General features: G+C 40.4%; 1 long non-coding RNA gene across 4 annotated transcripts; it reads right to left on the reverse strand.

Annotated features, from left to right (window-relative positions):
• Positions 1 to 326: 326 nt before the first annotated feature.
• LOC106098327 (uncharacterized) lies at positions 327 to 37,551 on the reverse strand. 4 transcript variants are annotated; one of them, XR_002062002.2, is made up of 10 exons: positions 37,362 to 37,551; positions 37,173 to 37,208; positions 36,772 to 37,083; positions 36,257 to 36,565; positions 35,742 to 36,050; positions 33,408 to 33,698; positions 32,979 to 33,272; positions 3,881 to 4,198; positions 1,600 to 1,737; positions 327 to 1,513 (listed from the first exon to the last, which is right to left on the reverse strand). It is a non-coding gene; the product is annotated as an uncharacterized LOC106098327 (long non-coding RNA). The 4 variants fall into 4 exon arrangements; XR_002062003.2 differs by lacking the exons at positions 327 to 1,513; positions 1,600 to 1,737; positions 3,881 to 4,198 and adding exons at positions 22,844 to 23,388; positions 23,468 to 23,599; positions 31,879 to 32,196 and having other exon boundaries at positions 37,362 to 37,533; XR_002062004.2 differs by lacking the exons at positions 327 to 1,513; positions 1,600 to 1,737; positions 3,881 to 4,198 and adding exons at positions 22,844 to 23,388; positions 31,879 to 32,196 and having other exon boundaries at positions 37,362 to 37,540.
• Positions 37,552 to 72,089: the final 34,538 nt, after the last annotated feature.

Genomic DNA, 72,089 nt, shown 5'->3' on the forward strand with positions numbered 1-72,089 from the left:
GTTTACTTACTTTTGTGAGATACTGGATATTAAAAAAAAAATGCATGCATCCACCCATGCTTGGCATCACCCATTGGTTATTGAAATCCCACCATGAAGCCTCAAGATGAGCAATTTTGCCATCATCCTCTTGGTGTTTTCAAACTGGTGTTTTCTTGAGTAAGGGGAAGATCTGACTAAGATCAGAACTTAGGGGACACAGCTCAATCAGTAGCAAGCAAGTTGCCTAAAGTGCATCATCATTTACAAAGTTAACATCATGTTGTGTTCAATATGACTGGGACGACACAACAGTTTTTACCCTTTTTCCATGCACTTCCAAAGAAGTGCATGGAAAAGGAGTGGGTGAAGCTAGAGCAGGTCATCTACTAATCGGAAGGTTGGTTCGATCCTTGGCTCCCACAGTCTGCATGTTAAATACATATACTGACCTCAAGTTGCTTTCTGATGCATCCACTGGAGTATGAATGTGTGTCAGTGTTAGATAGAAAACACTTAAGCATCAAAAGTGCTTGTATAAATGGTGAATGAGGCAAGTTGCCTAAAGCGCTTTGAGTGCTCAGAGCATAAAAGAGCTTTAGAAGAACAAGTCCATTTACCATTTCATACAAAAGGACGAGAGCTCATTACGAATGATAATGAACTGGTTGTGGTAAAGATACATTCTCATAGTTGTTTTCTTCATCACTAGTTTCCTCTTCTTCCTTATTGTCCACACTTGCTGAAGGCGGGGATACATTCTCATAGTTGTTTTCTTCATCACTAGTTTCCTCTTCTTCCTTATTGCCCACACTTGCTGAAGGCGGGGATACATTCTCATAGTTGTTTTCTTCATCACTAGTTTCCTCTTCTTCCTTATTGTCCACACTTGCTGAAGGCGGGGATACATTCTCATAGTTGTTTTCTTCATCACTAGTTTCCTCTTCTTCCTTATTGTCCACACTTGCTGAAGGCGGGGATACATTCTCATAGTTGTTTTCTTCATCACTAGTTTCCTCTTCTTCCTTATTATCCACACTTGTTGAAGGCGGGGATACATTCTCATAATTGTTTTCTTCATCACTAGTTTCCTCTTCTTCCTTCTTGCCCACACTTGCTGAAGGTGGGGATACATTCTCATAGTTGTTTTCTTCATCACTAGTTTCCTCTTCTTCCTTATTATCCACACTTGTTGAAGGCGGGGATACATTCTCATAGTTGTTTTCTTCATCACTAGTTTCGTCTTCATCACTAGTTTCCTCTTCATCACTAGTTTCTTCCTCATCTTGTCTGTGACAGTCTACACTCACACAGGCCTCCTTGGACTTTTTGTCATTAGGGCCTGCTTCCTCATAATCGTGATCATCATCACTCATTAGGTCCTCATAATCTTCATCGTCTTCATCCAGTCCAGGAGCTCCTCCTTTGATTTTTTCATTAGTGTCCACTAGATCAACATTCACAGAGTCCTCCTCATCATCCTCATCATCATCTTCACCTCCATACTTGTAAGCATTCCCGACTCGGACAGCCACTGAAACACAAATAAGGGAAAACAATGTGAATATGTAGTCTGATGAATATCAGATTAGTTATTGTTTAAAATTTGCGAGCACACACTTTGACTGTGGATGAGAGCTACAGGCTTCTTGGCTCGTCGTTGTCTTCTCCTGCGCGTCAGCCCTACTAATAATAGCAGCAGCAGGAGCAGCAGCAGGAGTCCAACAGATACTGAGGACAGCAGCGGCATCAAATTGACTAAGGAGAGAGAATTTGATCAGTTTGTCCATCAAAACACTTCTTCACATAATGAACTACTTTTCATTAATGTTTTAATTTAGAACATGTAACTTATTTTAAGTCTGTTTCAAGAATATGGCTACAGATCACTGAAAGGGCACTCTGCTCATCCTGTCAGCACTTCTCATCTCAACTGTCTCTAAAAGTTAGACATGGCCACCCGTTGGTTTGTTAAGTCCTGTTGTCAAGCCTTCTTAATCTCACCATTTTTGCCATTATGCTGTTTTGAAACCAAGGTCGTGTCCAAATTCATGGGCTGCATCCTCCTGAGGCCGCATTTGTAGACCGATTACGTCACAGCGACGCGCCGAAGGCTGTCCAAATTCGTAGACTCCTCCGAATGCAGCCGACAAATGCGTCCTCCTTTTCCCCGAATTTGAAGGATGGGTCGGGTGTGTCCTTCGTGGCCCACCATATCCCAGGATTCATAGCGCGGCCCAGCCAAACTCCAGTTTCCGGCAATGGCGGCCGCTACTAAGTTTTAAAATTACTTTTATTAATCTTTCTGGGTCACAAAATAAACTTTTAACATATTTTCAGGCGAGAATGTAGCTGTGTAAACTTCAAATATCTGCTCGGTTTATCAAGGTATTGCATATTTGCAAAAGTGCTTCGACGTTTTCGGAGACGTCTGTTACCCACCAGCTTGATAGCTAGCCGAGAGCTCGAGGGTCACTGAAGCCGCCGAGAACGGCACAACTCCCGGCACATCATTTTCAGATCACCGCGGACTTTCGCTACTCAGGTTAAACGTAATATATAAGTCACTTAGACAACCTAAAAAGGATATTGTTTGGCTTTTTTCAGTGTTTTATTTGTTCGTGAGTAAATCGGTTTGGCTGAGATTAAAGTTATTAGATTAGATTAGATAAAATAAAACTTTATTAATCTCCCGGGTGGTTTTCACACAGCTGAATAAACGTCAAACAGAAAACTGATTAAACAGAAGTGTGAGATGGTCGAGAATTTATGCCAGTGTCCTGTTATATTTTACATAGCAAGGAGCAGACGGCCGAGTTTATTAAACTCCACCGAGACAGCGGTGACGTTAATCAGAAGGCTAGACCGTCCAATTTCACAGCCGTTTACTTCCGGCCTACCCGACCTTCTGAGGACCCGGCCCACGTAGACCGCGAAGGCCGGGTCCTCATGAGGATGCAGCCCATGAATTTGGACACGACCCAAGTGTCAAACAATGGGTGGATCTGAGAAAATGAGGGACACTGCTTGCTCATGAAACGTTTCACCTACAGGGTAGGTCTGCCCTACAGCATAGCCAGCTTTAACCTCCAGTTTGACAATACTGCAGAACATAATGTCAATATTACAGACTAAGAGTAACATTCATCAAAATGATCATTGCTTTAATGTCTTATATTAAGTCTGACATCCTTTTTATTTGATCTTCATGATTTGTGACTAACTTTCACATAGAATGCAGGATAATGGTGTAACACACAGTGGACACAGTACCTCATCAAAAAGACCGGGTCTGTTCTGACTGAGTGACTGTAAGAGGTTTGGGTATACTTAACAGATTGTCTGAGAACATCACTGTAATAAGAACTGCTCTGCTAAGATCTTTTTTTTTTTTTATCCTCAAAAACAAACTGGGTTTTTCGAGGATGGCTGTAGCTCAGGGGGTAGAGCAGGTCATCTGCTGACTGGAAGGGTAGTAGTACAATCCCTTGCTTCCCCAGTCTGTTAATATTTTGCCCAAATATCCTTGGGCAAGATATTAACCCCCTGATGTATCCATCATAGTATGAATATTAGTTAGAAAGCATTGACAAGTATAGAAAACAGTGGTTGGGTAAATGTGGCGTGTTGTACAAAGAGCTTTGAGAAGAATAGAAAACTGTTATATAAGAATCAGTCTATTTACCATTTTATTTTTATACTCTACCATTTTCCTCCTTTATGACTTCTCTTTGTGGTCTTAAATGTATACATTTATAACAAGACTGGGAAACATAAGCTAATGCAATGGTCACAGTTTGCATGGTACATACAGCTACAGCTACCACAGTCAGATAGTCTGATTTTTTATGTTATTTTTTTGCTTTTATACGAAAATCCATGAATTCAACACTGTACTTACATTTAATGATGACACTAATCGGTGCAATTACAGCAGATGTGAATGTCCGTGTGGACACTGTGACCTCATACACACAGCTGTAGTTGCCCTGATGTTCATACTCAGCTACAGGGAAACTAAAGGAGGCTGAGTTGTTGACTGCTGGCTCTGTGAGGTTGGAGCCAGAGAAGCTGAGAATAAAATGTCCACTGGAAAATGTGGAGTTAATGGAACAGGTGAGGACAAAGCTGTAACCCCTGGTGATCTGTGCACCTTCAGGACCCCAGAAAAGTCCTGCATTAGGAGACGTCAGAGAAATGCTGGGCCTCTGCAGTCTCACTGTGTGAAAGAAAGACTAGGATTAAGAAGGGCAGCAGAAACAAGTCCAATGGTAGCATTTCATGCAAGTTAGCTTATTATTTATGAATCATCATTAACCAATCAACATTAGGATTTCGCCATGATTTTGTGATCTACCGAATGTTAACAGCTGTTTAATGTTCTACAGTGGCGATGTCAAACATAAGTCCCAGGGGCCAGAATCGGTCTGCCAAAGACTCCAATTCATCCCACTGGATATGTGTAGGAGGGCATAGATTTTTACGAATTCTAAAAGTGCATATTGTTTTCAAGTTTTACTGCTTTTCCTACTGGTAAAGATCCCTCTCGTGGTCATTCACATTACACTAAAGTAATTAAGTAATAAATAAATGTTGAAATGACAGAAAAGTTCTAGCAATTTTTTTATATAGTGGGTCAACAGTAATAAAACCAAAAAAAAACAAAACACAGTTTATTAACTGCAGCTGCGTTTCTGCGAGATTATGCAGAAAAACCAAGATGTACTTTTGAAATTGCGCTTTTTGTCTTATATGAAAAGTTTATATCTATATTTTTATTACATAGATAAACATAAATTAAAGCTGTTGATATCTTATGACAAGTAATTTCTACAGTTTATACAACAGTATTTGTAATAGCAAAAAGTGTAAAGATCTGTAAATTTGTATTATTTTTATTTAGTTGATCAGTTTTGATCTTTTTATTTTACTCTTTTATTTATTGCTCTTACCTGTGACACTGAGTATGACACTGTCACTTAACGGGGAGTTAAAGTCCCGACTTGGGCCCTTTTTCTGATACTGACACTGGAACGATCCCTCATCATCAAAGTCCACAGAAGAAATACTGAAGGTTGCAGAGTTTGTAGCTGAATTTTGGGTCCTGTTGAATGAATCTGATGTTGTCATCAGAATGAACGTTCCACCTAAAACCTGAGTTGAGATTGAACAAGTGATTGCAATGTTCTGACTCCAGGTCACCTCACCAGCAGGATTGATGGAGATATCGGGTTTTGGGAAGCTTACTGAAATAGCAACACAGAATTAAAGTTTTCATTTTATCACCAGTTTACTGATTAGATTATACAAAACAGAATGAACCATATAACTCAGGAAACTGGATTTATCCTTACCAGTAACAAAGAGTCCTACAGAGTTACTAAAGGGGGAGGAGAACTTTGAACCCTGAATGCTTTCCTCGTACTGGCAGTGGTACTGTCCTTCATGACTGAAGTTCACTTTGTTGATACTGAACGTAGCAGAGTTGGAATTTGAGATTTTAGTCTCCATGAATGAGCCAGACGTCTTCTTGAGGATGAAATTTCCATCTGATGCCTGAGTTGGGACTAAACAAGAGATGCTGACACTCTGACCCCAGGTGACCTCACCGTTACTTATGGAGATCCTTGGCTTGGGGGGGATCCCTGAAATAATAATTTGGCGTAGTGTTATTTAAGGCAGGCGCCGAATCAACTTCAGATGCTGTCCTGACAAATCAGCTGATCTCAGTGTCTGATGGTTCAACCAGTAACATTTTACACATCCAAATGGGAAATCTCATTTAGGAGCATGCTGTTTTTTGTCTTCATCAGTGTCATCTCTGCTGGAAGTGACACCTGTTCTGTTTTCCTATGAGACCTTGTTGCTCATGTCCTGATGTATGCACAGGGTTGCTCAGGGGAAATATGATGTCTTTGGAACTGAGCCATAGTTTTACAGTTACTCCTTGACTGTACTGGCACTAAGTTAAAAGAAGTTCAATATTTGTATTTGTATTGAGAGGCTGCACTAAGTGTCAAAATGACTCTGTCACTTGTTCTTCATGTTCTTTAAGGCTCACTGAGCATGTGGTAAATGTACACTGTATACTCCTTTTAACCTAAGCATCTCTGGTGTAATGCCAGCACTGAAACAGTAAAATGTGTAAAACACAGGCAATGGTTTTCTGGTCAGTATTTCAAGATTAAAGAGACATTTTTGGTTTGTTGGGGTGGTGGTCTACTAATCTATTTATCAAAAGGTCGGTGGTTCAATCCTGGACTACTCCGATATGTATGCCAAATATCCTTAGGGAAGATACTAACCCCAAGTTGCCCTCCAGTGCACCCATCAGAGTGTATATGTGTGAATGTTAGATAGAAAGCATAGAAAAAAAGTGCTTGTATGAATGACAGTGGTGTAAAGCGCTTTGATAATTTTTGTATTATCCATCCATGTTCTAAAGGATGGCACCCGCATTTGGTTTGCATTGCTTTGTTGGTCATTTGAAAAAGTTGCTGCTCTAAGCTTTGATAGCAACTTTATGAATGAGGAAATGAAACCAAGTTTCAGGCAGCTGGTTAATGTGCAGCAGGATGGCAGGATACTCTGTTGAAGAAAACCTGCCAAAGAGCTGGTTAAGGTTACAGTCTGTTTCTCAAATAAGTGACTCAGAGTGAACCAGACTCAAAAGTAACTTTACAAAACACATAGGCAGCACACAGATGATGAAACAGAGGAAAATCCTACAGAAGCCATGAAACCATGAAAGTATGGCCCCTGACTAGCATGCAATACTTGAATATGCACACATGTCCTGGATTAATTTTATTTATTTATTTATTTATTTATTTATTTATTTATTTATTTTTTTTTTTTTTTTTACACGCAGTTGGCCTGTCAGTGTTATCATTACATTAACCTAAATTTATTGAATAAATAACAAATACAAACAGAGCCAAAAGTACATTCTGAAGAACAGGAGAAAAAAAAAGGCAACTCCCTCCGCTCTCAACCCACAGACGTGTCTCTGAATTACTTCCCCATGTGTCACTGTCAAGTAGTAATACCACATTACTGCTGTTCATTGTGCCGCGCTGCTAAATTAGTCCTTTTCCTGTCAGCATCACCGTGCAAAGCAACTAATGCTTCGATTATGAGATCAAAGGTATCTGCAGGCAAGCTCAAGATCAAAGATAACGAACAGAAAGTACAGCAGCTGAAGAATAGTCACACAGTAGCAGGCAGGACGATTTCATCATTTGTTGAGGTGCTCGATGATACCACAGTAATGTTTCCCACAATATATCGACCTGCTGAACATTTTAAATTTTTAATTCAATCATCAAAAAGCTAACTTACAATTTCACACTGTATTTTCCTGTTGCCTACTTCATATTATTTATTGGATATAGAACTGTAAACTGTGTGTCATTTTTAACTTCACTGAGTATGTTTTAGTCGTACGCTTGATTAATCATGCTGATCTGTCTGTTGTGTGTGAAAATATGGCAGCCATGGTGGTGATGTTGATTTTGGTCATACAGACTGTAACATTACAGCTGAGAATGGACAGTCTTGTGAAAAAGAAAGTTTTCACAGAACTCTATGAACAATTAGAATAATTAGAAAGCAACTGAAAAAGTCTCGTTCAGGGTTTCGAATTTTGTTTTTATATTTGATCTTTACTCTTAAAACCTTAAACAGCACCAAGTCTGCAGCTGTGAGAGTAACATCTAAAACTGTTGGGAACAGGTTATGTTTTAGTTTAAAATCAGTTGGAAGTGTTACATTTTCACTGATTCTTTTATTTACAGCAGGCTCAATATAGATTCTCTGCTGGAGGTGAAATACTTTGAGAGAAATAAGACAAAGATAAATGAAGTTATAAATAGATAAACATTCTTGAATAATCTGTCCTAAAGTGACTGGAACAAAAGGAAATTAAACAAACTGATGCAGAAAAGCATTCAGGTTGCAGATGGAATCAGAAACTTTTGTTGATGTAATTATTACTGAAGAGATTTGTGTCTCAGAGAAAAAGAAAATCTTATTTTAAAAAACTACCAGGAAAGATATGCATTTACATTTTTGTTGGGAAATATAATTTACTAGTAAATGTTTTGTCCAATAAAGAAAGTGTAGTAAAAACAATATAATCTACTAATTACATTATTTATTAACGAAAAATAATAATCACTTCACCACTTTTAACAACTTTTATTATGAACTGATATCACGATAGAATTTAACTGAAAGTTTGCTCACCTGAACATGTGACACCAGCATCTTCACCATGTCCACAGTTATGTGTCCCAAATCCACTGTGTCGACACTCAGTAAGAGAACTTTCACTTCCTGAACAGGCCACATCATCAAGCCAGATTTTTCCTGTACCTTCACCAAAGTGAGCTGATTCATGGACACTCACTGCTGCCCAGCAGTGCAGCTGTCTGCAGACCACTTCAGCATCTTTTAAGTCCCAGTAATCATCACAGACTGTTCCCCAGGAGCCACTGTGATAGATTTCAACTCTTCCAGAGCACCGAGTGGACTCAGACCCAGCTAGTCTGATCTGACCTATCAAGAACAAAACAACATTTTAATATTTCCCTTAAAGGTTTTCCTTAAAAAAAAAAAAAAAAAAAAAGACATAGGAACAGACTGACCTCCAGCAGGTGAAGGTGAGGCCAGGAGACAAGAAACTATTGGAGAGGAAACCATGTCATTGCTTATTACATAGAAATGTTCTTGTTGATATGCAATGATGAATATTTGCATTGAAAACCAAACCCCAAAATCCTATTGATACTGTGCCTGTACAAAATTATAAAAACCATTATACATTATGGAAAATCTGTCTTACCGAGGGTCAAAAACTGCTGTCTGCCCCACATGGCGTGTCATTTATGAGATCCAGAGAACACTACAGAGAACCAAAATTGTTCACAGTGCTTGTCCTCCCGAAACACTTCCCCTTTCGTTTTGTCGCGTTTTGTTTTTTCCAATCAACCGACACGGAGCATTAAAACTATGCAGAATTAAAGTCTGAAGTTAAACACTTTGTCCAGCAAAAAAAAAATCGCATCTATACTTCTGACTGAATTTTATCATTCTGCTGTGTCTGCTGCCGTGAGTACAGATATGATCAATGAAATCAATTTAGTTTCACTTTAAGTTTATCGCCATTCGTTGTGAAAAGTGCCAAAGTGCGTATCTCCCGTCTCAGGCCCTTCTATCGGGAGATATTAGTCTCAAAAGATTGGAAAATGGGTACGATATTATCCACATATGTAAACTAAGATTTACATATGTGCGCACGCAATGATTTGTGTGTAATTTCGTGTACTCAGAAATGCGTGCAACAGTCCACACATGCAGTTCCACAAATCAAATAGTTCAATCAGTCATCATTCTCACTTTCAAAGACCTTCACGAGCTTACTCGTCTCTAAAAAATATTTCAATTGTTTTCGCTCACATCACGGTTTATGTGCTCGCGGAGTTTTGAGACATTTTTCACACTTTTCATCTTTTCACGGGGCTACAAACACAAGAGGCGTTCCATCCCCAAATGAAAATTTGACGTCTGAAATTCTTTTGAATCTTTAAGTTACTTCCAACAAAACGATTATTTTATTATTATTGTTTATAGTATTCAGCACATATTAATTACACTAACACACATACATACAAATATATGTCTGTAAGGAAAACAAACTGACGTCTGCACAGACAAACTGGAATCGAAACCTTCTCTAAAGCTGGGTTTGCAACTGAAAATCAGTTAAAGTTACACAGAGGTACCCTGAAACATGTTAGGTAAGCCTCAGATTCTTCAGAGGCTTTAACCGAGTGAAGATCAGAAAGTCTATCCAACCACAGAAAAGTGCTGGAGCCCGTACAGTACATGACCTACAAGCAATCAGTATTTCATCATATAAGTAGATTCTCTCATTTATGTTATGACACTGTGTTATGTTCCCCTAAAAAGATATCCAGGGATTGAGGGAAAGTGACAAAAGGTGTCCAGGGTGAAAAAAGGAGACAGGCGGGCAAAATGCTTAAATTAACAGGTTTTATTAATGTTTCTATTAATAAGTAAGCTAAAAGAGACAGACAAGCCACTTCACCTTTTAAAGAAAGAAAACAACGAAACTCAGCTGTTGGTCAATAAAACTGAAAAATAAGTTTTAAAAAAAGGGTTAGTCACCAAAGCACACTCCTCTCCACAGAGCAGGAGCAATCAACGACCATACTCACAGCTCACTAGGGGCAACCCAACATGGCTCTCTGGCACTAGAGCTCACCTTTCTCTGCCCTTAAGTATTCTTAATTGCTGATGGGAGTCAGCTGTACAAAAAGGTGCCACCTAAGGGCAGGAGAGATGGCAGGACACACCTACACAAGACCAATTTCAGGAGGAGGCCGTAGCACACTGAAATAATTCCAGTCTTTTTCTTTTTTTTTTTTTTAAAGGTACTTCTGAATACATTTTAAAAAAAAAATGTATATAGTGCATGACTGTGGTAAAAACTTTTTGCCCCCTTTTCCATTCTTTCCGTTTTCACACTCATTCATCCACATGGATGAATCCTTGGAGTACTAAATTCTCCACACTGATGTCTAGCAACCCTATCTAGTCTCCAAGCTAGAAGGGAAGAGGACTGTCACCACAGTGTTGCCACCAGTGTTGGTCAAGTTACTTGAAAAAAGTAATCAGTAACTAATTACTGATGACTTCCCCCAAAAAGTAGTCCCGTTACTTTACTGATTACTTATTTTCAAAAGTAATTAGTTACTTAGTTACTTACTTACTTTTTAAAAACATGATTTACAACCTGAATAGGTGATAAAGCGATAGATCTTTCAGCCCAGTTCTACTTTCTGCCTAATCCATCATATAAAATGTAATCAAATGGAAAAGTCTCTTTTTAAAACTTGTTTTATTAGTTTTAATCTTTTAACTTTATGCATCAAGCAAAAATTAAATTATATGCAACATTCTCTGACTGGAAGAAATTTGTTTAACATTTAAACCTATTTTCTGCACATTCCAGCACATAAAATAAAATAGGTGTTTGTGTTTACACTCAGTCTTTCAAATAGATGCAAGTAAAACACAGCAGAAAATAAATAAAATCAAAGACTCACCAGCGGTCCTGTTGCTCTATTTTCACCTGTATAGCAGGAGTGGGGTAGGCGGAGGTTTGCCCTGGTGCAGGTGTGCCGCAGTGGTCAGTGGAAAAATCCGCGAGTTTGTCTGTGAATTTCCCATTCCGTGGCAGCATACTCGGTGCTTGCTCGGAAGTTAAGGGTTTTTTTCGCTGTAAAAAGAAGTTTTCTTCCCACGCAGTGAACAGCGGGCGCTAATGTTTTAATGTGATCGTGGCTCAAGAGTTGGCAGTTCGTCTCGTAATCGGAAGGTTGCCGGTTCGAGCCCCTGCTCGGACAATCTAGGTCGTTGTGTCCTTGAGCAAGACACTTCACCCGTTGCCTACTGGTGGTGGTCAGAGGGCCCGGTGGCGCCAGTGTCCGGCAGCCTTGCCTCTGTCAGTGCGCTCCAGGGCAGCTGTGGCTACAATGTAGCTTGCTATCACCAGTGTGTGAATGGGTGGATGACTGAATGTAGTGTAAAGCGCTTTGGGGTCCTTAGGGGCTAAGTAAAGCGCTATACAAATACAGGCCATTTTACCATTAATGTTTTTGTCACTTTTTACGGAATCAAACTCAAAGTAAGGTCAGTACTTCAACGCTTTAAACGCTGCACGGTCATACTCTCTCCCGCACTCGATTCTTGATCTGCACACAGCTGTTGCCACGAACGCTGCACTCGCTTACGTCATTGTCATGAGACACTCACAAAAGAATCACGGTTTTAGTAACGCAGTAACGCAGCGTGCTTACGGGAAAGTAACGGTAATCTAATTACCTTTTTTCCAATAGTAATCCCTTACTTTACTCGTTACTTGAAAAAAGTAATCGCATTACAGTAACGCTATACACATCCTTATAAGGTCCAAGTTGAAGATAAGCTTTGTGAAATCACTGAAATAAGTCAGACTTGTGCATGCATGTCAGTGTAAGTTGGCTCGCAATTAGAGCAGATAAGGCGCTGATTTAAGGTAAAACCAGATAAGGCTTTGATGCAGCAGGTGTGTTATGTGGAAGCAAATGGGATAGATAGCCTTGATCAAATTCAAATTTTATTTGTCACACACAACCATACACAGTACGACATGTGGTGAAATGCTTATTGCTGTGCAATGCCCATTATTGACAGTAAATAATTTACAGATTTACAGATTATGACAAAATTTACAGATTTTAACTTAGAAATTTACAGTAAAAAAGAATGTGCAAATCACGATGTAAGAGACAAATGATAAGATATCATAAACAGAGTGCGTGCGGTGATGTGATGTATGAGAGTCCTACACCTGGTTCAGGGCCCGAATAGCCTGGGGGAAGAAGCTCCTCCTCTTTCTCTCTGTTTTGGCATTAAGGGAGCGGAAGCGCCCCAGGTAGGCCAATTATGGATCTTCGGATCCACATTATGTCAGCAGCTGTTCTCCACCGTGAACTATGTTAAAGACAAACACCGCTCACGCCTGACAGATGACAGCTTACAGTCCTGCGTAAACTGACTTCGTACAGCCCCGATTAGCAGACGCTGTGCGCAGAGGTTCAGGAGCAGAAGTTCCATTGTAAACATACCACGGCAGATGTTTGCATGAACATGCTTTTCAGCATCTCTATATTGACCACTTTTCACACACGGTTGCTCTACACATACAGCCGGTGTTCTGACAAACCATCCTACTTTGGCAAAATGTCCTACCGTAAGTAGTTTATGCACATTTCTGCTGTCACAGAGTAATTCCAGCACCAATTTAAGTAGGTATGACGGTTTGCCACTTAACTTTGCCCATCAGAGTATACTTGTAGCTCATATGCATACAGCCAGGATGGTTTGCCACTTCATTTTACCCGTTAAAGTATGCTCGTAGGTAACATTCACAAAGGTAGCATGGTTTGGCACTTAATTTTACCCGTCAGAGTATGTGTGTAGCTGTTATTTACAAAGGTAGGATGATTTGCCACTGAATTTTAGCTGTTAAAGTATGCTTCTAGCTCATATTCACAAAGGTAGGATGGTTCGCCACTTAAATGTAGCTATTAAAGTATGCTTCTAGCTCAGATTAACAAAAGTAGGACAATTTGCCACTAAATTTTAGCAGTTTAAGTATGCTTGTAGGTGACATTCACAAAGGTAGGATGGTTTGGCAGTTAATTTTACCGGTCAGAGTATTTTTCTAGCTAATATTCACAAAGGTAGGACAGTTTGCCACTGAATTTCGTGTTGTGCGCATGAACAACGGGTAGGATGGTTTGCCAGGTAGGATGGATTCCCAGAACACCTGTTCAACACCGGCTGTAGCTTTTCAGCTCACAGCCCGACACATACCAACACAACAGCATAGATAGCACAGACGTTAAGACGGCGAGGTGTGATTGCGGGTGTCGCTCAGGTGCGTCCGCCTCCCCTGCGCCCTGCCGCACGCATTAACCAGGTAAAATACATATTTAGGCAGAATTTTGCAAATATCTATTTTTAATTTTTCAGCAGCATAATGCTTTTTTACCAATTATTTTTTAAAACTCAGGTCAAGGCTCCAACAGCCCAAAGGCGATATAAGGGTGGCGGCTCACAACAGTTTTTGTTTGCTACATGGATCATTTTAGTTCAGCTGGGTGTCTTTCCTTTTGTTATATTTCTTTAAGAGTTCAAAATGTGTTGATTACATAAATAAAATGTAATTTTCTCTGTAGCACTTCATGGATTTCATAAGCAACACACTTAAGTTGTTGCCACAAAGCATAAAGGTAAAAAACAATATATACAGTGTTATCTTCATTTTAGATGTCAAAAAGTATTTGCGGCTCCCAGTGTTTTCTTTTGCGTGGAAACCGGGTCCAAATGGCTCTTTGGGTGTAAAAGGTTGCAGACCCCTGTGCTAGGACCATGACAAGTCCTGAGTGATGTGGACACCCAGGTACTGGAAACTGTCTACTCTCTCCACTAGCTCTACAAAGCAGATATCGCTAGTTTAGAAGATGAAAGGAGCACAAGAAGGAGACTTGGCTCTCAAAAATAACAATGTGCAATTAATTAAAAAAAACAAGCAAACATGGATGTCCACTTATGATCGCAACATAGGTTTCATTTAGTTTGGTTTAGTTTTAAATATAGCCGGGGATCGGCTCACCAGTGCCTCCGTTCTTGGCCGCCACCTGACACACATTGCACCCAACCCCTACGCCGCCTCCTGCAGGTGGTGGACCTATAGGAGGATGGGCCCATGTCCCTTTGCAGAGAGGTCTATTAACACATAGTGAGTGAGAAAGGTGACTGGAAAGGAAAAACTCAATGCATCATGGGAATCCCCCGGCAGCCTACGTCTATTGCAGCATAACTAAGGGAGGATTCAGGGTCACCTGGTCCAGCCCTAACTATATGCTTTAGCAAAAAGGAAAGTTTTAAGCCTAATCTTAAAAGTAGAGATAGTGTCTGTCTCCCGAATCCAAACTGGAAGCTGGTTCCACAGAAGAGGGGCCTGAAAACTGAAGGCTCTGCCTCCCATTCTACGGAGGGATATGGTACTACAAGGTCATTAAGATAAGATGGGGCCTGATTATTTAAGACCTTGTATGTGAGGAGCAGGATTTTGAATTCAATTCTGGATTTAACAGGAAGCCAATGAAGGGAAGCCAGTATAGGAGAAATATGCTCTCTCTTTCAGTTTCAGTTTTCAGTTTTCAGTTTTATTTGTCATATGTAAGTTAGCACAAGGTCAACATTGCAATGAAATGTATTTGACGAGCAGAAGACAGTCACTCAGCAGAATGGTACAGTAGAAAAAAAAATAGTAAATGGTAAATGGCCTGTATTTGTATAGCGCTTTACTAGTCCCTAAGGACCCCAAAGCGCTTTACACATCCAGTCATCCACCCATTCACACACACATTCACACACTGGTGATGGCAAGCTACATTGTAGCCACAGCCACCCTGGGGCGCACTGACAGAGGCGAGGCTGCCGGACACTGGCGCCACCGGGCCCTCTGACTACCACCAGTAGGCAATGGGTGAAGTGTCTGGCCCAAGGACACAACGACCGAGACTGTCCAAGCCGGGACTCGAACCGGCAACCTTCCGATTACAAGGCGAGCCACGATCACCCCATGATCGTGGCTCAAGAGCAAAGTATTAATAAAATATAGTAAAAAAAAAAGATTAACAGTTAACAGACTAAATATATATATGTATATATAAATATATGTACACACTAGTAATTAAATAAAGAAAATCTTAAATAGGAATGTGACGGGGGGGGCAAATGGGATATTGCACAGTGGCAGGAATGAGCAGCAGTACAGACTGAACAGTTCAAAACTTTTTAGTGGCAGTTAGTACAGTATTGCTCATTTTTTACCTAATATAAATACCAATAAAGTGAAGTGACCAGTGCAGATTGTACAGTGTACTTGTGAAGCTGAAGGGTAGCTTCTGAGTGCATCCTGTGGAGTGTGTTGTGTGTGTTTAAGTGTTGTGGTTGAGGTGTCGTATGGCTTATTGGTAGAAACTGTTTTTAAGTCTTGTAGTCCGAGCAGACAGACTCCTGTAACGTCTGCCAGATGGTAACAAGGAGAGAAGCCTATGTGCTGGGTGGCTGTGGTCCTTGATGATGCTGTGTGCTCTGAGGTGGCATCGTTGAAGATAAATGTCCTGAATGGCAGGAAGCCTCGTGCCAGTGATGTGCTGTGCTGCCTTCACCACCTTCTGTAGTGATTTATGGCTGCTAGCAGAGCAGCTTCCGTACCAAACTGTAATTCAGCTCATCAGCAAGCTCTCGATCGTAGAAATTTGAGATGATATTAGTGTTCATGCCAAACTTCCTCAGCCTCCTCAGGAAGTAGAGATGCTGGCGAGCATTCCTGATAGCACTGTCTATGTGAAAGGTCCAGGAGAAGTCCTCAGTGATGTTGACTCCAAGGAATTTGAAGCTGCTGACCCTTTTGACCTTGACCCTGTTTATGTGGATGGGCTGGTGTTCCCTGACTGATCGTTTCCGGTAGTCTACTATAATTTCTCTAGTTTTGCTGATCTTTAGAGACAGGTTATTTTCCAAGCACCGCTTGTACAGTGCCATCACCTCCTCTCTATAGGCCGTCTCATCGTTGTATGTGATGAGGCCTATGATGGTTGTGTCATCCGCAAACTTGATAATGGTGTTAGACTTATGTTTAGCAACGCAGTCGTGTGTAAACAGGGAATAAAGGAGGGGGCTAAGCACACAACCCTGTGGCATTCCTGTGTTTAGAATGAGTGATGAGGAGGTGTGCTTACCAATTCTCACCACCTGGGGCCTGTTTGTGAGGAAGTTTAGAATCCATCTGCAGATTGGTGTTCCCAGCCCAAGGTCGACGAGCTTCGAGGCAAGTTTTGAGGGGATGATGGTGTTAAATGCCGAGCTGTAGTCGATGAAGAGCATTCTTGCATATGTATTCCCTTTTTCCAGGTGAGTGAGGGTGGTGTGCATTGCCAGGGTGATGGCATCCTCTGTGGCTCTGTTTGTCCGATAGGCAAACTGAAGAGGGTCCAGTGTGACAGGGAGGGAGGAGCAGATGTGACCTTTGACCAGCCGCTCGAGGCGCTTCATGATGACGGATGTCAGTGCAACAGGACGGTAGTCATTCAGACAGGAGACCACTGATTTCTTAGGAACGGGAATGATGGTGGATGCTTTGAGGGACGTGGGGACCACTGACTGCCTCCCTGAACCGGGAGAGGTTGAAGATGTTGGTGAACACCTCTGCCAGCTGGTCGGGACACGCTCTGAGAAGCCGGCCTGGGATGCTGTCCGGTCCCGGGGCTTTGTGAGGATTGACCTTTTTGAAAGTCTATCTCATAGCTTCTGTTTTGAGAGTTAGAGTTGCAGCCTCACTGTCCTCCTGAGGATAGAGGATCTGCTCTCTGTTGTCTGAATCAAAACGAGCATAGAAGTTGTTAAGCTCGTCTGCGAGAGTTGCGGTGGGCTGAGCACTGCCTGTGTTGTCCTTCTTGTAGTCAGTGATGCAGCGCAGTCCATTCCACAGTCGCCTGGTGTCAAAGCTGTGGTAGCTGGACTCCATTTTGTCCCTGTAGTCCTTTCTGGCCTTTTTTATGGACTTTCGGAGGTCATACCTGGCTGCTTTATATGCATCAGCATCCCCGGAGTTAAAGGCAGAGGTCCACACTTTTAGCTTGGCACAAATGTCTTTATTTACCCAGGGTTTCTGATTTGGAGTCAGTACTCTTGCTGCAGCATTTTGGAGTAACTGAAGGCTTTTCAGGGAGTTTTTAGGACTTCCTGATAATAATGAATTACACTAGTAGGAAGTAATAAATGCATGAACTAGTTTTTCAGCATCACTCTGAGACAGGATATTTCTAATTTTAGAGATGTTGCGCAAATGGAAGAAAGCAGTCTTACATATTTGTTTAATATGTGCACTGAAGGACATGTCCTGGTCAAAAATGACTGCAAAGTTTCTCACAGTGTTACTGGAGGTCAAGGTAATGCCATCCAGAGTAAGAATCTGGTTAGATACCATATTTCTAAGATTTTCAGAGCCAAGTAAAATAACCTCAGTTTTATCTGAAGTAAGAAGCAGAAAGTTAGCGGCCATCCAGGTCTTTATGTTTGCTTTATATTTTTTAATGCTTTATGTCTTTTTGTTTTTTCTTTGTTTTTGTTCACAAAAATGTGTCTCTAATAAAACCTCTGTAACTGTGTGAAAATAGGAAAAGTTTTTGTTTTCACTTTCTGAAATTTCTAGGGGTTTCTAGGGGACCCTCAAGGTCACCTTACACACCTTATACAATTAAATAAAGTAAACAAAAAACCCAACTATAACATCTTTCAAGCTAGTATAGTATAGACCAAGTCTATAGTCTAAGACCAAGTTAGAATAAAGTTGACAGTTGATTATATTAAAAGAAGAGGACAATTATTGATGAAGATTTGCAATTTTGGCATTGAAAAAAGCCCATAAATTCATTACAGACAGCAGCAGAGAGTGAACGTATGGTAACGATATCTGGAGGTCTAACCATATTGTATTATATGGAGAACAAAGTACGAGTGTTTCCTTCAGCACACAGAATAATAGTAGTATAGCAAACACATTTAGCATGACAAATAGCTTCTTTACAATTGTATTGTATATGACTGAGATACATGTTCTTATGAATAGTAAGTCCAGTTTTTCTGAAGAGACATTCCAGGCGGTGGCCAACAGCTTTAAGCTGGCGAAATTCAGATGAATATCAGGGGACAGAATGGGGGAAGGAAACGTTTGAGTTTTCTGAGAAACCAAGGTATCTAAGAGTTTGACGAGTCCATTGTTATAGTGAGATACCAAGTCATTTGTGGAAGCTGAAGCATCTATGGTCATTAGATTATAAATGCAAAGGGAAAGAGCTGATAAATCAATGCCCATAATGTTTCTAAAATTAAGAGAGCATGTTAGATTACCTTTGTATAGTTGGAGACTAACACGAATGAAACTAAATTATGATCTGAAAAAGATATGTCCGATACAGCACAGTTCATCGCTCGGACTCCAGTACAACAGATAAGGTCTAAAGTATGTCCTTTGGAGTGTGTGGGAACAAGTATTTATTAGTCTAAGCCAAAATTCTCCAGATAGGAAATATAAAATGTTTTTTAAACTAATTTGATGCTCTGTCCATGTGGCTATTAAAATCTCCCAGCAATGTTATATTTGAACAGTAAAAAGTAAAATTAGGACATGAGCTTTTGGTAAGTAGTTGTTGGTTTTGTGAAGCAACCGATGATGGGGTAACTCTCCTGGCTCACTCAGATTCCCTGTGGTTACGGAGGAAGAAAGGAGCTTTCCAGAATGCATATGAGAATTTTTCTCAAGGGATACTAATGTCCTTGCATTATATGCAATGACCTTCATCTTGGCTGCTTGTTTGCGATAAAACAGCTTCCAGGACCTGCTGTGAGGTGGGGTACAAACGGCTCTGAAAAATCATGGTAATCTAGAATGGGTGCCTGTGTTAGATAGTGTGTCAACTGGTTTAGGGCATCTTGGTGACTCTCAATCCATCCAAGTTCTTCTTAAGCCCAGACCCATTCTGGCTGGTGAAACTAGTGAATGGCAATTTCTGTCCTTCTGTTCTGTCTCCTCAATGTGACAAAAGGTCCGTAAGTCTTTTCTCAGAGTCATTCTGGTGCTTCAAACACTGCAGACTGACTTGCTTCTTTCTCACTTACTCCAGCTGCACTTTAAACTGGATCCACAAAGCTTCAATTTATTCTTCCAGAACACATCATGCTTTTGCTTGAGCTTGTTGGAGTTGATCATACTCCTGTTTCAATTCATCTGTCTCAAAAGCTACATCAGATGTATCTCTGCTTTAGTCACAGGATGTTCTGTGGTCATAATTGAATTGCTGGGTCAAGCTGAATCAGAGCTAAGAGTGTCCTTTAAACGTGACCCTTGCTGGTTTGCTGCACTTGAGATACTGGCACACCTTGTTAAGTTTGGGATTTTGAAGTGTCCATAACACTGTGTTGATCTCAAGCTGACATCTTCCATCTTTGTCAGATGTTAGCTTAAAATGTTGTAGCTGATTATCTAGAGCAGTGGTTCCCAAAGTGGGGGGCACACCCCAAATAAAGTTTGGGAACCACTGGTCTAGAGAATGAAATATCGTAAATGAACTAGTATTATTCTGGCTGTTGACTTGTCAGAATATGTTACACACTGAAGGAAGACAATGTTCGTACAGGCACACAATGTTTATTATTCGGCATTCTGCCACACATGAAAGTTCAAAATTATTATTTAATAAGCTTCCACCTGCAGAAAATGTTCCACCCCTAGGACTGATATATAGTGCTTTTCTACTTTCCCTGAGTAATTCAAAGCACTTTATACAACATGCCTAACTCAGCCATTCACCCCAGTGCTTTTTTTCTATGCTTGAGGGCTTTATATTGAATATTCCCACACATTCATACTCCAGTAGATGTATCAGGGAGCCACTTGTGGTTAGCATCTTCCCCAAAGATATTTGGCATGCAGACTGAAGCAGCCAGGTATCGAATCACCAACCTTCAGATAAGTACAGTCATGCCAAGTGTCATAGGGTAAAAAGGGGGTAAACCCCAGACAGATCACCAGTTTGTTATAGAGATCCAGACAACCAGTCACACTCATACCTTCTGCCAATTCAGAATCACCAATTTACCAAAGCCCATGTATGTTTTTGAACTGTAGGGGGAAGCTGGAATATCTGAAGAGAATCAATGCAAACACAACAAGAACATGCAAACACCACCAAGATTCAAACCCAGGACCTTCTTTATTTGAGACAGCTGTAATGACTATGTGCTGTTATTTTAAAATGTTATAGTTTAAACAAAAAAATGTTCAATCTCTGTAGGCACTAGTTAGTCACAGGTTAACCGTCACCTCACACAGGAGTCTTTATGTTAACCATGTACATGGTATCTTATTTTGTATCATGTTTTTTCCTTTCATATAGTTTATGTATCAGGCTGTATGCTCTGTGCAAATTTTCCTTCATCAGAAATTAACTGACAACTGAGAAGGGACCTCAGCAGCTGCTCATAACTGAGCACTTATTACAAATAGAGAACTTGTATTTGAGGGTGGTTGTGGTCCCTAACCTGTGCAAATACTAGGGGTCGACTATATATAGGACATAAAGGAGGGTGAAATCATCTTGTCATCTAAATCGTTGATACAAGGTGCTAAATATGTGTTTTGATAAGATCAACAAAGATAATGTAAAGTAGTCACACAAACTTTAAGTAAAAAAAAAACTTACATGAGTTTGAATATAAAAATATGCATTATCTATTCATACAAATATACTGTATTTACCTCTCCAGGATCAAATTTGACACCTTGTCACCAGGACTATACTGAATATGTACACGGACACCTGAAGTAAACATTCGTGTTACTTGTGCAAATACGACATGTTGGAAATAAAAAAATATAACATAAAATAATAGGATGAGTACAGCAAGCAACAGCTGGATTAAGATATAGAGCTTTTTGTTCTATTAAGCTTTTTTTGTAAATCAAGGGTTTCTGCAAAATTCTGGCCAATAAGCTTAAGTGAGGTTATACAAAGAATAGAAAAAAAGGCTAAAACAGGTTTTTGAAGTCGAGATCTTCACAGTCATGGCTAAAAAGCTAGAACAAGTGAATTTAATATTTAGGGCAACTAATAAATTCTTATATTACATGGAAAATATTCAAATTGTTGAAATTCTAACATTTTAACATTAAAAGACAGTTTTAAGGGATCATCTTAGAATGTTAATAAAGGATGCATAAACCCACCCTTGGCTGACATCACCTACTGCAAAGTCTCAAGCTGAGCAATTTTGCCATTTTGGTCTGGGTGTTTTAAAACTGGGCATCATGAACAAGGTGCAGATCTGACTGAGAAACTGAGCCCAATCAGAAGCAAGCAACTTGTGAATCTCATAAAGATTACCCTGCTTTATCCTTCTTTTGACTCTAATGTGCATGATGATTTACAGTCATATGTGTTCAGTATTTTAAACTTGAAAATAGCAATTGAGGCCATGAACACAACAGAAAGGTTTTAAGGTCATGAGTAGGGATGGGTACCGGTGTCCGGTGCCATGATGGCACCGGTTCTGACATAAACAGTAGTAACCAGACCGCACATTTTGGTGCTTTATGTCGGTGCTTTTTTTTTCCTGAGCCAATTCTAGCCGATCATTTTACGTTTCCGAGGATAGTAGGCGGGGCCAGGTACGTACGTTTTTTTAGAGCAGAGCTACAGATTAAAAATGCCCAAGGCGAAGCGATCAAAAGTCTGGCTGTACTTCACAGCAAAAGATGCAAACTCAGCAGCCTGCAACAAGTGCTTTAAGCTGATACTGTGATACTGTCAAAGGAGGTAACACTTCAAATCTGATGAAACACCTGGCGACGCATAGCGTTTTTTTTTAAAGCCAAGAAATGCGCCGTGTTTGATAGCTTGCTGCGAGACCTCACACCGTGCACACTACTGCGGGTGTGGTGCCTGTTATCGGAGCCGGAGTTAGCAACATCCCCCAAAAACCCGAAGAGGAGAGTCCTGGCCCCTAGCCCTGTCAGCGTAGCAGAAATGATGACGGATGATGATGGCAGCAGCAGCCGTTCTCCTCTGCGTGAGTAGCTTCATGTTGTTCGTGTGTAATTAACGTTGAGTACGCTAACCACATTATTACATTAATGCATGTAAGGTGAACTAGCAAACACCGTCGTAGTTACATGCGGCTGTCTTCTTGTTTGATGGCAGATACTCCCTTCACCCTGGCCAAAAAGGCTAAAATGACCGAAAGAAAAAGTGGAAAACAGTTAAACATGAGAGGTTTTTGGACCAATTTTGTGTTCTCCATTCTTTAAGCACCGGTTTGAGCACCGGTTTGAGCACCGTTTAAGCACCGGCACCATTTCAAAAGTACCAGTTTGGCACCGGTATCAGATAAAACCTAAATGATACCCATCCCTAGTCATGAGGTCACACAGCAAGGAAGCCACAGACCTCCATACAAGATGGCATCTTTGCAACAAAAGCAGTCACCTCCTGTTGGCCATTAGAAACAAAATTTATGTCTTCCACAATGGCATCACCTTTCAGACCCAGAAGGCAAGTCTACCTTTTATATGCAGCCTGTGGGCATCCATATTGTTATATTATGCAGTATGTTACAATTACAGGAAGCCAAGCTAACTCATTAAACATACTGGCCAAAAGATTTTTTTGGTTGCAGTTGTATTTAGGTAAAGTTATTATCAATGAATCAATGAATATCAATGAACTGCTGATAGTCAGGGTACATTCTCATAGTTGTCCTCTTCATCACTAGTTTCTTCTTCTTCATCATTATCTACACCAAGCAAGGGTGGGGATACATTCTCATAGTTGTCCTCTTCATCACTAGTTTCTTCTTCATCATCATTATCTACACCTGGTGGTGGTGGTGGTGATACATACAGCGAGGGTGGGGATACCTTCTCATAGTTGTCTTCTTCATCACTAGTTACATCATCTTCATCTTCTCTGTGATCACTTACACTCACACAGGCCTTCCTGGCCTTCATGCAATTGGGGCCTGCTTTCTTGTAATCATGATCATCATTACACACTGGCTCCTCATAGTCATTGCTTCCCTCTTCATCCACTCCTGCAGCTCCCCCTTTCATTTTTACATCCATTAGATCAACATTCACATAGTCCTCATCGTCTTCATCACCCTCATTGTCTCCCCACATGTAAGCATTCCCGACTTGATCAACAACTGAAACACAAGGGAAAACAATGTCAATATGTAGTCAAACAATCTGATGAATAATTGCCTAAAATTTGTGAGCACACACTTTGACTGTGGATGAGAGCTACAGGCTCCTTGGCTCGTTGTTTTCTTCTCCTGAGGAGAACCACTAACAGCAGCAGCAGGAGCAGCAGCAGGATTCCAACAGCTACCGATGACAGCAGCGGCATCAAAGACACTAGAAGGACAGCATTCAATCAGTTTGATCAAAAACTTCCCTGGTGTAATGAATTACTTCTTAGTTAAGTTGCTAATCTAGAGCAGTGTTTCCCAACCACTGTGCCGCGGCACAGAGGTGTGCTGTGAGAGATCGTCAGGTTTCCCGTGGGAAATTATTTAATTTCAATTAATTGGTCCAAAAATAAAATTTACTAATTACTGCAAATAATAAAATCATTGTTGGACATCTGTCCTTTCAATGCAGTGATTCGTAGAGGAATTACTCTTTCATGTCAGTGGGTGGCAGTGAATGAAGGAGTGAATGAAGCCTTTTTTTTTTGTCACTTGCAGTTGCCTGCAGTGAAATTGGACCCCTTCCAACCATACATACATTACACAAACATTCCAGAGGATGGTGGAGTCAAAGAGGAGGTACTGCCTCCAGAAGGAGATGGTGGTTAATAAAAGATTAGATTATAGCCAATCTACAACACATGCATTTCAAAGTTTAGATATGCAAGAGAGCATACCTACCACGAACACAGTGGAGACTGTCAGAAAACAACTACAAGAAGACAGCTCCTTGGAAGACAGAACCAGCTTCACCCCCGACCAGATTTGCACACTGTTAGACCTCTGCCTTACCACCACATATTTTAAATACAACAACAGTTTTTACAGACAAAAACATGCATGTGCCATGGGCTCCCCGGTGTCACCTATTGTAGCCAACCTTTACATGGTGGAAAGAAAGGCTCTTGGCTCTTTTAAAGGGAGAGTATCTAGCCGCTGGTACAGATATGCGGCGGCACCTGGGTCAAAATCGAGACCCAAGAAGTAGAATCCTTCACTGTTCACATCAACACTGTGGATAAAAACATAAGGTTCACCAGGGAAGACACAAAGGATAACTGTTTGCCATTCCTGGACTGTGCCGTGCACATTGACGGGAATGGAAACCTCAATGTTGAAATTTACCAGAAGCCCACACACACGGACCAGTACCTCCTCTTTGACTCCCACCACCCTCTAGAACACAAACTTGGAGTAATCAGGACCCAACAACACCGGGCAGAACATGTTCCCTCTAAGCCTGAAGGAAAAAAGCGGGAACACGCACATGTAAAGGAGGCTCTTAAAACATGTGGTTATCAGCAACGAGGCACAGAAAAGAAGATCAGACACCAACTCTTGAGGATCAGAAAGACAAACGCAACAACCTTGTCATCCCCTATTTTGCCAGTTTATCAGAAAAACTCAGGAGAGTCTTCTCCAAGCATGACATCCCAGTGTACTTCAGACCCAGCCACACACTCAGACAAAAACTGGTTCATCCCAAAGACAGAACTCCTAAACACAAACTTAGCAACATAGTATATGCTGTACAGGGTAGTGAATAATGCTCAGACCTGTACATTGGAGAGACCAAATAGCCATTTAATAAACGCATGGCACAACATAGAAGACACACCTCAACGGGACAAGACTCAGCTGTCCATCTGCATCTAAAGGACAAAGGTCAGTCTTTTAGGACACCAATGTTCACATTTTGGACACAGAAGACAGATGGTATGAAAGAGGAGTGAAAGAAGCCATCTATGTGTACTGTGAATGTCCATCTTTGAACACAGGCGGTGGTTTACAACACCAACTTTCTGCCATCTATAATCCAGTTTTGAGATCCCTTCCAAGACGCCTTAATGCCCACTCACCTCCTGGGCTGTCTGACCTCAGGAAATCACATGATAGAGTGGGGCTAGGTTTCACAGCAGGTTCATCCAAAACCTTGACTGATTGTGACCTACACCCGTTTTCACACCTTAACTTGTGCGATTAGGTAGAGGATCAACAGGGGGTTCATGACCCCCTTGGGGGACACTCACCAAGGAATTAAATCTGGGACTCTCCACCATTTGACTCTTAGTGTCATGGTCCTGGGTCGATGACCCAGTGTTTTAAGTTTTGTATCATTATTGAATTTTGATTTTGTCATAGTTTATCTTTTCTAGTCTTTTGGTTCCTGTGTTCTATGGTCTGCTGTATTCCCTAGTCAAGTCCGCGTCTGTTATGTAGGTAGGGGAGGAGCTGAACAGGCTCTGCCGCATAATGGATCGCATCATCGGGTGTGCGGATCTAAGAGTGGTTTCCACGGGATTGGCGGCTGTGGACGCCATTTTGTCGCGGGAGCCACGGTTGCGGCAGTTCCCCCACCTCATCGAGGCGTTCGACTCCCTGGGCCCCCTTAAGGAGGAGCTTCGTGCCCGTGTGCTGGCCCAGAGGGTCCTGAATGCCGCCTCAGCACCCACAACTCCGCCCTGTAAATGGGTGTCGTCGCCGCTGCCTCGCGAGCCAGAGGCTGTGAGAGTTGGAACGCTGAGGCCCACTTCCACTCTGCCATCGTCTCATCTCTCTCATCGGCTCCCTCATCTCCGCCACAGTCAAGTTGCACTGACCAGCACACAGAGACGGTGGAGGCCATAGATTTTGGTGACGATGAGCGGCAGCAGGTGTTACGGGCGTATCGGGAGGAAGAGCTCCGTTGGAAGCCTTGGCTCATTCCCGAGGAGGAGCTCCCACCTGTCACCCTGCTTCGGACCGGCCGCTCACCCTCACCCCTCGCGAGGACTTCTCGTCTCCGGCCGCCTGTCTGGCAAGGATGTGGGGCAGAGGAAGAAGACCCGATACCAACAGTTAACGCCGCTGCATTCGCGGCCGCCCCTGAGAGGAGGTGTCGCTCTACACAGCACTCAGAGGTTAGTGACAATGTTCTGTTGCCACTGAATCGCCCTGGATGTAATGAGGGAGAGGGGCTTGGAAAGACAATTAACGTCTCGGAGATAGAGACTCAATTTACCTGTACTGTTAACTCTGTCACCCCCCCATGCACCTCGTCACAGTCTGTTTTCCCGGGGGTCAGTGAAGAAGCTGCCTTTTCCATGCCTCTGACTACTAATGTTGAAGGTGTTAATCTTGTGCCCACGTTTTGTATTGACAATAAAGCTAAAATTTCTGATGTTGGGCATGCTATTTTTGGGGAAGACACACTGCCATCACAGAACTGTGAAACTGACACTGCCAAACCGGCCATAGACTCTTCGGTCCTGAGAATCAAACCAAGTGATGTACTGTTAAACCCTGTTATTATGAATGGGAAGGCTGAGGGAGACATTAGTGAAACAGAATGTGGTGATGATTCTGCACACCCAGGACATGCGTCTTTCACTAAGAAGGCTTCTTTTAAGACTGTTACGGCACCTGGGGCCTTATTAAAGACTGTGTCTCAGCCCCTGCTGTCCATTAATTACAAATCATGTGAGAAAGCTTCTGATCTGACCAGTAGTAAGACTGTCCATGTTTCTCACTCTGCTGATGGTTTGACCAGAGTGAGTGCTTTGGAGCCCGACATCAGCAACTGCTTTTCTACACCAGTCCATCGGGGCTGGACAATTATTAAGGGTCTGCCAGGTTTTCCTATGTCTGAGAATGGCATTGTAATTTCTGTTAATACAAAACTGAAGGACTGTTTAAGTTATGCTTCCGCTTTATCTAATGACAAGGTTGAATTTGGTGTTTCCAAGACTGTCGGGGGGGAGAGCCATGCTAGTCATTATAAACCAGCTAGCCCTTTAACTGCACCCCTGGGCCAGGACCTTTTGACTGCAGTTAATGAACTGGCCGATCTAAAGACAATTCAGCCGGATTGCTCAGAGCCAGTCCACTATGTTTTCTGTGCAAAGCAAAGTCCAAGTGCATTCCACTCACTAGCTTTCTACAGTCATTCGGTGTGTGTGGTTGAACTCCTCCATAACTTAGTCTCGCCAAAGGGTGGCTTAGACTCCAATAGGTGTACTTATTTCCCATGTGACTGCCAAATTATTGTGTTAAAATCATCTGTACACAGTCCTGGTTGTTTTATGTGGGTTCAAGAATCAAGTCTTGGCCTTAAGAATCATGCTTCCAGGGCCAATCACTTGTGTCACTGAGCCAACTTATTTCAGGTCTGAAATGTTGTTTAAATCGTGCTCCAAGACGGAAGGTGTGTTTAGCTCTCCAAGAAGAGCAACTGAGGACAATTTGAACTGTGTTAAGGACTTAGAGAATTTAAGGTCTTTGTCTGTCGTTGCTCCTCTGCTAACACCTCACAAAGTTAATGTTCGGAACTTTGTGCTCACTCCCAGGGGGGCTGTGGCGCTGCCTGACCTCTCACCCACGTCTGATCTCCAGGTGGAGGCAGTGGTCACCCAGCCAGCACCTGTGCTAGTTTCGGCCACTAGGGTCAGGGCAGCCATAAGTCAGCCATCTCCTGCACCTGCATCTACACCTCAGGTGGGAGTGGCTGCCGTCCGGTTTGTTCCTGCACCCAGGTTATGCCAGTCAGTACGCAGTACGCAGCTGAGCTCCGCACCCGTCTTAAGCACTCGGGTGGGAGCGGTTGTCGCTCTGCAGGTGCCTGCACCAGCTCATGTTTCCATTGGAGGTTCAAGAGAATCATCACCACCACGACAGCCTCCTATTCAGCCGAGCAGTTAGCAGCTCAGCTCCCTGTCCAGTTAGCAGCTCAGCTCAGTGTTCTGCCAGGGGCCTCCATAACTGCTCGTCCTGCATCTGCTGCTGGATGCCCGGGTGTGCCAACCCGGCACCCTGCAGCATCCACGCCGCTTCATGTTTCATCAGCTGGAGGGCCCGAGGAGCCCATCCAGCCCCATGCCTCATCAGCTGGAGGGCCCGAGGAGCTTGTCCAGCCCCACGCCTCGTCAGCTGGAGGGCCCAAGGAGCCCGTCCAGCCTCCTGTCACGTCAGCTGGCGAACCCAGCCAGCGTCACGCTTCGTCAGATGAAGGGCCCAAGGAGCCCATTCAGCCTCATGCCTCGTCAACTGGGGGTTCTGGAGAACCCAGCCAGCCTCATGCTTTGTCAGCTGGAGGGCCCGAGGAGCCCGTCCAGCGTCCTGCCTCGTTGGCTGGAGGGCCCGAGGGGCCCGTCCAGCCACCTGCCTCGTCCGGTCCTGCCAAGCCACATCCACAACTGTACCGTCACCGGCCACTTTCCAGGCCGTCAGCTGGACATCATTGCCGCCATGGGCGGCCTCCTGAACTGCGCCGCCGCCGCCTTCCGCGCGGCCGGCCTCCTGCTATAAGATGGCATGGACTGTTGTGTTGCCGACCTCCGGGCCGGCCCCCTGATATAAGATGGCATGGACTGTTGAGTTGCCAACCTCCAGGCCGGCCCCCTGAGCTATGTTTGAACTGTTGTCATGAGCTCCAGTGTTTTCTGTTGACTGCTTTTGTTTCCCCTTTTAGGTTCCTTTTTAGTTTTTGTCCCTTTTTAGCTCTCGTTTAGTTTAGTTCATGTACTCCAGCCTCAAATAAAGGCTCGCCTTTTGTTTAAAGTTAATTTTGTCTGCTCATCTGTGTCCACACCCGGGTCCTCCAAACACTCTCCACACGGTCAGCCACTGCGGACGGTGACACTTAGAACTGAAGAAGCTTCTCGAATGAGAGGTGAAACATCTTCAAGCAACTTAAAGAAGTCCAGATGCTTTTCTTTCCAAACTTAATTAGTCTACGGACATTAGTTGACATTCCCAACTATTGACTAATGTGCGTTTTGTGGAAGGAGACTCCATCAGAGAAAACTTTGTATTTTGCAAGGCACTGCCAGATAAAAAACGAGACAGGAAATTTTTTGGGTTACATCCAAAGATCTTGACCAAAGAGGGTGGGAAACCTGCATGAGTATCTGCACTGATGGAGCAGCAGCCATGGTTGGACGCACCAAAGGTTTCGTTAGCAGAGTGAAAGCGATAAACCCAGATGTTATTGTTACGCACTGTTTTCTGCACTGCAAGGCGCTCATTGTCAAGACTTTACCAGCAGACCAAGCTCCTGTATTGGATGATGTCGTGCACATGGTAAACCTTGTCAAGACAAGACCTCTGAAAAGCCGCACACTTGCATCTCTGTGCGAGGAAATGGGAGTGGAGCATAAAGCCTTATTGCTCCACACAGAGGTCCGATGGTTGTCCCGCAGCAAAGTACTGGCCCGTGTATATGAGCTGTGGGAAGAGCTAAACGTGTTTTTGAGTGATGAGAGGTACAATGATGCAAAGCTGCTTACAAGTGATGATTGGTGTGCAAGGCTGGCTTACATGGCAGATATACTTCAGCATGTCAATGAACTGAACACACGAATGCAAAGCCGAGATGAAAACCTGCTCACAAGCACAGATAAAATAAATGTATTTTGTTCAAAGGTCCACCTCTGGCAACAACATCTGAAAAATGCCAACCTTTGCATGTTCCCACTCGCTCAGAAATGGCAAGGAGATACTGAAACTGCCACACTGTGTGAAATAATAGTTAAACATTTTAAAATGCTCGAGAAGAAGTTGTTCATTTATTTCCCCTCTGTCTCCACTGAATGCCTTGACTGGGGAGGGGCCCATATAGCTCAGCAGCAGTTTTTGGAAAGGATATGACTTTGCAGGAGCAGGAGGAACTAACTGAATTGACACAAGACTGTGGTGTAAAGCTAAGCTTTGCTGATCTATCTTTGGACAGTTTTTGGTTGACTGCTGCCAAGGAGTTCCCCATTCTGGCAAACAGAGCCATTTTGACATTGCTCCCATTTTCCACAACGTATCTATGTGAGCTAAGCTTTTCGAGCATGGCTGCTATAAATACTAAAAACAGAGAGAGAGGAAGAGCTGTTGAGGAAGAGCTTTGTGTATGGGGAAAAAAATGCTTAGATGTTTTTGTTACAAAACCTGTAAAAAAAAAAAAAAAAAAGCCGAACATAAGCAAATCTTTGAAATGTATAGAACTTTTGTTGAAAAAATTGAGGTCATCTACTAATCAGAAGATTGATGGTTCGATCACTGGCTGCTCCAGTCTGGGTGAGGCAAGTTGTATAAAGTGCTTTGAGTGCTCAGAGCAGAAAAGCGGTATATAAGAAACAGTCCATTTACCATTTATTATACACTGCCGGTCAAAAGTTTTAGAACACCCCAATGTTTCTAGTTATTTATTGCAACTCAAGTCATTCAAGTCCAATGAATAGCTTGAAATGGTACAAAGGTAAATGGTGAACTGACAACTCAGACAGGAAGAGGTCTGAAAGACCCAAAGCCACCACTGAATCAGAGAACAAGTTTCTGAGAGTTAACAGCTTGTGTGATAGGCGGCTCACAGGACAACAGCTTCAAGCACAGCTTAATAGTGGTCATAGAAAGCAAGTCTCAATTTCAACTGTAAAGAGAAGACTTTAAGCTGCAGGTTTGGCAGGACGATTTGCAGCAAGAAAGCCATTGCTAAGACGTCAGATTAAGACAAAGAGGCTTGCCTGGGCCATGAAACACCACCATTGGACTACTGAAGACAGGAAGAAGGTATTGTGGACTGATGAATCAAAATTTTAAATCTTCGGTTCATCATGTAGAATGCCATCAAGTAGGCGAAAGGATGTGGCATCATCTGTCAAACATGGAGGAGGAAGTGTGATGGTCTGGGGCTGTTTTGCTGGATCCAGGGTCGGTGACTTGTACAGAGTGATGAACTAAAACGGCTGCCACAGCATTCTGCAGTGCCATGCAATACTCTCTGGTATGTGCCTAGTTGGTCAGGGGTTCATCCTACAGCAAGATATTGACCCAAAACACAAGTCCAAACTATGCCAGAACTACCTCAGGAAAAAGAACTAGATGATGGCTTGTTCAGACACAGACTTAAACCCCATCGAGCTGCTTTGGGATGAACTGGACAGAAGAGTGAAAGCAAAGCAACCTACGAGTGCCACATTTATGGGAACTTCTGCAACAGATATGGGAAGAACTTTGTGAAGAATATTTGATTTCTGTTGTAGAAAAACTCCCATGGGTGTGTTCAGCTGTTATATCTGCCAGAAGTCTACTTTGATGAGTCAAATGTTTAGAATACATTTTGGTCTATAAATTGGTTCCATGATTTCTTTTCTAACTTCAGTTGCTTATTTGTACTATGCTTTCATTTCAGAGTGCAATGAGGCATAACAATTTTTTTTACCAGAAGTGTATATCTATATATGAACATAACTGCTGTTTGGCAGCAGTTTTTTTTTCTTTTTTTGGCAACATCAAGGTTTAAGTTCCTGTTTCTGTTCAGTTCTATTTTTATTCCAGCCTTTGCCCCTATTTGTACTGCTTATTCTCTTTCTAGTCTTAGTTGTAAACATACAAAGGGAAAATACACAGACAATTCTGAGAAATATTAGGTGGTCATGATATGGTTTTCTTAATAAAACATAAATTCTACACTGTACTTACATTTAATGACGACACTAGTCGGTGCTGTTGCAGCAGATCTGAATGTCCGTGTGGACACTGTGACCTCATACACACAGCTGTAGTTGCCCTGATGTTCATACTCAGCTACAGGGAAACTAAAGGAGGCTGAGTTGTTGACTGCTGGCTCTGTGAGGTTGGAGCCAGAGAAGCTGAGAATAAAATGTCCACTGGAAAATGTGGAGTTAATGGAACAGGTGAGGATGAAGCTGTAACCCCTGGTGATCTGTGCACCTTCAGGACCCCAGACAAGTCCTGCATTAGGAGACGTCAAGGAGATGCGGGGCCTCTGCAGTCTCACTGTGTGAAAGCAAACTGGGATTAAAAACATATCATTCTCTCTACCTTTTAGTTCTGGACTTGTTTAAACTTTAGAATCAAAAGCAGAAGGAAGGATTTTTTGGGGCTTAAGTGCTGAATCAAACTCAACACATTTCATCACTTACTAACTTATTAGTATTTGGTGTTATTTTTCACACATTCAGCAGTTATTGAGCAACATTAGAAGTTTCTTGCTACATGGTAAATGAAAGTCCATGCTTATCTGCCAAGAAAAATGGCAGATTAGGGTAAAAGACTGAAAGTTGAGGCACACAACGAAGAATGCTGCTGGTAAAGTTTCTGGGCTGCCTTTCCTCATAACAGCCATCCCTCAAGATTTTCTCCATTTAAAGCAATGCATTATCAGAGATTGTAACATCCAGTCCTTTTACTGAATCTTTTAGCCCTCAACGTAGCATTTAGCTCTTTAGCTGCTAAACGTTCCACTATATGTAATACTTTCTTTCAAGTAGTGTGTGTTTACTCCTCAGTACTGTTGGCTTTGACAGCATTTTCTCTGGATACTGAAAAATCCACAATGAAAGTGGGATTCTGTTCAAAACGCTTTTTTTTTTCTTTTGTTAGTGTTTTTTTTTGTAAATAGCTATTAAAACAAGTTTAAGCTATGACTGAAACATATAAAAAATAAGGTAACACTATAAATTTGTCACAATTTATGAAACAACTTATTATCTGTATTAAAAATGATAATTTCTCGTTTTGTTTGAAAAAATGCTTCTTACATGTATTTGCTTTATTACCTGTCACAGAGAGCCTACCAGAGTCACTTGGTGGGGAGTTAAATTCAAGACCTGAGCCCATTTTCTGATACTGACACTGGTACAATCCCTCGTTATCAAAGTTCACTTTGAGGATATTGAATGTTGCAGAGTTTGTACTAGAAGTTTGGGTCCTTATGAATGAATCTGATGTTTTCTTCAGAATGAACGATCCACCCAAAACCTGAGTGGAGATTGAACAAGTGATTGTAATGTTCTGACCCCAGGTGACCTCACCAACAGGATTTATGGCGATATGGGGTTTCGGGAAACTCACTGAAAAAACAAACAAAACAAATGAACAAACAAAAAAACAGGATAATACTGATTTAATATGTTGCTGGTTTAATGACACTTTTAGCTTTTGATTGTTGGAGCTGTCAAGCTCAGGAAATTGTTTTGTTTTCTTACCGTTAACAGAGAGTCTGACAGCATCACTGAGGGAGGATGAAAAGTTTTGCTCTGAAATGTTTTTCTGATACTGACACTGGTACGAGCCGTTATGATCTAAGTCCACTTTGTGGATACTGAAGGTAGCAGATGTGGAACTTGATGACGCAGTCTGGCTGAAAGTGCCTGAGGTCTTCTTGAGGATGAAAGTTCCACCAAGCAACTCGGATAAGATCGAACAAGTAATGGTGACATCTTCACCCCAGGCAACCTTATCTCTATTCAGAGAGATCCTGGGCTCTGGAAGGCTCACTGAAAAACACAGTTCAGCATAATGTTAGTTTAGATAAATATAAGTTTATGCATTTAAATAGCAAATCTTTGTAACTTTTTAACTTTACAACCCACTACCAACTCACCAACTCACTACCACCCCAGCTCTTCCCCATCCTCCATCTGACTTAATTTCATGTCTGTTAGCAGTAATCGTTCTGTACAGAACATGCCCCACTCTCCCTGCCTTTGTCATTGCTAACTAACTTTTCTCATAAATACCAGGGGTAGCTGTAGCTCAGGAGGTAGAGTAGGCCATCTCCTAACTGGAAGGTTGGTAGTTTGATTCTTGGCTGCTCGAGTCTCCAATCTACATGCCTTCTTTTGGCAGGATAGCAAACCCCAAGTTCCTCTCTAAACCATTTCTCATTGTGTGAATCAGTGAATGAGGCATGCTGTATAAAGCACTTTGAGTGCTCAAGTAGAGTAGAAAAGCAATATATAAAAGTCAGTCCATTTAGCTGCCAGGCCATTTCTGAGCTTTAATGAGGCCTTCTCCAAACTGCTGGTCTGTACCCTGGCCCACATCAAATGATGGTTTTCATTCATATTTGGTGTTGTGGTCCTTGCTACTGAACCATAGTTGGAAATAACAGCAGTTATTTGATTATTGTAGCCCTGACTGAAAAGAAATTGAGACACTGTATTATTTGTTGAAGCTTTGTTGTAAGTTGTACTGCTAAATTCCCCACTTATCACACAAATCTAACATTTGTTTAACGACATCCATCCTTGAAGTGAATAAAAATCTATAAAAATAATGAATAAAATGATTGTTTTGCTTTTGGCTTTTTGTGTTCTCTGTTTATTTGAAGTGATCATTCATCAGAAAAAATAAAGTTGTGTCCCTGCTTGCATGAATTCTTAGCAGGACTGACGATTCGCCTCCCACGGGCCATTAATACCGGACAAATGAAATTATTATTGTTTCACTTGTTTGACACCCAAGTTCTAATAAATTAATGGAAAGAAAATGCATTTATCGGCATTTTTGTATTTAAAAAAATCTTTGTGCTAAAAATATCATAATCCAAAACAAATTGAATAACATGATGTTGTCATGCAGACATCAGCACCAATAATCAGTATATATTGCTGATGTTCTTGATCTTTTTACTAAACATGCTGACATCAGCCTGTTTAATAGAAACAGGCTGATGTCATCATATTGTAATAAAAACAGGATGTTATTAGCATGTTCTCATAGGAACATCTTAAAACACTAAAACAGGTTTTCGTATAGTTCTTGCCCTTCGGAGGAGTTGGGTCTCCGCGTGCTCCTGTTTCTCAGTGATTTCTTTTCTCGTGGTGCATCCTCTCTTAGGTTTTCCACCTCCAAAAATCACTTTAACCCCTTTGTTCAAGTTAGAGCTAATTCAAGCGAATTAGTTCAGTTGATAAGCACCGCTGTTAATGTGTTTTCTAAATGCAAATAACTGAACAGGCATGCGGTCCATAGCAGGAAACCAAGAGGGAAGTTGCTGCATGAAGATTACTGAGAAAAAACAGCACCATACTGCAACTATAAATATCAAGTATTGCGGGTGTAAGATCATGTGGTACCGTATTTGGGCATGGATGCTCTATATCAAAGAAAGGAAACTGATGTTGATAAAGATATCTTCAGCCATTCTGACACAAGCACCGATTTTTTTTTTAACTTGTCTTATCACACACTCATGAAAACACAAATATCTGACACAGAGATCAGAACTTAGAAAGGGGCTGGCATATTTTAAGACTGGCTAAGTACGATGACAGTACAGTGCTAGAACGTGGCCATTATGTAAGCAATCAGATGATTGACCAGTTGGGGCAAAAAGTCTTGCAAATACGTTTGTTTGAAGTTATTGCTGCCAAAGGAGGAACAGCTGCTTATTTTAAACCATGATTGTGTTTACTGTCCACCACTGAGAATGCTTAATGTGTGTGCTTAATAAAGAAAGAGTTCAAAATGTATTGTTTATTAATTTAGCACATTTTTATCTATGTTTTGATAAGAGTATAACAAACACTTCTTACCTGAACAGACGACACCAGCATCCTCGCCATGTCCACAGTTGTGTTTCCCAAATCCATTGTGTCCACACTCAGTTAGAGAACTTTCATTTCCTGAACAGGCCACATTATCAAGCCAGATTTTTCCAGTTCCTTGACCAAAGCGAGCAGATGAAGTGGCCTCCAATGCTCTCCCACAACCCAGCTGTCTACAGACCACCTTAGCATCATTTAAGTCCCAGCCATCGTCACAGACTGTTCCCCAGGAACTGTTGTAGTAGAATTCTACTCTTCCTGAACATGAAGTAGATCCAGCGAACCTGATCTGAGATCCTAGCGACAGAACACAGACAAAATATTACCAAGAAAAGACAGAGCACCTTCACTTATTATTTTTTTGGTTTCTTAGTCATGGCAATAATCACATTCACTCTTTAAGTACAAAAGCAAGTTGCAAAGGATGATAATCATTTTCGTGACTGGCTGATAAAATACACAGCTACATTTATTCAACATAAATTACCTAAAGTATTTCTCACCCGAACAAACAACACCAGCATCCTCGCCATGTCCGCAGTTGTGTTTCCCAAATCCATTGTGTCCACACTCAGTTAGAGAACTTTCACTTCCTGAACAGGCCACATCATCAAGCCAGATTTTTCCAGTTCCTTGACCGAAGCGAGCAGATGAAGTGGCCTCCAATGCTCTCCCACAACCCAGCTGTCTACAGACCACCTTAGCATCATTTAAGTCCCAGCCATCGTCACAGACTGTTCCCCAGGAACTGTTGTAGTAGAATTCTACTCTTCCTGAACATGAAGTAGATCCAGCGAACCTGATCAGAGATCCTAGCGACAGAACACAGACAAAATATTACCAAGAAAAGACAGAGCACCTTCACTTATTATTTTTTTGGTTTCTTAGTCATGGCAATAATCACATTCACTCTTTAAGTACAAAAGCAAGTTGCAAAGGATGATAATCATTTTCGTGACTGGCTGATAAAATACACAGCTACATTTATTCAACATAAATTACCTAAAGTATTTCTCACCCGAACAAACAACACCAGCATCCTCGCCATGTCCACAGTTGTGTTTCCCAAATCCATTGTGTCCACACTCAGTTAGAGAACTTTCACTTCCTGAACAGGCCACATCATCAAGCCAGATTTTTCCAGTTCCTTGACCGAAGCGAGCAGATGAAGTGGCCTCCACTGCTGTCCCACAACCCAGCTGTCTACAGACCACATTGGCATCATTAATGCCCCAGCCATCGTCACAGACTGTTCCCCAGGAGCCACTGTGATAGATTTCAACTCTTCCAGAGCACTGAGTGGACTCAGACCCAGCTAGTCTGATCTGACCTATCAGGCACATAATATAAACTATATTTAATACTTTTCCTAAAGTTGAAAAGAATTTTAAAAAAATTCACACACAAGAACAGACTGACCTGCAGCAGGTGAAGTGAAGGCCAAGAGGCAAGAAACTTTTGGAGGGAACAAAATGACATTGATTATTGTGTAAAGTAAGCACATACATCTGTAGTCATTTATCTAAAGTGATCAATATTTGCACTGAAAGCTAAACCTCAAAGACCAAAACTGTCTCTCTGCAAAAGCATTATAAAAGTATGTCTTACCGAAGGTCAAAAACTGAAGCACTCTCTGCTGTCTGCACCCCATGACTGAAAAAAGAGGCTGCTTCGTGTCATTTATGGGAACCAGATGACAGTAAAGTCAACAAAAAACTACAATGTACAAAAAACACTTCACATTTGGTTTATCCTCCCAAAACACTTCCTCTTTCGTTTTGAATGTTTTTTTAAATTCATCCACAGGGCTTTGACACGAGCAGCTCTAAAGACTGCAGCTCTAAAACTGCTCGAGTAATCTAGTGACTCTCGGAAATTACATATTGATTCATTATAAGCAAATTTGCACCAACCCTCCAATCATCCACAGAAACACACACACTGTCTCCATCTGGTGGTTAAAAAGTAATATTGACACAGATGATACTTTCTTGAGGTTAAGCGCTCATAATTTTAAGTACTCCTACATTAGCCTAAAAAGTATTAGCAAGGACTCACAGTTTAACATTTGGGAACATGATCTGAATGAGGAAGGAAGTCAATCCTTTTATAGTGGCAGTGGGAAGAAATGCAACCAGAGAATTGTCTCTGTTTAGACAGTTTTAAATCTTAACTAATTTCATGAATGTTTCTGAGGACTAAATTGGAAGCCACACGTTAAACTACAAAATCTTTAAAATATGGGCGTAAAATTGATGATCTGAAACATTAAAGTGACACAAATATGCACAAAAAAAGCAAAAGAAGAGAAATCATGAAGGAGGAAAATTGCTTTTTCACAGCAGTGTGTGTGATGCACCAACAAAAACACAGGGTCACACACAGAGATGGGCAGTAACGCGTTACTGTAATCCGATTACTTTTTTCAAGTAACGAGTAATGTAAGGGATTACCATTGCAAAAATGGTAATTAGATTACCGTTACTTTCCCGTAGGAACGCTGTGTTACTGCGTTACTAAAACCGTGAGTTTTTTGCGAGAATGTCTCATGATAGTGACGTAAGCGAGTGTGACGTTAGTGACAACACCTGTCTGCAGATCAACAATGGATAATATATCTAGTGCGGGAGAGAGTATGGACGTGCAGGGTTTAAAGCGTGGAAGTATTGACCTTATTTTGAGTTTGATTCCATAAAAAGTGACAAAAACATTAGCGTCCGTTGTGCGTGGGAAGAAAACTTCTTTTTACAGCGGGAAAAAAACCCCTTAACTTCCAAGCAAGCACCGAGTGCGCTACGACTGTAATGGGAAATTCACAGAGAAACTCGCGGAGTCTTCAACTGACCGCTGCGGCACACCTGCACCAGGGTAAACCTCCGCCTACCCCAGTCCTGCTTTACAGGTGAAAATAGAGCAACTAGCCTTTGACTTTATTTATTTTCTGCTGTGTTTTACTTGCATCTATTTGAAAGACTGAGTGTAAACACAAAAAAATTTTTGTTTTATGTGCTGGAATGTGCAGAAAATAGGTTTAAATGTTAAACAAATTTCTTCCAGTCAAAGAATGTTGCATATAATTTAATTTTTGCTTGATGCATAAAGTTAAAAGATTAAAACTAATAAAACAAGTTTTAAAAAGAGACATTTCCATTTGATTACATTTTGTATGATGGATTATGCAGAAAAAGTAGAACTGGGCTGAAAGATCTATCGCTTTATCACCTATTCAGGTTGTAAATTGTGTTTTTAAAAAGTAACTAAGTAACTAAGTAATTAATTACTTTTGAAAATAAGTAATCAGTAAAGTAACGGGATTACTTTTGGGGGGAAGTAATCAGTAATTAGTTACTGATTACTTTTTTCAAGTAACTTGACCAACACTGGTCACACAGAATAAACTCATCCAAGATTTTTAGTAGATGCACCCATGCCATCAATTTGAACAATCTACTGTGCTCGAGGTGATGACAATATGTACGCCTGTTCGACATATAATGTTCTACATGGACTTGCCCCCACATCCTTTAAATCAATTTATTAATCAAGACAGATTGCAGAGTTGGCACTAAGGCCATCCCTAGAGGGCACTGTAATGTGTTTCATAGGCATTTGGACAAACTGCTGTCACTGTAGGGAACTCAGTGTTATAAAAGAGATGTGTGACCGTTTTTACGGGTGACACGTGTCATTTATTTTTGTTTTTGTTGTGTATTTGTGAGTTTTTCATTATTACAAAGTTTTCTATGACCTGCCCTGGGACTACAGATGTTAATTAGCAGTTTTGGTATAATCTAGCATGTTTACACTTTATGTTTATTGATGTTCATCAACGTGCTGTTCCTGTTAAATGTATAAAAAGAAGAAAAGAAATCCTGTAGTCAAGAAAGGAGTGAAATAATTAATAATGACAATAATGAGCCGGTTTGAAAAATCTGAGGAGTAGAAAGTCGAGATCTTTGTGTGAAATTGGAGGAATAAAAAGTAGCAAAGTGTCAGAAAAGTGCTCAAGTAGAGAAAGGAAACTTTTGCTTTTGATAAAGATGACAGTGTGGAGGATGTTCTGCGAACCTTCCTACGTAGTTTCAGGTTATCACCGTCCTCTGTGTCTTCGGTGGCGGCCCCTCCTTTTCCTCCCACCGTCCTCTGCAGCTGTTCCAGCTGTTGCTGCTCCCGTGAAGTTTCATTGTGTTAACCGGTGTTAAAGGCGTGCAAAGCTCACTATTACTCATTCATACATAAACAACATGCAGTGTAACTGAATCTGTTAAAAGTCCTTTACAGCAGTAGATCACTTAGTTTCTCACCTTGCTTATCCGTGTTTATTTTTTTTGCGGCAGAGACAGCCACGTCTGCCTGGTAAAAGCAGCCTGCTAATCGTCAACACTTCAGCTCCTCCCCCGGACCCTGCTGCTGACAGCGCAGTGGGAATCACACTCCTAACTACACATGGAGCGATATCCATTCTTCCAGAATCACTCTCCATACCACTACCTCTAACTATGAATAATATCTCACATAATAACCTCTATCAGCAGTTATAATTAAGCAAAATGCTTTAAAAGATCAAATGCAATAAATTTAATTAAATATTGGTTAAAGCATCCCTGTTTAATGAATGTTTACACATGCCCTATCAGCGTAAACATTTCAGGCCTTTAGACAGCTATCAGCTACAGTGTAGTAATATCAAATTCTGAACTAACTTATATTATTATATAAATGTGGAATGATATAAATCAATAAACAGTTAAAGAATGTCCACTGAAGTTTCTTCTGCACTTTAGATAAGTGTAAAAGAAAACTTTTTCTCTAACAAATTTCACTGTTGAGTACATCAGTCTGTGTTTTAGATCCTCTGTGAGTGACAGTGAGAAACAGTGGCACAAAGATGGTGCTCAGAATAAAAATGACACTTACCCACAGTCACTCTGTGATGAACTAACAAACAAGTGTGAAAACTGAGAAACAATTGCTGCAGTTTTTTCATAAAATGCACTGCTGTTCTTGCTGTTTTTGGTGTGGTGATGCCAGCATCTGTCATGTGCTGTGTGATAGTGATAAACAAAAGGCGAACTTTGTATTTAGGCTGAAAGACAAAAAAAGGCAAAATGTAAAGTACCAAAGGAAAATAAACACATAACTAGCGTTGATTCAGCTCTCCAGACCTGATAAAGGATATTTCAGGAAATAGTAACGAGTAGTGGCTACTATCAGTCCATCTCAATATCTCTACCCCTTGTATCATTACACACACACACACGGCAGCATGCCAGGGTGACAAGCTTGACACAGATAAAAGCGTAAACAGACATAAAAGACTGACTCAACATGGGAGACACTAAAAGCCAAAATACAGAGATAAGGCTGAGAGGACAGGAAGGAAACGTTAACGGGAACTAAAAAACCTAAAGTAATATGGAGGGAGAACAATATAGAAATTATTTTATTAATCAACATGTTACACACATATGATACAGTTCAGTACAAAAACCCCACAAAACACTGTAGTAGCAATAATATAACTGTGTGTAATATAATATAAACATATCATTACCTACTCTTTAATACTTCTGCAATTTGTTCTTGTACTGTGTGTGTGTGTGTGTGTGTGTGTGTAATGATAAGGGGGTAGAGATATTGAGATGGACTGAGAGTAGCCACTACTCGTTACTATTTCCTGAAATAACCTCCCCTCGCGAGTGAAAGAATCTGCAGTGTTTGTGTTTTCTAACTCAGGGGTCTTAGCTGAAGAAGTACGGGGTGATTTAAAGAAATCCCCTGTCAACGTCTTTCCCCCCCAAAAAAGCAACTGGTAGACTCTGTGGAATAATGAGGGTGGAAACCAAACTGTTGCTAATGCAGAATAAAAAGTCTATTTGAGATATGGATGAGTGCAGAAATGCATCACTGAGTTAACTGTGTTAACTGCATAACCAAACATTTTGGTTTAAAATTAATTTTAAAATTGTAAAATTAATTACAATTTTACACTTTACTCAGTAAAGTGTACTGAGGACCTTCACCTTTTTTAGCTGAATATGGAAACCACTATACCAGGGGTGTCAAACATACAGCTCACCTGTTTATTTTATATTACATAAAATAAACTACATACAAAGATGCAGAAATGTGTGCACTGAAAAAAAGAGAAGATGTTAGATTTACATAAATTAAGTAGTTGACATTGGTTGCACACAGATGTTTTGCTTTTTGAAGCAACTTAACACAAGTTACACAAACACAGTGCAATAGCTGCAAATTCACCAAAGACGCTTACATAAATCCAAGAGATGGCCAGTCTCCATTTTTCACTGTACATGTAGCACAGAGCCATGGCTCAGTGTCTGAGTGTCTGAATGAGTCTCACCGGTCTGAATGTGTGCTTAAAGCCATTTATAATTCCTAACTTGTTTGATCTGCTGCTCACCACAAACAAGCACATGCATACATTTTGAACATTTTACTGTATATTTATAAGTTTTACAGTTTTTCCTACTGATAAAAAGTTCCCTTATGGCCATTCATACTCCACAAAGTAATTAAGGAATAAACAATTACAAAACAAAAAACAACAATTTTCACCTTTGAAAAAATTGTAATGAATTCCCTCTTACTTTGGCAGTTTGGCACTTCCTCTACAGCTCTAACTCTCAGTGTGTTTTGATACCAGTTTCCCATCAATAATCTCTATTTTCGGCATTATTCACTTGCTTATTACAAACCAGTCTACTGTTGTGTACAGTGTTGTTTTTTCTTAGTTTTTGTTCCCAAAAATGTGTCTCTAATAAAACCTCTGTAACTTTGTGAAAATAGGAAAAGTTTTTTCACTTTCTGCTATAGAAACTTCTAGAGGTTTCTAGGGGATCATCAAGGTCACCTTACACATTTAAATAAAGTAAACAAAAAACCCCAACTATAACATTTTTCAAGTTAACAATAGTCTAAAACCAAGTTAGAATAAAGTTGACAGTTGATTATATTAAAAGAAGAGGACAATTATTGATGAAGATTTGCAATTTTGGTATTTAAAAGAAGTCCATAAATTCATTACAGACAGCAGCAGAGAGTGAACGTATGGTAACGATATCTGGAGGTCTGGACAGTTTGACGAGTCCATTGTTGTAGTGAGATACCAAGTCATTTGTGGAAGCTGAAGCATCTATGGTCATTAGATTATCAATGCAAGGGGAAAGAACTGATAAATCAATGCCCGTAATGTTTCTAAAATTAAGAGAGCATGTTAGATTACCTTTGTATAGTTGGAGACCAACACCGAATGAAACTAAATTATGATCTGAAAAAGATATGTCTGATACAGCACAGTTCATCGCTCGGACTCCAGTACAACAGATAAGCTCTAAAGTATGTCCTTTGGAGTGTGTGGGAACAAGTATTTATTAGTCTAAGCCAAAATTCTCCAGATAGGAAATATAAAATGTTTTTTAAACTAATTTGATGCTCTGTCCATGTGGCTATTAAAATCTCCCAGCAATGTTATATTTGAACAGTAAAAAGTAAAATTAGGACATGAGCTTTTGGTAAGTAGTTGTTGGTTTTGTGAAGCAACCGATGACGGGGTAACTCTCCTGGCTCACTCAGATTCCCTGTGGTTACGGAGGAAGAAAGGAGCTTTCCAGAATGCTTATGAGAATTTTTCTCAAGGGATACTAATGTCCTTGCATTATATGCAATGACCTTCATCTTGGCTGTTTGTTTCAGATAAAACAGCTTCCAGGCACTGCTGTGAGGTGGGGTACAAAGGGCTCTGAAAAATCATGGTAATCTAGAATGGGTGCCTGTGTCCATCCAAGTTCTTCTTAAGCCCAGACCCATTCTGGCTGGTGAAACTAGTGAATGGCAATTTCTGTCCTTCTGTTCTGTCTCCTCAATGTGACAAAAGGTCTGTAAGTCTTTTCTCAGAGTCATTCTGGTGCTTCAAACACTGCAGACTGACTTGTTTCTTTCTCACTTATTCCAGCTGCACTTTAAACTGGATGTGTGAATGTGTGATGTGTGCATTCATTAACTATTTTCAACCGTGTTGCTGTATCATCAGCTGTATCATCAGGTCACATCAAGGTCATGATTTTACAGTGAAGTTCAAAATTATTATTTAATAAGCTTTCACCTGCAGAAAATGTTCCACCCTAGGACTGATATATAGTGCTTTTCTACTTTCCCTGAGTAATTCAAAGCACTTTATACAACATGCCTAACTCAGCCATTCACCCCAGTGCTTTTTTCTATGCTTGAGGGCTTTCTATTGAATATTCCCACACATTCATACTCCAGTAGATGTATCAGGGAGCCACTTCTGGTTAGCATCTTGCCCAAAGATATTTGGCATGCAGACTGAAGCAGCCAGGTATCGAACCACTAACCTTCAGATAAGTACAGTCATGCCAGGTGTCATAGGGCAAATAGTGGGGTAAACCCCAGACAGATCACCAGTCTGTTATAGAGATCCAGACAACCAGTCACACTCATACCTTCTGCCAATTCAGAATCACCCATTTACCAAAGCCCATGTATGTTTTTGAACTGTAGGGGGAAGCTGGAATACCTGAAGAGAATCAATGCAAACACAACAAGAACATGCAAACACCACCAAGATTCAAACACAGGACCTTCTTTATGTGAGGCAGCTAGAATGACTATGTGCTGTTATTAGTTTAAACAAAAAATGTTCAATCAATGTTCAATGTTAGTTATTGTTCTCTGTAGTCACAGGTTAACCGTTACCTCACACTGGCAGACTTTATGCTAACCATGTGTAACCCAGTGTTAAAAACGGGATTAAAAGCATAAATATTAATACTCATTTGATTAAAATACTAATTTCATAATGGTAATAAATATTGATAAAAAGAACTTAAATATAATAAATACTGATAAAAAGCATGTAAACATAAGTTTAATTAATATGTACGTATGTATATGTAATATATAAATGGTGTGGGGGCAGGACTTAGTCCTGTGGAGTGTGTTTGTTAGATCCACTGAGCGACCAACCATTGGCCGGTCTGACCCTTCCCCCAGTCTGTGTGCGCTGCTCAGACACCTGTGTGTGCCTGCGTGTGCCAGTCAGAAACGCCAGAGACACAGATGGTGAAAGATTCGGTTACCCGTGCGGTGAAGAAGCTAGCTGGATAGTAAAAGTCCTGTTTTTGGTGGAAATAATAAGAGTGATACTGTATTCCAGAGGCCGTGAGCCAGCGTGATCACTGTGAAGCCCCGTGTAGCATTTGTTGCTTCACATGGTCAGGTTTTTTTCCCTTGCTTATTTGGATTGGATTGGTTTTGAGGACCTTTTCCAGTACTGGATGGCGAGCCCAGCCCAAAGAGCCGGATGAACTGGTAGATTGTAACCCGACTGGTTACAAACACACTGAGTGACTATTGAACATTGACAGACTGAAATTGACTTTAAAAAAAGGACACAAAAGACAATATATCCTTGGGTCGACCATTTGTGGGGTTTATTTTATTTTATTTTGTTTTCAAAAGCGCGCTCTACTTTTGTTAAATGTGCACAACCTGCTAAATTTTAATAATTGCTAATAAATGCAATTGTGTTTTCTACACCTGCTGTGTACAAGTCCTCTGTTGTCATACACCCTTGGCTCCTACGAATCTAGAACCTGTCTGATCTGGCCCATATCTCCCTTCTGTCCTCGTACTGTGGTTAAAGGTAACTACACTGCCGTAGTACATGCAAAGAAGGCAAGAAGTAGCACCACCAGTGTTACATAAGTAAAAAAGTGGCGAGCCAGCCAGGAGCCTAGAGTGTTGTGTGACAACATTGGAATCCTCTTTGACCTTTGATCAGACGCTCACATACTGTGAAAATGGATTTTGTCGAGAAGTATGCCGTTAAAGTACCAAATGCCATTATTGTTAGCGGTGTTACAGATAGAGAGAAAGACAAAGAGGTATTTGAGTTTCTGGAGCAACATGGTACTATTCGTAGAGTACTCGCTGTCGATGATGACTCTTTTGCATTCCACAAAAGTCAGATTGTAGAGTTGGAATCCGGTGCAGCCGTTGAAATATTAGCACCTAAGCTGCCTTACCTCTTACAGTCCACTGACAATCCAGATGTCAGTTACCGCATTCGAGCCTTAACTGACGTCTATACTAAGACCGTAGGGGGCAGTGTTACTGAGGCTTACATTAGCAACCTGAAGGGTTTAGCCAAGTTAAGTGGGAAGGATTTCGAAGAAGTGTTGCGGGAGGCCATGTCCACAATAGGGAAGACCATTGAAGCTGCTGAGACAGCTGAGATAAACCCCGAAAATGATACTGCTGATCAGACTTGCCCTGTGGTAGGATCCACACAACTTGGAGCCTCACCTTCAGTCTTAACTGAACTGCCTCACCCTCCTGAACCCATTCAGGGCCCATTCCAAAGCCCCATGAGACCAAACGTGACACCTCAAATGTTGAGCCCAACTGACCTCAACCCACCAGAGGTTCAGAAAATAGTAGTTGAGCATGTTGTCAAGAGTGTTGAGAAGACATCACATGCTCACTCTACATTAAGACTCAGAGCTTTTTCTGGCAAGATGCCCAGACCTTACAGCGAAGCTGACTATGAAGCATGGCGCTCTCACGTTGACTTGTTGATGGAAGATGCTTCTTTGTCTGAGTTGGAAAAAACTCGTAAGATTCTTGAAAGTCTCCTTGCTCCCACTTCTGATGTCATTCGCCCTCTTGGGCCAGAAGCCACTCCTGCAGACTATCTTAAACTTCTGGATTCAGCTTTTGGCACTGTCGAAGATGGTGAGGAACTGTTTGTACGCTTTATGAACACCCTCCAAGATCACGGTGAAAAGCCCTCTGCTTATCTGCTTCGTTTGCAGGTGGCGCTCAATCACACTGTGCGCAGAGGTGGGCTTGACCCACATGAAGTAAATAAGCAGCTTCTTAAACAGTTTTACAGAGGTTGCTGGGATGATAACTTGCTAACGGAGTTGCAGTTGGAGCTAAAGCATAAGGAGCCACCCACTTATGCGGAGCTATTGCTTCTCCTGCGTACTGCAGAAAACCGCCAAGAAGTTAAAAGCACGCGAATGAAGAAACACTTTAGCGCCACAAAACCAAAAGCTGTGTGTCATGAACAGACAGTCACTGAAACAAATGCAGATGTTCGTCAAGCAGAGTCAGATAGTCTGGAAGAGCTGAAAAAACAAGTTGCCGATCTAAAAAGCCAATTAGCTGCCGTCGTGAAGCCAAAGAAACAAGCAACAATGAAGACAGTTCGAACAAGGAAACCTGAAAATAAAAAACCTGACCATGCCAAACCTGAAAACTCACCTCCACCCAGCCTCCCCAGTACTAGGCCCAAGCCCTGGTATTGCTTCCGCTGTGGGGAGGATGGACATATAGTAGCCACTTGTGAATCAGAGCCAAATCCTGCCCTTGTACTTGCAAAACGAAAGGAACTAAGAGTGAGAAGGCAGATATGGGACAGGCAGAATGACCAGCTTTCTTTAAACTAAATTCTGCCTCCATTGCGGGACAAATGGAGGCTGATGCTTTGTTAACCCGTCCCACCAGGTTAAACAAAAAGCTTCACCTAAAAAGCGTGCCAGCCTAAAGTCACACACAAGAACAGATTCCTTTGACCTTCCTAAAGGTCTAATTGGTACAAAGAGTACTGCACAAGTGAAAGTTAAGAACACAAGTTAATAAATGTGCAATTACTAAGAGTTGTTGTGGTGTTTTTATTTGCCTGCTGTCATTTTTGATTTCCTCTGCCTTTAGGATTGCAAGTATCCAGGCTCAGGAGAGGGGGTCAGTGGGAAGCCCACTGCTGCTACTTGGGCCTGGTTTGCCCTCATGGATGAGGTGATAGGACAGATGCCTTCCATTAAGACTCCTGTCCTAATTTCCTCTCCCTGAGGACACTCCAGGGCCAAGCGCAGCAGTGGGTGACCAAAACGACAGCGATGACGAAGCGAGTCAGCCACCTACGACAGGGAGAAAGAGGAAAAGAGACAGGGATGATGAGCTGCTAGACCTCATCACAGAGGACATGAGGCAGCGAAGAGAGGCTGAGGAGAGGAGAGCAGGGAGAGGACGGACAGACTGTTTTCACTTCTAGAAAGATTAGTTCCCAAATGAGTTATGTATTGAGAAATTTATTTATTTGAATATATTTGTTACATTGTTATATGTGTTGCATTAGTTTAAAGGTTTTATGTTATTAATAAATTGATTCAAACAAACAGTAATTGTCACTGAACTCAATTTGATTCACAGGCATTTGTAACACGTATGAACATAACGCTAACTTTGAACAATATTACTTGGATATTTATTTGATAGCAATAAAGTAAATAACAATAACAATTAAACAAGAATATTTCAAATACACAGTATGTAAAGATGAAGAACAATATTCACAGTTGTTCACACAGGGTTAACCTGAGTGACCTGTTCCTGGACCGTTTCTTTAACAACTGTAATAGATTACAGGAAGTCTCTGGCAGTGTTGCTGAATCTGCCTGAGCAAGATCAGACATGGATGGGCTGCTGCAACTGAGACCTGCGGTTTGTCTTTTCTGGTCGGCGAGTGGAGAATCACACAGGGTGGTCTGCAAAGAGAGCTTCAGGATGCTTCCTCCCACTGTCCACTGCATCGTCCATCCACAGGGTTTGCAGGGCTCACTCATGGCTGCCACACCACTAAGATGTTTACAGAGATATGCAAGCAGGAGATGGTGGATGCTATATTATTAGTATAATACTTGTAACTCTGTAGCAGACAACAGTTTGATAAAGTGCTATGTAAAAAAACAAACAAAAGATTAGATTCTACAAGTTTCAAAGATATTTGGTTTATATATTTTATATGATACAGTACATGTGTGAGAATGACCGATGTTGTGGCAAAAAAATGATCGTCTGCCAAAACTGATTTCCGGTTTTTGCCCTAAACTGATTGCTCGTATTTAACCTGCTATGAATAACTTGTTGGTCTATAATACGTGAAACATGTCAAATGTTTCCCTCATTAGTGATATCAAGTCACCTGCCACCAGCAACATTCCTGTAACAAGGTAGAAGCTGCAATCAGTTTTTGGCAGTGACTTTTATATAACCTTTATTTATCCAGTTAAATCTTATTGACATTAGAAATTAATTTTTTAAGAGTAATCTGGCCAAGAGGACAGCAGACAGCGCAACAAATATATTAATTGTACCTACATTATAACCAGAGTTATGAAGATACTTGAACAACAGACATACAGACATATACAACAAATTGTATATATAAAACCCCTTAGTAAACCATGTTCACCGAAGTCTATTTACCAACATACATAAAGATATTACACATATTACACTCGGAAACATTGGAAATCAGTTTTGGCAGGCGAACACTTTTTTGGCACAACGCCGGCAATATTTCAATTATCCGTGTAATTAGCTACGTAATTCCTAAATGCATGTAGATTAAAGGAAATTATTTTACCTGGATATGATTGTCTCTGATGAGCCTAAGGTACAAAACGTGCGGGCGGCGACGATAAGGTTTTTCTAGCTCCTCGAGAAATAAAATTGTCCACACAACGGAACGACATTTCTGGGTCCATTTTAAAGTTTTCGCGCTGTGGCGCTAGTACGCTGTCTCTGGCAGAGGGCTCCACTGAGCCAATAATCATCCACAGATAAAAATTAAAATTCTGTTTTTGTCACTGGTTAATCCATAATACATATTTATATATTTGAGGCTCAAATGACTGTTGATTAAACTTGCAAGCACTCTCATGACCAGGAGAGACATGTTCCATCATTATTCCAAAGCGGATTTAGCAAATAAAATTCTGCATGACCAATTATGCAAATTGGGCAATGATGTCATTTAGCGACTTCTAGCAACTTTTAGGACAGCCAATAGCGATTTTCCTCACTGAGGAGTTGCCTTCATCAATATTTATAGCTAAAGACAGTATTTTGGATTTTGTCTCACTGGCTCTCTTGGACAGAGTTTATTCAATAAAGAAAGACACTGAAAATTTTACTTTAGCCTGAGTGATTCATAATTAGGGATGGGTACCGGTGTCCGGTGCCATGATGGCACCAGTTCTGACATAAACGGTAGTAACCAGACCGAAAAGCAGCGCACATTTCGGTGCTTTATTTCGGTGCTTTTGTTTTTCCTGAGCCAATTCTAGCCAATCATTTTACGTTTCCGAGGATAGTAGGCGGGGCCAGGTACGTACGTTCTTTTAGAGCAGAGCTACAGATTAAAAATGCCCAAGGTGAAGCGGTCAAAAGTCTGGCTGTACTTCACAACAAAAGATGCAAACTCAGCAGCCTGCAACAAGTGCTTTAAGGTGATACTGTGATACTGTCAAAGGAGGTAACACCTCAAATCTGATGAAACACCTGGCGACGCATAGCGTTTTTTTTTAAAGCCGAGAAATGCGCCGTGTTTGATAGCTTGCTGCGAGACCTCACACCGAGCACATCTACTGCGGGTGTGGTGCCTGTTATCAGACCCGGAGTTAGCAACATCCCCCAAAACCCCGAAGAGTAGAGTCCTGGCCCCTAGCCCTGTCAGCGTAGCAGAAATGATGACGGATGATGATGGCAGCAGCAGCCGTTCTCCTCTGCGTGAGTAGCTTCATGTTGTTCGTGTGTAATTAACGTTGAGTACGCTAACCACATTATTACATTAATGCATGTAAGGTGAACTAGCAAACACCGTCGTAGTTACATGCGGCTGTCTTCTTGTTTGATGGCAGATACTCCCTTCACCCTGGCCAAAAAGGCTAAAATGACCAAAGAAAAAGTGGAAAACAGTTAAACATGAGAGGTTTTTGGACAAAGTTTGTGTTTTTTCCATTGATTAAGCACTGCTCCCTGCTTCTGCGGAGTCGTGGCAGTCTGCTTCTCCCCACCGCAGGGAAAAGGGTAACACCATCTGGGTCTGGGCGCAGTTTCCCCCTCCAGGGGCAAGGGTACCTAGACCCGGGGCTTAGAGTACGCTTGGGGAGTGTGATTGTGTGTACAGTGTCTCTCTATGTCTGTCTCCACGTTGGGTGAGTGTTGAGTAATTGTATATGAGAGCATGAGGGTGGGAATAGATGTTTGTATCTGTGTGTGCCTGTTTGTCTGTGTCTATATGTCAGGTTGGGTATCAGACGCCACCTCTCTGGGGACATCTCAGGCCCTCCAAGGTTTGGAGGCCCATCTCCCCCCACCACTTCCCCTGCCGGTGGCAGACGCCCTCAGACATCGGTGCGTTGGTGGTTCTTTGTGTCCGGGGGTGGGCGCCCAGGTACCCACCGGCTCACTCCTTGGCGGCTGCTTATCGGGGCATGGAGCCTGGGGCTCGCTCGGGCCACTTCGGGGGTGCGGTGCCCTTGGCCTCTCGGCCCGGGGCTCGGTCACTCAGGCACAGCTGGCTGCCGGCGGAGCTCACGGGCACGTCACTGCAGCCCCCCCCGGCTTCTGCTCCGCGGCTGCTGAGTGACCCCTCATCTGGGACTCTCCTCAGCTCTTTCTGGGATAGTGGCGCGGCTGCCCCTCTGTTGGTCTTCCTTGGTCTCTTGTGTTCTGGGGGCCTCTGGATGTCTGGAGTTTTGATCTCCTCCATACCTGCTTCATGCCCTGGAGGATGGGGCTGTGGCCCCCCACACCCTCTAGCAGATCATTACATGAAGGAACCTTTTAAAAACAAGCGCGTTCATGCTCACAGGTGCACACACGGGTGATCACACACACAAACTACACCCTTTTTGGCTCCTACCTCAAAGCACACACTGCGCTGTCGATCTCACGTGCTGCACAATAATGTTTAATATTTAGTATTTACTGTCATATTCCCATATATCATTGTGATGTTGTTTATTACTCTCGTTTTCTTCTGCTTGCTTTCTTTTTTCTTTCTCAACAGGTGATCCAGGTGATCGATATATGTATTTTTTGTCTGCTTATTCTGTTGGTTTTTGTTTTTTGCCCTTTTTCCCCGTCCCTCTTCTCAGGTTTTTTGTTTTTTTTTTTTTCCCTCTTTCTTTCTCCCCTTTCTTTCCACCAGTCAAGTCTGTCCCGTATTCAGCAAGTGAAAATAAAATAAACAATAAAAGGTGAATCAAATGGACCATTACGGCAAGGCTGGGATGGTCCATTTGGTAAAGTAAATCCGTTGGGCATCTTTCTTCGCCTTTAGACAATAATTCTGATGGCAAAAGAACCAAACGGGACAGGTTTAAAAAAAAAAAAAAAAAAAGATTAAGCACTGCTTCCAGCCAAGAGTGATACCATATATGCCCTATAGCTGCAGAAAAGGCTAACATTGTTATCTTTTTACAAAAAAACAGCTGAACATGAGAGGTTTTTGGACCAATTTTGTGTTCTCCATTCTTTAAGCACCGGTTTGAGCACCGTTTAAGCACCGGCACCATTTCAAAAGTACCGGTTTGGCACCGGTATCGGATAAAACCTAAACGATACCCATCCCTATTCATAATCATAAGTCATAGCACTGTGAAATATGGCTGCTGTAGACTCACAACTTAGAAATGGACAAAATACATACACCATACATAAATTAAATTTTAAAATGTGATAGTGGTGATAGGCACAGTTTAACGTGGGCAGCTGCTGCTCATTATAATGTAATGTTATATTGTGTGCAAAATATGTAAATGTAGTTAGTTTTCTGAGTGCAGAGCTGCTGGTGGATGCTCAGCTGTTTCCCACAGACTGACCTGAGTTAAAGATGACAAACACTGAGAAAACTACTGAACACTTTATCAGCGGCTGATATCCAACCACCGGCACACAGCTTTAAAACCTTCGCTGAGTTTTAGCTCTCAGTGATTAAACACTGGATTTAATTCACTCAGGTTCTGTCTGTCAGGTGAAGTTTCACTGTTTTAATTACAACTCAGCAAATCGGTTTGGCTCAGATTAAAGTTAAGTTTCATAACTGCGTAAACTAACATAAGTTTAATGTCTCACTGGAGCACATGTTAGACTGAACCATTCGCTTTTCTTTACTATATGGTGTTCATATGCACTGAAAAAAATGCAATAGGGTGGTTGTTGAATTTGCATAGAATTACTTCATATATCCAGCATGACTAATTTAAATTTCATGTCTAAACATATTTTTGTCTTTTAATTTTCACATATTCTTTAAGAATATTCATTCTTTTAGAACAAATCATGTTGAAAAGAAACAAGTTAGTCGTGTTTTATCCTCAAGCTTTGCCCGCTGGAAAGGAAAAATTGGCTGCAATGTCCGCCATTTTTGTCTCTCGCTTTGGAAAATCTACTACCATCTGGAGTTTTACACTTGAAGGTAAATAAGATTTTAAAGCTAACACACCAGTGAGAAAGAGTGTAGACCCTTTATATATGTGGACTTTTACTGGGGTGTTGTTAGTTTACAGGTATGTGGGCTGTTTATCGAAAACCATGAAAGGCCAATGTTAGGCTCCAGTTAGCTAATGGTAACCGAAATTATGCGATAAGCAAATTAGTAATTAACATATATAATGTGAGTTAATATTGTTTGTATATTCTTTCAGTCTAAATTAACAGACTATTACAAACTTGCATCGGTGTCTGTATTAAGTGGTGGTACCTGCAGTGTCTTAACCATTAAACAAGCTAATGTAGGGTCGGGATATGACTAGTTTGTTGAAACATGTCTGCTGCCAATGTGACTGCGCACACATGGTAACATTACCAGCACATAGCCACAGCCGCTATAAACATGCTAAAAGGTCAATCTAGCTTCTGTAGTCAGCAGCTGGAAGACTCAACACAGACCCAAGATTCAGTGTAACGGTTATCTAAATGTTGTGTGTCCTGTTTGTAAGCCCAGAAAAAGAAATTAAATAAAATGATGACCTTGAGCTTCAAGCTAATGTAAGCATAATGCTATAGCATAAAGCTAATGCAATGATGAGGTTGTTAAATTAGTAAAAATACAGTAAATATATCCAACATGAATCATTTATACTTTTGGTCTAAACATAATTAAGTCTCACGCCTTTCACTTGTTTTAGAAGGATGTTCAGTCTTTTAAAACCAGTCATATCAAAATAACAGAAAATAGTTATGTTTTCTGTTGAAACTCCACCCCCCAGGGTGTGGTCTGCGAGGGAAAATTCACTGTGGTGGTCCGCCATTTTTTGTCTTCGCTTCGTTTACCTTTGGTGCTGAGCTTTACTTTGTCGAGGTAAACTGAAAATTACATGTTTGAGAGGAAACGAAGAGAACATCCATTAGATGGGGAAGTTTTTCTCATGAATTGCCGTTGAGCAACATAATGGAAAAAACAAGTCATTCCTTAAGTTAACTAACGATAATGCTAGCTTAAGCTGCGGGACAATATTATGTGCATTAGCTTTTTTTCAATGTGTGCCCAGTCACATTCGCTTGTTTTTTCTCAGTGAATACAGACTAACAAACTTGTGTCCATTTAGTTAACTGGTTGTACCTAAAATGTTTTAGTTAAACAGTTAAACAAGCCAGTTTGCCATGGGGTGGGCTCTGTGTGTGTGTGTTGGGGGGGTGGTGGGGGGGTCTTCACTAAAGTCGGTTTATTTAGGGCATGACACCTATGCAGTACTCGTTAGGAGAGGAAGTGCATGACGTGGGGCTTTATTTCATGTTCTGGGGCAGTGAATGTAATGTACTGATAACATGTTAAAGACACACAAAAACCCAACAAATTATTTTAACTGATTTATAGAGAGACTGAGAGGAGCGCTTAAAGAGATTAAAAAAAAAGGGACAATATAAATATGTTAAATTTATTTTTTCTGTATCGATATATGGTGCTTATCCCTGCTGAAGGGCAGATTGGTGTTGCTTCAGAACAATTCTCTCGCGCTGTTATGTAGAGGTGTTACAGTTAAGGTTTTAATAACATTATTTTATTTACTAGTGAAGATTTGCATATGTTATCTCAAAGGTCAAATTAACTAATTTAACTAAGTATTAATGAAAGACCTTGATGTGTATATGACAATAATAGATGTAGTTTCTGGGTCATTTTCAGAACTGTAAAATGGCCAGAAGGAGGCAACTGCTGTGGTTGCAAACAGGCTTTGGGTGGTATGGAAGTAAGGGCAACTATGGAACTGCTCAGCAACATGGGACCCATAGCTAATAAACAGTAATATGACAAAAATAACAACTTTGTGTGGATGTAACCTTGTCAGATCTGAGATTTTGACAGCATTTTTATTTGACAACTTCTCTTTTTAGATAAATGCAGAGTTTAAGCGCATTACCACCATGCCACTGCAGTCCAGATTACTCTCACAGATAGATGTGCTATCTGAAAAACTAATAAAGGTCTTCCAAAGGCGAGGAGGACAAATAGGAAGAAGACTTCAGAACATTCTGGAGCCCACGGCCCAGGTAAGAAAAAAAATAATTTGTGTATACACTTTAGGGAAAATAATAATTTTAACCAAATGCTGCTTGTCACTCTATGCCAGGAGTATGTTGAAAATCACCTGGGATTTTCACAATTTACCATGGGTGCGTTTTTTTTTTTCTTTTACCTGCATTAGAACTATGTGTGGAGTTCATAGTTGAACACCTCTCTATGCTCTGACAGTATTCTGCTTCTTTGCATGGAGATTTCACTTCAGAAATGCATTACCTTTTTAAGCATTCTGAGGACTCAAATCACATGCTGTAATGAATCCATTTTTGTTCACCTAATGTGTTAATGTTAACATTTTTTGGAATAGTGACACAGATTAAAATAAGATTTGGTATAATGTTCTTTGACCTGTGTTCTGTTTAATTAAATTTTGGAATTCTGCATTTTCTGGGCCACAGATGAAGCCATTATCCAACGATCTAATAAGGAAACAACCATGGGAATTTACATCATAAAGTCAAGAGATGCCAATGGCAGCCCTGAGGACATTGGGATAGTCCTTGAAGGCCAGAGAGTCTGGCAGGATTTGGATAACTATACCCTAGCAGCTGCAATGCCGTTTGGACTAATGTACACTTTGAACCTCACCTACCCACTGGAAAAGTATACCTTCGAGGTATTATAGAAACTGGTTATGGAGCTCAAAAGGAACAGCCTTTCAAAGAAGGCCCAGGTTTTCAGGACCAGACTGTACGATTGAACAGTTTTCCAGTTATGATGTGGGAACAACATGTTTACCTCTTCGAATATGTACCATCCTTTCTTTTAAGCCAGCACTGGTAAAGTTGCAGTACATAGTGAAACTTATTTTTCTGGCACTTTTCAACTTGGGGCCTTTATTACTGCAGTGTTCAGTGTTCACTTTTCAAGCCATGGCTCTTTTGAAAAAAAATTCAAACTTTGAATGTCCATTTTTCTCAATGGAAATGGTGCCTTGCACCAATTTCACCAGTTTGCAGATTTTTTCCCAAGGTGCACCACTACAAACAGATTGCATGGTCTAGTATTAGTGATTGTGATGTTTAGTGATAGAAGCAAGCCAATACTAATCAGTTTAGGTCTCTTGGTTTTGTGCCTGTGGGTTATAATGTTATTTTAAGTCTCTTCTTTGTGTCATTTTAATAATTACACCCTTGTTGCCATATTACCTTATGGCTCTTACATTTAAAAAACTATTTTTTACATAAGTGTGATGTCATAAGGCCCCACAATGTTGAATCCAGGTTACAGCAGATAACTTTGAGGAATGTTGTGGAATCTTTTTCAAGAGATGCATTGTACAAATATGACTCATGTATATTTTGGAAGCCTGAATTGAAAGTCCATTGTTACAACTGTGTAGTATTTTCAAAAATACAGGTCATTGGTCAAAAATGTTTTGCTTTTTTCTTTGATTGAAGAGAGTGTACAGTACATACAGTAAGATCAGCCTTAATTTAGTTTTATTTATTGAACACTCAATTATATATTAGATTATATATTATATATTAGAAATTTGTTATAAAATAAAATAAGCTTACCATAAAATAATCTTGTCAATATAACACATAGTAGTCCAATACAATTAACACAAAATTTCATGTCTGATAAACAAGTGGTTTCTATAAATATTTGACCGGAATGAAAAACATAACAACAACATAAAAAAGTAATGTTCATGTTACCAGAAAAATGTGTGCAGGTATAACATAAAAAACTAAGGTTAACCAAACATAACTTAATTTCATGCAACCGATTACAATAATTTTTTTATGTTTATCCCACTGATTATTCTTTTCAGTGTGTGTTGGATTTTTTTTTACCTGTGAATTTTAAATTAAAGCAAAAATTAAAAATCTTTTTTTCATACAAGGAGGAAAGAGAAGGCGCATTTCCACCGAGAGGAGCAGCGTCTGAACAAGCATGCTGATCATGAATACTGCAAGACTCCAGCGTATCCAGAAATATTACATCATCTGTTTTTTTTAAGTTTTTCACCTGTGTTTTCAGCACCAGCTGTCTGTTAGAATGATCAGAGTTTACCAAAATAAAAAATAAAATCAGAGTAATATCTGATTTGTGTGGGTTGTTTTTTGGTGTTTCGGTCATGTTACATTTAACTGTTAAAGACCGGATAAAGAGTGATATGAACATATCTATAACTTACCGGAATGAAAATGTCTGGAGCACACCAACAGATATTTGGAGATGGAAAAAAACTGGATATCAGCTCGTCTCACAGCTGCTATCCAGACTAGACGCCTTCTTTTGGTAACATCCGATACATGAGCTGCCTCATGTTGCTTCCAGATGGGGAAAGAATGAAAAGATAAACCATTTTCAACCTTATTCCCTTGCCGGTCATGCGATCTAACTTTACAACCGACCGCACAGCAAGTATGAACCATAGCTGGTGTTATCCGTGTACTTTCGCTCCTCTTTCGCTAGCGCTTTGTTTGGCCCAGAAACATGGCGCCTCAACCCAAAATCCTGGCCACGCCCCCTCTCGTGACATCACACTCCAAAAGCCCTATTAGGCTAATCGTTGTGTCACTTCCGGTATTTCAGACAATCCCTTTCGGTCAAGGATTTTTAATTTGTTGCGGGTTTTTTTAATTTGTTGTGGGTTTTTTAAATTTGTTGCGGGTTTTTAATTTGTTGCGATTTGCACTTCCCAGCCACTGTATTGTACAGCTGCGTGTAAAATTTTCATAAGATGAGATGACCTTAAAATAATGGGGCTACGTGAAGTGATACTAGCATTAGCCATGTTAGTATGTTACCTTCAACAGGTGGTCAGACTGAGTAAACAGTCAGAGATTCAGCTCTCCATTTTACTGCAGGGTCCCTTCATTCTTCACATATCTGTGTGGAGCCAAGTGTAAATCCCGAGGCTTTGTACAAGCACACACGCTTCTTAGCAGGGCAAGGCTATGAGCACAAACAGCAGCATAGAAAAATCCAGGCAGCCAGCCTGTGTCTGTCCAACCATTAAGAGAGCTTCTTACATCCCATGGTGTGGGTAATTTGCATTGCAGCAGGCTTTTTAAAATGAAGTTGCTAATCCCGCTGCTAATCCAAATGTTAATCACTGAGCTAATAGGAAAGGGAAATTGATTTTGAAATGCGGAGTGGAATCGCCATTTTAAAAAACATTTTGAAAATCAGTTTATTAAATTGGAATTTGAAAATGGTTTTTGTAATGAGGTTTTTAAAAAGCATTTTGAAAATCAGTTTACTTAACCCTGCCAGAGCTTTTCTTTATATTTTTAGATGATGTAGTGCCATTTTGGGGAGTATTTCAAGTTGCTATACATCAATACAACCGTTCAAAATTCCCAGAGTTTTAATAATATGTAAGCCCACAATAACTACATAAACTGCAAAAAAGTGCAATACAGTGGTCCCTCATTTATCGCAGTGGTTACATTCTAAAAATAACCTGCGATAGGTGAAATCCTGGAAGTAGCCAACTTTCTTTTTTTTTAACAATTATTATAGATGTTTTAAGGCTCTAAAACCCATCACTACACACTTTATACATTTTTCTCTTTCTTTTGAGTGTCTTCATAGTTTTATTTTTGAGATACACAAATACAAAATATATACGGTAGGAAAACACGAAATTAAATACTATAATGCTAATTTGTAAAAAAAACAGCATGTGCATCAAAATAAACTATTTCCAACAGTGTAATTTGAGTTCTAAGCATCACAGAAACTATAGTAAAAGGCATAAAGTCAAACATGAATTTTAAAAACACCAGCATATGTTTGTAAATGCCTTATAGGAAAAAACTACATTTTCCGTGAAGATGGAAGTCACTTCTGGTTTCAGGCATTTAATGGTGGACATCAGATAGATTGTGCTGACGTTTGCTACGATGTAGGAAGTGTTATGTAAAGCTGTTTAGATCAGCAAAGCGTGTTTCTGGAATATTACATTATTGTTGCTGCAAATGCTTTTTATGCAATTTTTGCAAAGCCATATGTGAAAGGAAACCGTTGACCTAGGACATGCTGAACGCACAAGATTTAAGTACAACTCCTCCAGTTTCATTTGCAAAGAAAAATTATTGTGCTAGCTTATGTGGTGGCAGTTCTACCGGGCTTGGAAAATAGTTGAACAAAGCGGAGCATGCCCGCTCCGACCGGCCATTAAGGGTTAAATTGGAATTCGAAAATGGATTTTGAAATTTGGTTTTTAAAAAGCATTTTGAAAATTTGTTTTTTAAATTGGAATTCAAACATGGTTTTTGTAGTGAGGTTTTTAAAAAGCATTTTGAAAATCAGTTTTTTTAAATTGAAATTTGAAAATGGTTTTCGAAATGAGGTTTTTAAAAAACATTTCAAAAAACACTTTTTTCATGTGGAATTCAAAAATGAATTTACAAATGCAGTGTTTATTCCTATAATTCATTATTTAAGCACAGCATTCTTTATTTCAATGCGCGTGGCTCTCAACTGACGTAGCTGTAAATGTAAAGTTTCTCCATTTTCTGACTTGGCCTTTATCCACCCTAACCCAAACCCAAACCCACCCAGATAAAAGCCAAGTCAGAACTCCCTGAGCAGCTCCAAATAGCTGCTAATAAACAAAAGACATCAGAAAGCACAGGCTTTAGGTAGAACCCATACTTTCTGATGTACTAATTAGATTTACTAAGTCAGAGCCTATGTCAGTGTATCTACTTTTGCTTCCCCTTGTCTCTTTAGGTCTGATTAGTCCCAGCTGTGTTTCCGCCTGTTCCCAATCCTCTCGTTATCCTGCCTATGTCCACACGTACTTGGGTATTTTTTAAAACAGGGATTTTCCGTTTTCTTTTTTTTTTAAAATCCCGTCCACACATGCAGTTTTGAAAAAATATCGCCACATGTAAACACTAAAAACAAAATCAGAAGTCTAGAAGCCTGGGAGGGAAAGACTAAACAGGGTTTTGTGCCCTCACAAATACTTCTGAAAAGTTTTTGTTTTTCTGGAAAGGCAGCTAATTTTGTATTACTGTTTAACTGTTTCATCATTTCAAATGTTAATAATTAAAGACAGTATTTTAGATGATGTAGGCTCACAACTTAAGAATGAACAAAATGCATACAGCATATTAAATTTAATTATTTTTTTTAAAAATGTACATTACAAAACCGACCGGATTTGGGTTGTGAGAACGTCTGTGTTGTATGTAGAAGCCATGTCTGAAGTTCGCTCTGACGCCTCTGTCTTTCTAAAGGGAGGGACAGTAACTGTGTGTGAACATGTAAGCGTGGAAAACATGCAGATGTTAAGATTAACAGCAGCAGTATTTTGTCTGTATCCGCTATTGTAGAAATTTATCTCATGTAAACAATACCGTAGTAAATCTCCGTTTTCCTCATCCACACCTAAATGCAAAAACAGAGTTTTCAAAAATTTCGACTCTGCAGGGAGGTGTTTTTTTTTTTTTTTTTTTTTTTTTTAATAAATCTCTGTCTTCAGTGACCCAAAACGCCGTTTACGTGTGGACAAAAGGCCCCCCAAAAAATGCATTTTCAAAAATACCTGTGTACGTGTGCCTTCAGTCTTCCCGTTTATTGTGGCGTCGTCACCATCAAACCTTCTCAGTGCTGTGTGCTTTTCTTCTTTCCTGGTTACCCAGTTTAGTTCGCTATTTTTCATGTTTCTAGTTTCTTGTTTCTGGTCTAGTTTTTTTTTCCATGTATTCTTTGTGGAGTTTTCCCAGCAAATAAAGCTGTCGTTTTAAGTTTACTTTTCTGCGTTCTGAGATTTGTGTTCTTCCTCCTGTCTGCCACAGCCTGCACATTGACAATTTCAGTCCTTTCACTAACAAAAACGATCTGTCTTTTTTGAATTTTTTTTTTTTTTTTTTTTACCATTTCATTATTATGTTGCAAAAAACACAATCTGTTTACCGAAACCACGTAACTTGTTTGGGTAAATACTGGATTAATTTAATTTTAGTCTCTAACTATAGCAGGCTGGATTGATACAAAGACGCACCTTTGAATCTTGAATTGTAGAATGCACAATATTGATCATGTGATTATTGTGGAGAATTGAAAAAACATTGTACTGATCTCAAACAGTATTTGTATCAATCCCTTCATATGGGGTGTCAGTAAGTAGATGAGTACAGAACAGGTGTAACAATGCTTCTTCCACATCTGTGCTTACACGACTTTAATATGTAGGTAGTTGCTCACAGATTGCAGGATCTTGACTATAAAGTCTGAAAATGGCCCGCTGCTTATCAGAGCATGGTTAGGAATCCCCTATAGCTGATGACAAGTTCATAAAGTTCACATCTAATGATATGTATTTCTGTTTATCATTTCTTCTAAGGTCACACAGGTGACTTCAATTTACATCACAGTAGAACCATAACTTTCATGTACATGACTGTTCTGTTTACAGTTACTTTTTGATGGATTCCCAGCTATGACAATTTCACCCTGGTAACAGCACTATGTGAAAAGCCTTTAGAACAGGGGTCTCAAACTCCAGTCTTCGACGGTCCGTGTCCTGAAACTTTTCCATGTGTCCCTGTTGCAACACACCTGAATACAATTAGTAGGTCATTAGCAAGACTCTATAGACCTTGACTGCATGCTGAGGTGGCAATTCAGCCATTTGATTCATGTTACAGCAGCTCATGAGTGATTGAACATGGTGCAATAAAAGTACTTTTTTCTAGAAGTACATTTTTCCAAACACCTACATTTAGTTAAATTTAGGTGGGTTAGGGGTTGCCACTTCATATTTACAATTTGGTGGTGCAACAATTGCAGGTATAATTAATTGGTTTGCTTATTGCAATGTGTAGCACCTTCTGTGACAAACTACTGGTTTGTAATTATGGGAGGGGGTGTTACGGCCCTCGCAGGGCCTCCTCCTGAAATTGCCCTTGTGTAGGTGTGTCCTGCCATCTCTCCTGCCTTAGGTGCCACCTTGTTTTGTACAGCTGACTCCCATCAGCAATTAAGAGTACTTAAGGCCAGAGAAAGGTGAGCTCTCGTGCCAGAGAGCCTTGAGCTGTGTGTATGGTGGTTGAGTGTGCGCCTGCTGTGGAGAGGAGTGTGTCTTGTTCTTTTGCCTTTCGTTCTTTCTTTCTTCTTTTTTTTTCTTTCTTTGACAAGCCACTATCACCTTTTAGTCTCTCTTTGCTTAGTGTATTATTGGAAACTCAAATTTAACCATTTTGCTTCCCTGTTTCCTTTTCCATCCTGGATACCTTTTTGTTACTTTCCCTCATCCCCTGGACCTTTTTAGGGGAATGCAACAGTCAGGTCAAAGCTTTCTGGACAGAAATATTTTAACAATGTTAAATATTTTGTACATGAAAGACATTCAGTATGAATTTTTCTACTTTTTACCTGGTTAAATGCCATCCCACCAATTTAAACAGCTGAAACTGCTAGTAGTCCTTGGGGATAACATTTGTCTACATGTACACAGCCTGCATCCAACTGTTCTTTAAAGACTGTGTTAACCATGCTTTTCGGTTTCATTTCATAAACGCAACACTGTATGCATTTCCAACTCTTTATTGCAATGCTTTTCACACAAATATTACACATTTGAAAACTCTTTAAACTGCAGGGGCTTTTCTTTGGTGTTTGTTTTGTGTGTGTGTGTGTGTGTGTGTGTGTGTGTGGGGGGGGGGGTTTGTTTTTTTTTGTTTTTTTTTTTCTTCCCCCCCCCCCGAACATTCTCAACAACACACAAACCACAAATACTTCCATACTCATGCTGACTTTATGTCAGTAATTTGCTTCCCTCTGATTTTAAAATTCGCTATGGCTTTTTCCAGGTCCTTGTCAAACGGTTTCCACATGTCTGTATCGATATACAGGCTTTCTCCACTTTCCAACAGTACCTCTAGTTGGTTGGACGTGTCAGTAGTGGGCCACGCCAGTGACATTGACCTGTGCTCGGTCCTCTTCTTTTGTCTGTCAGTACATCACAAGCAAATATTTAGCCTTGTAAACTTTACCTTTTTTCATCCAAAAACAACAAATATTCTTAATATCACATTGCTATTACATGTTGGTACAAACATATGGCTTCTTCATACTTAAATCTTTGTCTATGACATGGTGTGCAGCTGTGAGCCATAAGCAGACTGTTTCAGCTTCACATGGGATACCTTTTATGGGGTTTTCTACATGAAAGTGGTGAATAGCTGCCTCTCTCCAGAGAGACAGTCATGGCATAATTATCCTGAAATCACAAACATGACAGAATGGAAGATTCATTAATTAACAAATACAAAAAGCCACTCGCTACTAAAAAATAAAGGCCACAAACCTAATACAATCTGCTCCTCTACCACCAATCTCAATTATGCCAAATGACTTTGGCCACTTTCAATATCATACCTCCGTTGCACCATTACCTGCTTTAGCTGTGTGTGTGTGTGTGTGTGTGTGTGTGTGTGTGGTGTTTTTGTTTGTTTTTATTAGGTTGTGTCAGGGAAACAAGTTCCTTACTCACTGCCGAACACTGAAAAGTCCATTAAAATATAATGTCAGAGTGATGAATACATCCATGATGGGTCTTTCTTTATTCACTACTGTCTATAGTAGTTGTTGTTGTTGTTGTTGTTGTACAAAATTCTTGGAGACCCAATACATTTCATAATTTTCTTTGAACCCATCCTTGAGTAACGGCAACATCAATGTCCAATTTAGAACTTTTATTAATCCCTCAGGTAGCTCCTCGGGGAAATTCAGTTTCCAGTAACAGCAGAACACAGACAGAAATTAGAATAAAATAAATAAAGGGGGGGGAGAAATGTATGGCAGCCAGAATGTTAACAGGTGAACGTAACAGTCAGGTCAAATCTTTTAGTTTGAAAACAAATGATTGATGGTTGCCAGCTTTACTACACTTTATGAGTGGTTTAACCACTTCCTCTTTCGGGTCCCAGGTGAACACCGTGAGCTGGTCGCAGGGTTTCAAAACCCGAATATGCAAAGGTGGGGGCTGGAAATAAGGCTGGTTGGCAATTAACTTCATCAAGGCCATTCTGGGGGGGGACACAAACACATTCACAGGTTAATACATTTCTGCCATATCCAATTCTGACATCATCATACAGTAACAACTGTTGCTTTTATGTAGTCTCTTTGCATTTTCATATAAAACAAACACATTAACATTTTAAAGCCTCAGTGTGTTTGAGGTTCTTGCTGAAAAACTACAGCCCCCAAATCATTACAGTATTTCTCTGAAAATATAAACTGTCAAGGAGTAGAATCCAATTGCAGGACTCTCTGGTATGAATACTGTGTGCTTATTTACAGTGCAATCACAAGAATACACATCCTTGAATCCTGTGCATGCTCCAGGTTAGTGAGAGATTACACCCCCAGGTGCGGCAGGTCCCCACGACGGGAACGCACTCGACCCAGAATCCACAGAAACCAAGACACCAACACACACACAGACACATGCGTGTTTTCATGATATATCACTACGTATCTATTCATTTTTCTTTTTAATGCTATGATCCTGTTGTGGATGTAGTACTCTACAGCGACCCAGTCTCTGCCTTTCAGAGCTGCCGGCTCTGCTTGGAGGCAGGAGTCAACAGCCTTCACTTCATCATTTGTCCATTTGCTTCTAACCTTCCCAGCAGTCATTAATGGAAACAAAAGAAAAAAATCTTTATGTGAATGCAGGATAGACAATATTATAGTTTATAATGTGGATAGAAAATATTCTGTACATGACGACTGAACATACTGACTTCTGCTGTTGTCAAAAAAGCTCTCAACCCCACACTGATGTAAAGCGATCTATTTCCCCAGAAATCCAATCATGTAAACTGATCAGTGGGAGGTTAAATGGACAAATGTGTAAAAGGACAAATATCAATTTTAGTCAGCATAAAGATCAATTTGATGCTTTAAGGGGAAGTTTAGACTAACAAATGGTATAGCCAATTTCTTTCTGCTAAGATATTCACAAACAAGTAATGCTAATGTTTACATTGTGAAACTTTCACTCAAACTGATTGTTTTAATACAGTCACAGGGCCTTTCATTTATGCACTAGGCCCAACTGACACACATGCTTGAAAAATAATGTGTAACCTGTTGGAAGAATGAAGTGGATCTGTCACTTACTACTTGGTCTGTAGGTTGAGACGGGATCTCAACACTTGGTGTCTGCAACAAAAGACAATATGTCAGAAACATTCTGTACTATAAATTCTGACTAGTTTAATTAACTACAGATCATACTTGTTTCAGTGAACATTATTCACAGGAGGATCTGAGTTCCTCTGTCCTCATATTGTAGAGCAGCAATGTAAAACACACACTAGAGTCGTTGGTCCTACCGTATGAGGACGTCTACAGAAACACACTCATCCTTCACAGGTTTTGGCATTGGTGGGGACGGATGATTCAACCACTGAACCCTGCCCTGTTTCTGTTTTCTGAGAGAGAGAGAGAGAGAGAGAGAGAGAGAGAGAGATTTGTTTTTCTTTACTCGAAGAGATCAAATTATTGGTGGGGACAATTCAGTAATCGCTGGATATTGGTGGGGACATGTCCCTTCCGTCCATGCCAAATCTACGCCCTTGCTTCACAGTGTAAATGTTTGTAAAGCACAGTCTTATCATTTAAATCCCAGAAAACATCTTGTGTTGAAATAAAATGTCCTCCATAAACATGTCAGTCCACTATTCAGATACTAATCCTTCTTTGTAATCAATGTAAAATGACATTCTGTATTCTAACAATTATTTATTCATCTTTATTTTTCTGCATTAGTGTAGTTTATTAAGCTACTAATTTAAAAGATTATATTAGAGCACAGTCTGTGTCACAGTTTGAAAGCACCTGAATCGCTTTAGATTCAGCCCTTCGTCCTGTCACTTTTCTAACATAACAAAATATTAGGTACTCTGTAATCATAATATGCAGGTATTAATGCATAATTACCGGAATCTTTTGGCTGCATGGTCACTCTTCCTGGTTCAGAGAATTTCTTAAAGGATCGACCAAATACAGACAGCTGTCATCTGCATTTATGTACTGTGACAGAAAATTTTAAGTACATAAATTATTTAGACTGTTATTTGTTTTGTTTTTTTAAAGTGCCACAGAAATGTTGCCTGTACTAACCAGAAACTTCCAGTGTGTTCCATTTCCAATGTTCACAAAAGATACAATAGCTTTGTAGTTGTCAAAGTTCACCTGTGACAAGCTTTGTGTCCTGATGACCCCCCCCCCCCAAAAAAATAGGATGACAACTTTCTGTGGCCTAATCTTATTGCCTACTTTGATACAGAGATGCATAGAATAACTCGATTTCCAAAGATGCTATAATTCTTTTAACAGTTTTTTTTTTTTTTTTTTTTGTTTTTGGGTTTTTTTTTTTTGTTATTTTGAATAATTTCTTCTCGCTTATTATTATAAAAACATTAAAGATAAACAACTTTTAAATCGGTTTACTCACCGTCCTCCTGACACCAAAGTGTCTCCAAAAGGATCTCTTTGAAGGCCCTTTCCATTTCCTTCACGGTTGGATCATCATTGTTAACCAGGTGTATTTCAAATGTGGGGTTCTTCTGTTCAATGTACTTTTTGATAGTGGTGACTATAACATCAGCACATACTGAGACAGGACAGTTAAATATCCCAGAGCTCACTGCTGGAATGGCAACAGAACCAAATTTCTGCTCATTTCATAACGTTTAAAATTCCTTTTCTTAAAAGTTTCTTTCCACTGCATATCATGTGCAATGTTGGGTCATTCTGCAGACATGGGCCTACCATATGAAATGTGAAGTTGGCCCCCCCACCTTCTTCAAATCCAACAAAAGTGGTATCAAACGTTTGTGCTACGTTTGTGCTGGTTTGTGCTGCAAACATTTTCGTTTGTGCTACTATCATTTTAAAGATATTAATAAAAATTTCTAGAGGTCATCAGAGGTCAACCAGCCCCCCCACATTAATTAAATCAAACAAAATGGGTGTCAATCAACTGTGCTACGTTTGTGCTGCTAAAATTGTTGTTTGTGCTGCTATCATTTTAAAGATTAATAAAAATTTCTAGAGGTCATCAAAGGTCAACCAGCCCCCCCCCACATTACCCAAATCCAACAAAAGTGGTATCAAACGTTTGTGCTACGTTTGTGCTGCTAAAATTGTTGTTTGTGCCGCTATCATTTTGAAGATATTAATAAAAAATTCTAGAGGTCAACAGAGGTCAACCAGCCCCCCCACATCAATGGAATCAAACAAAATTGATGTCAAACGTTTTAAAAATTTTAATAAAATAACGTCTTGATGCGTGCTTAATCATCCAGGTAAGTAAATCCCAAAAGGTTGATTCTGTTCATCTGGACATTTTCAGTTGGAGAAACGTTTCGTCACTCATCCAAGTGACTTCTTCAGTCTCAGCTGACTGCAGGTTTCCCCAAACCTTATAAACAGTACATTTGCATAGTGAAGGAAACTAGCACCACTGAATGAACAATGTGCTGGGGGGTTAGTTCCATGATTGTTAGTATGCAAATTCATATGACCATTGATCAATGACAACTAATCAAAGCCTACTGATCAATGGCCATGAGTACCATTCACAGAGAGTTGGGGAATGGCTACAATCACAGCATTGTAGGATGGCGAAAGATACCCTTCTCGATTCAGTGATGGTCAGCATCCTGACAGCCCGATGGACGAAGCTGTCTCTCAGTCTGTGTGTTCTAGCCCGGAGGCTCTTCAGTATCCTTCCTGATGGCAGCAAATTGAAGACGCAAACCAGCACAAACGTAGCACAAACGTTTGACATCAATTTTGTTTGATTTGGGTAATGGGGGGGGGGCTGGTTGACCTCTGACCTCTAGAAATTTTTATTAATATCTTTAAAATGATAGTAGTAAATTAGTAGAAAAGTAGTAGAGAATAGTAGAAAATTTTTGCAGCACAAATGTAGCACAAACGTTTGATACCACTTTTGTTGGATTTGAAGAAGGTGGGGGGGCCAACTTCACTCACATCCAAAATGTATAAGCTTCATGCAAAGTAGTTTCCCTGCTGTGGTGACTGCTACTTGTCCTGTCTTTAATTTGCAATTTTTGGCAACGAAGACCCCACTCTGTGCTTGGATATTATGTCCTCCAGTAGCAGACAGTGGCTTTCCAAGTCCGCCCATGTGAGAAAGATTTTCATTAGCACAATTTCATCCACATTGAAGGCACATAAATCTCCTTTCCATACTGTGAGTGACACTTTATTAGCCATGTATGTTGTGATTTTTTTTTTTTTTTTTTTTTTTTCTGGCTATCAGCTACTTGTTCCTGGCTCTCATCCTTCAAAGACAGACGTGTCAATCGTCAGTCATGTATGACAACGACACATAAATGTAGAAATTAAAAAGATATGTACAAATACCTGGTTTTGGGCAAAATGTTGTTTGAGCAAAATGTTGTTTGAGCTGTTCCTGTTCAAAGGTTTTGACAGGAAACATAGAAGTCTTCTCTTTTCTTTGTTGGTTTTTGAATGACTTTCGTGTGTTTTATAGAACAACAGAAGAATAATTGTGAGCTTCAATCACTGAAAGTCAGGTTGTCTTTGTTGTCCTGGGGTCATATTTGACCTCAAGTCTTTTGCCATCAAAGTGGGTTTTTTTTTATTCATCTAATGGTCTGAAAATAAAGGGTTGTTCAGAACTATGCATGATTAGAATAATTTTAAGTAACTTGATTGATTTGTTTTAGTGAATTTAAAAGTGGTGCAAAGAGCCATATTGTCACATCATACTGCTTTCAAACACCTTTGATGTTGGATCATTGATGCATGGGGTCAAACAATTGTCACAACAAAACAGGAAGCACAATGAGGAGGCAGGTGCTCTAACATTCCACTGGAGGCTTGTGAGATGATGATGATGATGATTTATTATTATATTTTTATTTTTTTTATTTTTTTCCCATGTTGTGGAAAGGAATGACCAGTAGAACAATGCATATATTGTCCTGTAATATAATGAGGAGGAACTTATCTTCTAACACTGGATTGTCCTTATCAGTTGATAAGGAAAATATAGCCACTATTTAGATCAGAAGCTCTCCCCCCCCAATCTTGTAGTCCTCAGCAATCAGTTTTTTCATCCACATCCAGGGTCCCCCTTTTTTTTGCATAAGGAATTTCAAGTTGTTGTAGTGCTTTGTTACGTTCCTTCCAGTACAAGGACTGCACTACGAACAACCTCGTCCATGTCTTTAGTTAGCACAACATGCAAGGAGCCCAAACAGATGCATTCCAAGCCTGTTGTTCTCTGGAACACTGAGAAAAGAGGTAAATGGAATCACTGTTAGTAGTACCTTTTTTAAATTAGAAACCTTTTATATTCTCAAAGAATTATTGATGTAAATGTAGATACTGGGTGGTGGTGGTGGTGGTGGTGTGTGTTTTCTTTTTTTACACAAAGGTCCTTGGCATTGGCATCTGTCTCTCTTCCACAGCATGTCTTTATCCTGTCTTCCTTCTCTCACCCCAACCGGTCGCAGCAGATGGCCCCACCCCTCCCTGAGCCTGGTTCTGCCGGAGGTTTCTTCCTGTTAAAAGGGAGTTTTTCCTTCCCACGGTCGCCAAAGTGCTTGCTCATAGGGGGTCATATGATTGTTGGGTTTTTCTCTGTACCTATGAAGCGCCTTGAGGCGACTTTTGTTGTGATTTGGCGCTATATAAATAAAATTGAATTGAATTGGATAAGACACTCATGAGGCATGCCGTTGTCCACCACCACTCTCCACAGAGTGTACATGCACTTGGGGTGTATTTGTGTTCTGCTTTGTCTGACTTCCTGTATACCTTACCGGATGTTTCGCAGTATTTCACACTCACATGGTATTAGATTATGCATTGGCTCTGATAGTTTGTCCTGCTGGTAGCAATGCGGTGACTTACAGACACGCTTACAGTCTGTGACAGGTAGTTTTGACACAATGTAAAGCATACATTGCATCTGAATTTACATGTGTGGCGCAGTGGAGTTTGGTATGTGCTGTAACAGTAATTATAGAAATAGCAAGCGCCAAACGGACTGATTCTTATATAGCGTTTTTCTACTCTCCTGGAGTACTCAAAGCAATCTATACAACATGTCACATTCACCCAATCACACCCATTGACACAAGCACTGACTCTAAACTGAGTGCTTTTTTTTTTTTCCCCCACACACTCCGATGAATGCATCGGAGAGCAACTTGGGGTTAGTATCTTAGATACCAACCTTCCGATCAGTAGGTGAGCTACAGCCACCCCATGCTATCTATCTATATGTGTGTGTGTGTGTGTATGTGTGTGTGTATATACATATACGTGTGTATGTATGTATGTATATATGTGTGTATATATATATATATAAAATCTCCAATTTTATATCCAAAAATCTTTTCTTGTTGATCCCATATTGTATAACTAGTCTGTCAAACGAAATAAAGTCTGTTCCTTCCAATATATGTTCCAAGTATTTATTCCTTTATAACTCCACTCTAGCAAGTTGATCATATTATTGTTTTGTAATATGTCCGGATTGTTCCAGATAGGTGTACGTTTGCATGAGATTAATGAAGACTGTTATTTTTAGAAACTCCCACCATGCTGTTAGAGAAGAGCTGATGTTGATGCTTTTAAAGCATTCATGACGTTTGATGTTTGAGCTGATAAATGGTAGGTCTAAAATTTCTAGATTATTACATAGTGCCTGTTCTACATCTATCCAGGGTTCATCTAAGGTGGTGTGTTTTAACCATCTAGAGATGAACTGAAGCCTGTTGGCTAAAAAGTAGTGATTAAAGTTAGGCAGATCTAGTCCTCCTTTATCCTTGGTCCTTTGTAATGTTTTTAAGCTGATACGCAGGGGCTTATCTTTCCAAAGGAATTTAGAAATATACGAGTCTAGAGATCTGAACCAATCTTGTGATGGCTTACTTGGGATCATTGAAAATAAATTGTTTATTTTTGGCAAGACCATCATTTTTATAGCGGCGACCCTTCCCATGAATGATATGGGTAGACATTTCCATCTAGCCAGATCGCCTTCTACTTTCTTTAGAAGTGGGATGTGGTTTAATTTAGTTAATTCTGCAAGATTATGAGAGATATTGATACCTAAATATTTATTATATTCAGATTGCAGTCGGGTAGATGAAGAATTATAGAAGGAGCAATTAATCGGAAGAACTGTAGATTTTGACCAGTTAACTGAATAATCTGAGACTCTTGAGAGAGTTTATCAATGCAATTACCACAGAGAGGCTTGAGTTTTGGAGAAAAAGTAACGCGTCATCCGCATAAAGGCTGATTTTATGTTCTACATTCTTACATTTTATACCCTTAATTGTTGTAGCCTGTCTAATTGCTGCTGCTAGTGGCTCAATAAAAATTGCAAACAGTGAAGGGGAGAGTGGGCATGTTTGATCATTTGTTCTGACACAAACTGTTGGGGAAGTTTATATAATATTTTTAACCAGCTTATGAAAGAGTTTCCAAAACCAAATTTGTGTAAAGCTGCAAATAGAAATTTCCAGTTAACTCTGTCAAACGCTTTTTCTGCATCAAGAGACAATATTATGGTTTCAAGGTTTTTACTGTATGAGTAGTCTATCAAATTTAGTAATCTACGTGTATTTGTTGATGAGTGCCTACCTTTTATGAAACCAGTTTGGTCAGGATGAATTAAAAGGGGGGTTATTTTCTCTAGTCTCTTTGAGAGAGCTTTGCAGATTATTTTAAGGTCTACATTAATAAGGGATATTGGATGACAGCTTGAAGGAAATACAGGGTCTTTGCCTGGTTTTAGTGAGAGACTAATATTTGCAGAGTTCATATTTGGTGGTAGTCTGCCATTTTCTTTGATTTCCTGCAACATTCTGTGAAAAATAGGTGCTAGAATCGTCTAGAATTCTTTGTAA

Source organism: Oreochromis niloticus, linkage group LG4 (genome assembly GCF_001858045.2).
Source record: "Oreochromis niloticus isolate F11D_XX linkage group LG4, O_niloticus_UMD_NMBU, whole genome shotgun sequence".
NCBI lineage: Eukaryota > Metazoa > Chordata > Actinopteri > Cichliformes > Cichlidae > Oreochromis > Oreochromis niloticus.